General features: G+C 36.9%; 1 protein-coding gene across 1 annotated transcript; it reads right to left on the reverse strand.

Moving 5' to 3' along the window:
• Positions 1-18,481: 18,481 nt before the first annotated feature.
• LOC115929268 (methyltransferase-like protein 27) lies at positions 18,482-22,365 on the reverse strand. The gene is made up of 5 exons (XM_030997957.1): positions 22,304-22,365; positions 21,193-21,334; positions 20,186-20,302; positions 19,507-19,645; positions 18,482-18,663 (listed from the first exon to the last, which is right to left on the reverse strand). Exons 2-5 carry the CDS (start codon positions 21,319-21,321, stop codon positions 18,482-18,484), a joined length of 567 nt encoding a protein of 188 aa, XP_030853817.1. The 5' UTR covers positions 21,322-21,334; positions 22,304-22,365.
• Positions 22,366-72,089: the final 49,724 nt, after the last annotated feature.

The raw sequence follows: 72,089 nt of genomic DNA on the forward strand, positions 1-72,089 counted from the left end.
AGGCTTCCGGAAAAACGCTCAATTCTTTTTTGCAATGACGACCTTCGTCATTGCCTTGTTTTCGTTCACATTCTTCTTATTAATATTCTTATCTTATTGCAAGACGACCTTCGTCATTGCCTTGTTTTCGTTCACATTCTTCTTATTAATATTCTTGGTTCTTCTTCTTCTTCTTGTCGTCCGGAATCCCATTCGCTTTGCACGTAGTGCTTGTTATTCCTATCTAGGTCCTTTTCTCTTGCTCGATTCCTTCAAATTTCATGGGCATAGTCTCTAACATCTCATGAAGGTCACTACATTCTTTGATTCTCGAAACCACTCATGCATAACCGTCCAGGCGCCATTTTGTCAGTTTCTGGTCCATTTTAAGGCCTTTCTTTCTTCCTTCCTATCTCCACTATCCTAGATCCTACAACCTTCTAACAAATTCCTCTAGATAGTCTAAGAGATGTTCTTTTATCTGCGACAATAACTTGACCTTCAAAATGCCATTTTCGTACTCAAAATTCAAATCTGAAACCGAATCCGTCAAAAATCTCTCAAATTCTTAAAAAATTGACCCCTAAAAATCTGAAGTGCCATAACTTTTTCACATAAATTTCGTTTTGTATTCGAATCTCACAGTATCCTTATCTTATAATTGCACATAGCCATGCCAAATTTTACGTTTTAATGGCTATGCACAACACAAATAGCCCCCTCTAAAGTTCTGGGATTTGGCTTTCTTTCTGTGGCCGTATCTCCATTATGGCTTGGCAAACCCGTACACTTTTTTGGATTTAGATACTTGAAGATATGCCCTTTCCAGCCATATACAAAATTATATACCCTAACACTGACCAAATTTGAGAGAATGCCCTCCAAATTCGCCATTAATCAAGAAAATTCCAAAATAACTTCAACTTGCTCTAAAATTGCGATCTTTATACCTACATCAATAAAACTTGGCAGACATATGTATCCATATACGTGACAACTGTGTGCTAAGTTTGGTAAATTTCGAATATGTCAGCAGAAAGTTATCGCCAAAAATGATGAATTTACCATGCATTACGTAATAGCGAGTTTAATGCGTGTAATACATTGCGTGCAGATGACATTGGTGTCAAACTGACCGCAATGAAGTGCCCTTTCGATCGATACCAAGTATGGTATATGTTCACACAGAAAATTGTGAGTAACTCGCATTTGAACAAGGGTCACTATACGAATTCCGCCGAGTTTCCGCCCGAATCTAACACGTATCGGCTATGACGTCATTTTTTCAGACTGCTTTTCGCCCCTTAAACGTCCTTTTTTTCCTTGAAAATTTGCAATGACATGCCGAGTTCCAATACGCAGGGCACCTCGTGGCTGGATTTTTAAAATTGGTCAACGGGGCCATTTAAGACGCCATTTGGTCCTATAAATCTATTTTACATCACGTGTTTCGATAGGATTATCATAGAAACAAGAGAGTGGTTTACAATAACAACCACGAAATTCTCTTTTTAATGATACCAAATACGGCCCATAAAGAGACATAAAGAGAGAGAGAGAGAGAGAGAGAGAGAAAACAATTTAACTTCGGTCATAATAAAGATCCTGTACGTTTTCCGCCCATGCATTACACGCATTGTCTATGGGGCATATCGGGTTCACGCTTTTGGCCCAAGAACGATCTTGATTGCAATGACGAACATGCACCAAATCCCATTGGTTTTTGCACGCAGTGCTTGCGAGCCCTTTCTAGGTTCTTTCCCCTATCCCAATTTCTTTCAAACTTCGTAGGCATAGTCACTACTATCCCATCAAGGTCACTGCTGAGGCCTTTCTTTCGCCCTACCTATCTCCAATATCACAGAAGCTACTAGACTTCGTACTAATTGCTCTGGATAGTCCGAGAGAAGCTCTTTCGTTTGACACGTAGAAACATGGTGCACGCAAATCGTTGTGACACGTTTGCATTTCTAGTTCTTTGTTTGTTGTTGTTGAAAGAGAGAGATCTTTGGAACGTTTAACAGAAGTCCCCCTAGTTATCATTTATCTCGAATTATCAAAATATTAAGTCTAAATGGGAAGGACGATAAATTATTTTTTTTCAATTTTTATATAATTAGCTTTTCTGTAGAAAGGCCAGACAAGCTCGTTTTTTTCTTCGTTTCGTCACGTGTTGAAGAGTTCCCTAAGGGGAAAGTCATATCAGTGGCAGATACAGCTGAGGTGGGGGGGGGGGGTGCAAAGGGTACCTATTCTTCCCTTTTGCCACAAATTTATACACACCTGTGTAAAAATGTGTGCAAGCGTGTTTAAAATAAGTAAATGAGCATTTTTTGTTTAATTCCTTGTTAATAAGAGTAATAGCAATGTAAGGGATTGTTCCTACTATTGATAGAAAATAAAGGAACATCATGTATTGGGGGTCGGTTTGGGAAGAGATTTTCCTCCTAAAGCAGAATATATTTTGAAATTTTGAAATCCCCGAAGACGTACTGTAATGCCCAAATGCCCTTAATTTTTCCCATTTTTTTCCCATAATGCATGTATTAGGCTTTAAGATGATAATCATAATCATATTTATACGGTGCTTAATACTACGTTTTGGAGAGCTTAGCATTGTAATTGATTTTTGCCAGGTCATTGAATTCAATTGCTCATCCGCATACGATAGTGTACACGCTCCAATTCATAGGAACCAGTCAGCGCTCATCTGCCAATCCAATCACATCAACGTTCGTATCCTACCGGGTACCATTTAACACCTGGGTGGTGAGTGGCAAATGTAGATAAGTGACTTGCCAAAGGACATTAGTGTAGCGGTGGGGCTTGAAACCGAACATTGTGATCCACAGTCCGGTAACATATCCACTCGACCACGACACCTCTACAGTCCTTTATTGAGATTAATCTACGGTAGATATGAATCCATTATGTGTACCCCATGTGGTAATCAGTGGAGCAAACATGCTCAGTCGGTATTATTATGACGGACAGTGGACGGACAGAATGATCTACAAGATATGCTCAAACGATCTTACTTTTGGACAAGTAACTATATTTTAACCGGAGGAGATGTTGAGATTTTTCTCATAATGTTATCTTCATGTTTTCTTCTTCTGCCATTATCTTTAACTTCCCATCTTGCTACGGGGTTCTATTTATGTCATATACGCAGGCGCGTATATAGGGGGGGGGGGGGGTGTTTGGGGGGTTAACCCCCCCTTTGGTATTTTTTTGTGTGTAAACCCCCCCCCCCCCCCCTAAATTTCCCTAAAAACCCCCCCCCCCCCCCCTTTTGGATTTTTTTTTTTTTTTTTTTATTAAAAAAAAAAAAAAAATTCCCATGGCTGACCTAAAAAAGCTGACCCAACCCCCCCCCCCCCCAACGGAGCAAAATGACAAATTTTCAAATTTCGAGGCCAAAAAAAAAAAAAAGTGTCCTCTTACCCCCCCCCCCCCGCTTATTCAGCGGTCGGCTGAGTCGTTGCGATATTTTTGGGACCAAAAAAAAAAAAAAGTGACCTCTTACCCCCCCCGCTTATTCAGCGGCTGGCTGAGTCGTTGCGAAATTTTCGGCCCGATTTATAAATGTTTAAACCCCCCCCCTTGAAAAAATCCTGCGTACGCGCCTGCATATACGTATACCATTCCTTCCTTCTTTTCACGAGCAGAACGGGGAATTTGTAAGGAGGAGGCTCAAAAATGCACTTCAAGACATATTTGTGACAAGCAAAACAAAAAATAGGCCTGTCACCTATTTTTTTGAATAAATTCTCTGCCAAAGAAAAAGGATTCATCTTTATTTCACTTCTTTATTTCTCCTTTCTTCCTGTGGTCTGTTTCTCTTTTCTCTTACGTTTTATCTTTCGAGTCAATCTTTACCTTAGCTAATCGATATAGCCAATATGTCAGTATTTTTCTCTCTCTCTAGTATTACGATGCCTCTTGCAAATGAGACGTCAGATAAACTGTCAACATATGGTGCCCCGGATGCAACAAGCGTTGTAAATTAACAAAACAAAGTAAAAAAGGATCGTAAGGTGTTGTTACTCGAAAGATTACTATAGAAGTCTCTAGGCCTTATCAAACTCCTTTATTTTGACGTGGTGTGGTCACGTCCTTAATATCTATACATAATCTATGACCAGTATGAACCCCAAATGAGGGATTAAGCGAACAAGGAAAGAGCATCTTCCTTGTTTCACCCGCCAGTCATACATCTGACAAGGCGGGAAAAGCTTCGGGTCACAAATTACATCGGAATGACTGAGCGCATGGCTTCGTATCCGCGAGGGATCGTCCGTCTTCGATAATTTACTAGAAATAAAATGAAATCGTCTGCGTGCGTTGGTCAAAAATGAAGCGAGATAATGGTCGACAGTTCTCATTAGTTAGTAGTACAGCCTTGAGCAGAGTAAGATTGTCTCCTGCGTGTAAGAAGGCTGTTGACTGGATTGTGGGATAAAGATATTGATGCCTGGTTTTAGCTGTTTCTTCTTTCAGTTGAGATCAAGAAAGGAATTTTACCCCACCCCCCCCCCAAAAAAAGGAGAAAAATCACGTTTTTATTTAAAGAGAATGTTAAGGTGTGATAAAGGTGAACATAATTTACGAATTTCTTCATTCTTCTTACCTCATTTTTAAAAGAGTATCATATTAAAAAAATTCCCTGAAATTCTTCGTATGCCCTCAAATCTGAAATTATCAATAGAAACAGTTCAGAATTTGGACCAAACTTTCCTGCTACATGTGTGCATAGCCCAGTAAAAACACATATCTGAGTGCAGTGCGTGTGCATTTTAGCAGGAATGAGTCCGTCTAGTACCTTTTCTATGATTTTAAAATCTCACAGTATACGCCAATTCTTACGCGCACGTAATCGAATTTCCTAATCATTTCCAGATAGTTTCTGTCACAATGCAATCACTTGACCAGAACTTAAACACCTTTTTGTAGAAGCTTAAATGCCAGGTCACAGCGGATTTATGCTGCTATATTTCAACATACCATTATTGAAATTATACCCAGGGGGTAAACGGTTTTGTCCTAGTTAATTTTGAGGCAAAAAGAGGGCAATACATCAATAGTGTTGAAACAAGAGCACGCGTTTTTCTTTCTTACATCTCAGCAGATGCATTTTTGTTTTATTTTTCGCGTCAAGGCTCGTGCTTGAAAACACGATTTTGTGTCCAATAGACATAACTCGGATCGAAAACCTTGGAAACTATAACGAATCACACAAAGCGACAGACTGTCTTTTTTCTTCTCTCTCTCTCTCTCTCTCTTTTATCCTTCCCTATTTTCTTCTTTCTGAGACGCCATTAAGAATTGAGTGATGTATTGATAGACGTTGAAAGTCATTGGAGCGAGAGCCGTGAGTTCAATGTATACAGATACAATTTATCCCTTTCCCGCTGTGTTCGCAACATGTCACTGCGAAGGCGTATCGGGAGGAGGACTTAGGAGGACTTCGTTCTTATCTCATCTTCGGGGGAATCAGACACACCCTTTTCTGTTTTAACTTCTGGGCCCCATTTCACAAAACTTGTCATCAGTGACAAATGACATTTTTTGTTATAAGCTACTGAAATCCTTGCTTCTGATTGGTTATCAGCAGATTTGTCACTGATTTTGTCACTTGTCATTGAAAAAAGGCTTTGTGAAACGGGTCCCTGGAGTAGCCCTTGTATTGCTTCATTTCGATGGGGATGATGAAGGTTTCTCGAGATATTGAAGACACCATCAATCTCGGCTCTTGATCTAGCTCCTTTTCGAAAAGGCATGAGCAAAATCAGCGCATTATCACATAGAGGAGAATCTCTTTAATGTTCCTAAGGCAGTAACCGGTACTCATTTTAATTGCACGAGGGAACGATGTCATGATGTTCAACGCTTGTAGGTAGTCACAATGGATTATTCACTCTCTCTCATATCCATCACTTTACCAATGCCTACGACCATGAATATTGTATGAACTGTAGGGGAGGAAAAGTCAATATGGAAATTCTAGACAAAAAATAATGAATTGGTTCTTGCATAGAGTAAAACAAGATGAAATTTGTGCACTTCCACTTCGAGAAGGGGGGGGGGGCAGAATAGTCCCTCTGTAGGCTATTCTTTCACATTTTAGAAAATGCCGATCTTCATGAAGTACATTGTGATGATAATAATATGAGGTTAATAATCTTAGCGAATGCAGTTTTGACGAAAGCATGCAATTTTTGTAAATTCTGTTTATACAGAGTCACTTGTAAAATTATTTTCTACCATCGCTTTCGTCCAGTGAAAATTATTTTACATTACACTTCCTTTTGTCTCCTTCTTTTTCTTTCTCTGTTATTCCATGCAACCCCTTTTTGTTCTTTGGACCATTCTCCATCGAGACCAAAGTCCTCTACCTTAACGTCGTGATAATCGTGAATATATTTCACGCGTATAAAGCTCTCTCTTAGACATTCGCCAGCACCCCAGCTCTTTCCCCCTGGAAAACACCATGTCCCGTTACACTATTCCACCCTTTCGTATGACTACAGTCCTTTTGTATCTAGAACTGTCATTTGTATGGCACCCTCCCATCAACTGCATGGAGTATATTCGCAATTAGCAATGATTTATGGTGATCCTCACAATAATTTTGTTTCTTTATCCAGGCAGTGGGACGTGTAGGTTACTTATTCCTACGTCACAGTTACACAATAAGTCTCATCCGTTGCCTTTTTGCCATTTACCGTTTCTCTTTTTATATCTTTTTCAGTTCCATCTGTGGATAAAGACCGGTTGGTAAATTGGCAACGCGTCGTCTGCTACTACTACCGCTGGGAGATGGAAACCCCGTTACCAGCATTATTCATTGAGTGCCCCCTGCCACCCGTGTCGTGCAGTTTGTTTACATCCGTATGCCGCAAATAATGAAAAACTCGACTGGATGGTAATGCCTGAACTATTTTCTACTGGTTTTCCTTTTTCATGTATCGCCGTAAGTGCCCATTATTCTGCCGTAAATGGGTTTCCAAGGAGGACGGAATTTTTTTAATCTCTTCATGAAAATGGAAGGACTGAGAACTTTGAGTAAAAATGCATTCCGACCATCAACATTCCATGTGTATTTGTTGTGAGCCACGATATCGTCATAGTGAGTTGAATTTCATCGATGAATTCTGAGGGGTAAAAGCTCAACTATCAACTTTCGAAGGAAATGCTTAGGTACTCAGCAGGATGATATGGTAAGTGCTTAAGAGGCACTAGAACTTCAACGAACTTGAATAATACATTCTTGCTCGCTTGCTTGATTGATTGATTGATTGATTTATATTGGTGCCTGTCATTTATACGCATCCGCTTCATATACACACATTCGGATCAGGAATATTACATTTTGTGGAATGCCTTTTATTGAATACGTGCCTAACATCGTTCAGGTGTGATATCAATGAAAAGGTCACAATTTTCTACTGGATTTTACTTCTATCTCACTTTAATAAACCGGACTCCCATGACCCGGTTTCGCTGCGAATTTACTTTCTCGGAAAGCCTACAGTGACGTACTTTGTGTCCGAGTGTATACAGACCAGCGAACATGCAGCGGAGCATTCGAAAGCTCGGGAACCTCCCGCGGTTCAAAACTGTGGAACAGACGGGACTCTCGGAGGACAATAACTTCCGCCAGATGGTTCGGGACTCCATGTGTTTCCTATGGCCCATGGCAAGCATTGCTGAAGATGGCGACGATTCGCTGCACCCTGTCCAAAGGTCATCGTCGGCGGCGCACATGAGTGACGGTGAAGAGGATGATGGGTAAGTTCAGCCTAATACATTTTTATATCGCCTATTTGGAAGTACTTTTTAAGGATACCATTACATGGTTCATATCCATTGATGAACGTGCAGTTTCTGTATTGCATTCATGTAAAATCTTTGTTTTCATGCTACTTGTATCTGATATGCCTATACATTTCTTTTGGAAATGATTGTTCTCTTACCAGGTTCATCAAAGTTTATTTACTTCTTCAATCATGAAACAGTATTCAATGAATTGTTTCACATTGATATCATCTGCTCGATGACACATTGAATAATGAAAATAAAAATAAGCAAGTCAGAGCGAAAATCATCTGAAGCCAACAGCAAGTTGTCCTTTATATATCTTCGTCTAACAATCATCTTTCTTACCATTCCTGCAATACACACTGGAAAATCTAGCTTAAAAATTCCTGCCCAGACAGAACAATGATGTTGCAAATCTGAACATTCAAGGGCTAAATTTGGACAATGGAGGAAGCTCGACTAAAGAAGGTGCAACTCTGCATCCCAAGAGGTGCAAATGTGCCCCCTTATGTTGGTGTATAATATGTAAAAGATGATCCCTCAAGGGTTCGATCGCGCCCTTCCCGGGGAGCATGGGTCAGCTTCTTAATTAGTTGAGGGTACCGATGTTAACTTCTATTTCAAAGTGTGATTACATGTTAGCCACGTGCTGCTGTAATTATAATTAAAGAGGTGTAACATTGCAAATACTGGTTAACATCATATACGACTTCTTTTGGACAACTGTACGTAAACGAATGGACTTGATTAACGGTCAGCGCGCTAGCGTTCGCGAAACAGACCGAAGTTCACCTGTTGCACGCTCGTGAATACTGCGGTCGCGCCGTGCGAAGTCGTATTATACCCTATTGGCCCCGAGTCAGGCCACAGGAAAGACACGCAGTCTCGTTATGCTACACCACCTTTAACAGTCCTCCACGTGGATTAATCTACGGTAGATATGAATCCATTATGTGTATCCTGTGTTAATCACAGTGAAGCAAGCATGCTCAGTCGGTATTATTATGACGGACAGTGGACGAACAGATCTACAAGAATGAATAACTTTGCAAAAGAATAGATGTCGTATATATATTTTGTGTGTGTGTGTGTGGGGGGGGGGGGGGTAGGAGAGGGATACAATGTGGCAAAATATTTGACGATAATCCGTACCCGCACAAAAAAATAAATCATCGCACTAGCATAATAATACGAATACAAAAAAAGAAGAAAAAAATAGGGGTGGACACAAGTCGTTCCCCCTGTGCCTGCTTTAGTATGCGGCACGGATGATGGTCCAAAGAAAAGTTTGTCTTTGAATTCGTGACTTGCATAGAGTGGCCGAAAGTTAAAGAGGTCAACAGATAACACTTTTTGGTTACTATTTTGTAGATGAATGTATTTCACATCCCCTAATACTAATGATCCATAACCCTGCATTTCTGCAAAAATTGTAATGCGAAGCGAAAATATTTGTGACTTATTATCGTTTCCCCTATGATTCACTCATTTTTTTAAATTATTGATTGATATATCTAAAGAATTACTTCTAATCAGTTTTAATGTACTTTCCACAAATAATCATCTATTCTCGTAGGGAAATAACATGTAATCAACCTCACGCAGTTTCAATAGCCTTGTGCGTCACTCATTGAAATACGACAACATGACATTGACGTATTACGTAATCGAAACATGATTTCTATGGGTCACCTTGAGGGTACTGAAATTACCCCTGGATTAAAATTAATCCACAAAATTAATCCAGGGGTAATTTCAGTACCCTCAAGGTGACCCATAGAAATCATGTTTCGATTACGTAATACGTCAATGTCATGTTGTCATATTTCAATGAGTGACGCACAAGGCTATTGAAACTGCGTGAGGTTGATTTTTCAAAAGAAGTGGCTATCGTGTTAGCCTATCTAAAAGATAATCCATAAAGTGGAGAAGAATTCATTTATAGAAAAAAATTAGAAAGGTTCTTATTTTGTAATTTAATCTAGAACTGATCCTCTGGGAGGAAATAGACAGCAGCGAGATAATGGATTTTATTTCCATCAAACAGCGACCTTTGTCAACACAAATACACAATGCATTATCCTCAAAGATTATGATAATTTTGATTCGTCCTCGAACAATATTCACTGCGTGCAAAGTAGGGCCTTACATGCCCTTGATCGTATGAATAGTGAGCTCGTTGATTAGTTTTTAGAGGCATAGCGTTCGAAAATGTATAAAGGACCTTTAATTATGATATGATTTACTAGTATACCATTCACTATTGTTATGAATATGCTATGTATTCGTGTTTTACGGATATACATTTTAATTATTGATGACTGTCATGATGGGGTGAGACAGGTTCATACAAAAAAAAAGCAAACTTTTGCTGGTAAAATGAACATTTCTGCTCTGTGAGTATGATATTTTACAAGTACTTACATGTGAATGAGAACGAATGAAGAAAGACGATACAAACAGAGAAAGAGAGACGGAGAGAGAGAGAAAAAAAGAGAGAGAGAGAGAGAAAGAGAAATGAGAGGAGGGAGATGGAGAGGGAAGAGGGGAGGGGGGGGGGGTTGGAATTGGAGGAGGAAGTGAGGAAGGAGGGATATATTACATCATGTTAACATGCTTAACGCAAATGAGAAGATTGAGTCCTGACATAAATTAGAAACATACTGTCAGTTTTCAATTTTTATCGGGGGAGAAACTTCATAATATCATAACATCGATGGAATTTTCCTTTAATTGCGTTTTTCAAATATGGAATTTTTCACAACTTCGGACTGACTGATTCGTACACGGTATTTCCACCTAGTTTTTGTAAAACTGGTGTCCATTTTTGTTCGCTCAGACATTCAATCTGTGCGTGATAAACGATGCAGAAGGAATTAAGGCCAGTTTGTAGCCAAACGAAATTCGATTACCACTTACCAGCACTCGTAATTAGCTTTAAACAAATCAAATCAGAATCGGTAAAATTGGAAATAATGGGTAGTGCATTATTCCATACGCTACCCATGAATGAAACAATGTCCAGGCAGTGACGACAATGCAGCAAAAAGATAATTTGAAAGGATGGGTAATATCAAAATTACTTTTTTTTTGTATACCAGGCCCTGATTCCCTTCATTGTACGAGTTATTTTTATCCAAACGATTACATTTCCCGAGTGCAACTATGCAAAGCAAGTAACTTGATACAAGTTTGCTAGCTATAGACTGCGGGCAATAACATTTGGCTAAAAAATGATTCAATTATTGATTTGCTGGGCATCCAATTCGATTGTCTTTTCTATGTTCTCCATGTTTTGTCCATAGAATGCTATTTTGAATTAAATTGGAATTCAGAATGAGATAATTGAAACACAATGCACGGTATGGTTATTATCTTTGGCGTAGCCAGGCTATATCATGTAAGGGGTAGGTCGCATAGTTTAAACAAATATGCCCCCAAAGGAGCAGATGTCTTCCATTTTTGTTCTAATCAAGTAATATCATTCTCCCACCTTCCCATTGTGTTTCATAGAGAATGTTATCTTTAAAAAAAAATCGTAGTCTTCAATCCCATATTATTATTACAGTTTAAAAAGAATTAAAAAAAAGCTTCCATTTTATTTGGATAACAGTCAGTACGGTCAGTATCATTGTTTTTGTAAAGATAATGCTACATGTGAATTTGATATTGTAATGGTGATAATGATGGTGATGATGATGATGATGATGATGATGGTTATGGTGATGGTGGTGGTGGTGGTGGTGATGATGGTGGTACTGATAATAATAATTATGATGGTGATGATGATAATGATGATGGTGATGATGATGATGAAGATGACAATGACGGTGAAAATGATAATGATGGTGAAAATGATAATGATGATGATAATGATAATGATGGTGAAAATGATAATGATGATGATAATGATGGTAAAAATGATGATGATGATGATAATGATAATGGGGATGCTTAAGATGATGTTGAAGGTGTGATGGTGGTGGTGGTGATGTGATTTATACTACGATATAAATGTTTTTACGATTTATATGATACTCTATTCAGTATGAATATTACCAGGGCTTTTACCCAAGCGGCAGGAAGATTGTGTAGTACGCGTACGTTCACAACCTGGGTAGGGAGAAGCAGATGGAGATTAATGTGTAGGACTCAACTCGGATTCGTACCTGGTATGTTAACTGCGGTAATAGAACTATGAGACCTCGTGAATTATACATACAAACTAGATACGATACTAAATAAAGCAATATTCTTATTACCGGTATTATCAAATGACCTTTGAAGTAACCAAAGCTAAAACGCATAGTCATACAAAACGCTCTAGCTTCGGTATACACGATCCATGCGCTCGCGAAAACAGGATAGTGCACTCATTTATTGGCGTAATGATGCTCACATTGTAAAACGGAAATTACTTTCGATCTTGCAGCAGGCCTTTTTTTCTCAATATAAATCCTTACCGTATAAGTGAGCAAACGTCAGCTCCTATTATCATTTCTTTGGCCTACCGTCGTAAAGCAATATCCTTTTGATAAAGTACATCGCAGAATATTCCACTCTCTTTCATATCCAGGTCTTATTTAGTATTACTAATCTATATTGGCATTTCTATCAGTCTATATTGTATTTGTTTTCATTTCATTTCGCTCCCTCCTAGGTTCCAATATCAATATGTTTATTGTGCTGTTTAATCTAGAAATCTCAGTCTTGTTCGGTCTGCTTCAATTTATTTTCCTCGCCTCTCCTCATCTTTCTCTTTCAATTTTCCCATTCGCTTCCACTTTTTTTCCCTCTTTCTTTGTCCTTTCTCTCTCTCTCTCTCTCTCTCTCTCTCTCTCTCTCTCGCTCACTCTCTCTCTCTCTCTCTCACTCTCTCTCTCTCACTCTCTCTCTCTCTTTCTCTCTTCTTCTTATTGTATCATAGAACCTCTTTTCATCTCCACTCGCCTTGTATTTCCCTATCGCTTTACCTTGGACAATAATACTGTAATATTCTGAATAAATATATATATATATATATATATATACTCAACAAAAAAGTAAGTTCCCCCCAGATAGTTTTTAATCTAACTCGAGAAATATTTTACAAAATTTGATCATTTGAAGTTTGAAGTTTATTTTTTATTTTATTTTAGAACAGGTGAATATGCATGTAACACCTGTTCTACACATTTTTTTACATAATAGAAGTGAAGGGATGTTCCTTTGTCTACCACAGCAATTGCTGAGGGTAGAATGAGGAACTGTATTTTTTGTCCTCTTTCTTTGTCCGTCATGTTCATAGTGGTATAAGCGTAAATTTCACACAATAATTTCTTTTAAAGATTTCAAATCAAGTATAATGTACGGAAAATAGGTATATACGAAGTTTTAAAATAATTAGATGTGACAGGCAAGGTAAAAAAATGTAAAATGTGGTTAGCTTAAATAAAAAAAATAGTTTGTATGTGAATAGGCTCCTGAGTGACACAATATAGTAGGTCTGAATTTGAAAGGTATTATAAGAGGTAGTATAGTATGAGATTCTAGAGATGTACAAGTAGAGTGAATATGTGAAGAAAAGATATGTAAGCAGAATTGTCTTACCAACATTTTGAGTAGTTATTTACACCCAATTATTTACCATTTCATAATGAATGTTGTCTTTTCTTGCACTCTGTGCTCTGAGTGCTGGGCATTATAGCGAACAAAATTGACCGTGTATAGTTCTGCTTGCGCGTACAATGCAAGGACACAATGGTTGAAGTTAACAATATATACGTGCAGTGAGACATGCGCGATGCTCTTAGAGGAGTAAATTTCTATAGACTCTACAAAATTGAAACCTACATTTAATCTGCCATATTTAATTAAAATGCCTCTTTTTGAGAATTGACACGAGGATGCGGTATATAAAACAAATATTGACCGATTGTTTTTCGGGTCACGGGTAAAACTCACCTTGGGCGATAGGTTTTAACCGTTCCCCTCAAAGCAGTCGACATTTGTATACTAACAGTGGCGGATCCAGGGGGGGGGGGAGGGCACAGGGGGGTCCCCGGCCAAAAAAATATGTTAAAATCAGCCCTAAATTCGCCCAAAATGTACTGAAAAACAAAGGCGTGCCCCTCCCCTCCCCGTCCTAAAAAAAGTTTATTAAAAATTGTATTAAAAAAAAAAAAATAACAATAATAAAAAAAAAAATATATGCCAATGGCTATCCTAAAAAGGTGACCTTACCCCCCCCCTTCCACGGAGCAAAATGTCAAATAAAAAAGTTAAAAATTGTCCTCTTAACCCCCCCCCCCCCCCCGCTTATTCAGCGGTTGGCTGAGTCGTTGCGAGTTTTTGGGGACTAAGATATATATATGTTCTCTTTCCCACCGTGTGCCCCCCCGTGTGCTCCCCCCGGCAAGAAATTCCTGGATCCGCCCCTGACTAAAGTATTCGTTTATTTCCACTACGGGAAAACCATTGATATCAGTAGCTTTTTAAAGATAAAGTTGAGTTCTCGTCATGCAATAGCATTGTAAAAGAAGCATTGTGGAATCGATCAGAAAAGATCGATCATCTAGAATATAAGTATTGGTGTGCCTGCAAGGTTATGAAATAATCAAAATGATAAGAAATTTGGCACAGTCTTCGTAAAGTTACAAGCACTGTACTCAGACAGATGTATATGGGACTACACGAACTTGTGGCATAAAAATCCTTTCCGATTCTTATGATGCTACGTTGCCATATTTAGAATATTAAGGCATTTGAAGGGCATGCTTTTCAGTGAACATTTTTTATCTGATGTTCTTCAACACTTGCATAATACAATGATAACGCACACAAATTATTTTTCACCTGTTCCCAGAACTCAACCTTCTATTTAAGACCTAAAATCAGAGGTAATCCTCATTCATCATCATCTCTTTCTAGATAACTTTGTAACACAGTGCTATGCCTGCTACGTTGACATCTTTCTGGTACAAAACGTCCTCGTGGAATATCTTTTGGAGTATCTTTGTTTCAGCCAGATGTAGCAGATTAGTCTTGAGTACCATACCGTATTCTTCCTTCTCGAACACACCCTTTCTCGTGATGATGAGCAGATAACCACCTGGAAAAGAAAAATAATAATAATCCTTGTGTTGAAACTATTCTGGTAGATATTAAGTCGTGTATATCCAAAACGTAAAAACAAGCGCCATAAATACGAAATCAATATCGAAGATGACTACAACAACAACAACAACAACAACAACAACATCACGTCCACATATTTATGTAACACCAAATGCCAACCTATTCTTACCATTAAATGATTGCTACCATTCTGTAACGATGTAAACATTTGATAAGTCCAGTCATGAGATGAAAATGAATAACTTTTGTTTACAAAATAGTCTTTAATAATTTCACACAATCCACTTTCAACAAAAGACTTTCAAAAAATCAACTGAACTCAACTGAAATCAACCCAATCAACTTAAAACACTCTTTTGCATTGTTTGTAGAAATCATGTACGGGTTACGTAATTTAAATTAATGCTTGCATTTCAATAATTTGATCAAACGGGTTCGTTTTAACTGGCTTCTTGCCGTTGCAACGAACAGAGTTGACAAAAGACTTACTTCCGTTTCGTTGACGATCAGCCATGCACAAAGAAGACGAAAGACCTGATGCATGGTTAATCTTCAACGAAACGGAGTTCAGTCTTTTGTCAATTCTGTTTGATGCTACGGCAGGCAGCCAGTAAAAACGAACTCGTTTGATCAAATTATGGAAATGCAAGCATTTTTTTAAACCAACAGAACTTTGTTATTCCTGGCTCATTTTTCCTGATTGAGGTGTCATAGTCCTGTAGAAGTTTTTCAGACCTGGAAAAGTTGATAAGTACAAGGTTTTTTGTTGTTGATTTATGTTCTAGATGGGTATTGAAGTAAATTCAGCTTGGTTGCCAGCTTGGCCACCTTGGGCAACTTTTTTAACAGCCATATTAGCATAATCATCTAATTAGCATATGTGCAATATGTAATAATGTTGCTAATCTCAATCCAGGAAGCCTGAAAACATGGATAATACGACTTTTTAATGGTTTTCTATGAAGGATTTCATTTATGACACCAATTTTTATTTTTTAAGTGATACAAATATGTCTTAAATAGCATAATTAGCATAATGAGCTAATAAGCATGTGTACAATATATGGAATTCATTGCCATTGTTTATCTATAAAGCCTAAAAATGGTGCAATGCAACATTGTAAATCACTTGTGAAAGACTAATCATGAATTCATGAGAAGATATTCCATTTAGATGTAGTATAATTAGCCTAATTAGCATAATAATCTTATTAGCATATATGTGCAATATGTAATAATGTTGTTAATCTTAATCCAGGAAGCCTGAAAACATAGATAATATGACTTCTACAAGAATTCTGCCACAAGCTTGAGCAATGTCGGGCTTGTACTCTCAATGGTTCTAGCTTTAATAAACATGCATAGACAGATCATAGTTCGCACTCATGTATTCAACATCCCTGGCGTACGTACGTACCTGTCTCACCACATCATCAATTCCATCACTATCATCTGCTCTAACCATCTTCAGTGTGTGTCCGACAGTCTCTCTAATTCCAAAGACTGAAGCCCAACCTTCAATGCGTTTGATGACCCCGTCATTGCCTAGACATTTCATGAGGTTCGACAACATTGCCTTGCAACCAAGATAACCACCACATTGGACATACAAATTGTGAAGCTAAATAGAGTCCCAAATAATTGATATTCTACATTTATGTAGTACTACATATATGCTAATTAGGCTTATTAGTACAATAATTACATATTAAGCCAATTGCATTACTTGAAAATAAAAAATGGCATCACAACTGAATCCCTCGTCATGGAAAACCCTAGAAAAGTCATATAATCCATGTTTTCAGGCTTCCTGGATTAAGATTAGCAACATTATTACATATTGCACATACAATGTATATGCTAATTAGGCTAATTATACGTCATCTACATGGAATATCTTCTAATGAATTAATGTGTAGTCTTTCAAAAGGTCATTTACAATGTTGCATTGCACCATTTTTAGGCTTTATAGATAAACAAGGACAATGAAGTCCATATATCAAACTTATGCTATTTAAGACATTTGCATTTCTCAAAAATAAATACTGGTGTCATAAACGAATTCCTCGTCATGGAAAAATCCTTGAAAAGTCACATTATTCATGTTTTCGGGCTTCCTGGATTAAGATTAGCAACATTATTACATATTGCACATATATGCTAATTAGATTATTATGCTAAATAGGCTAATTATACTACATATACGTCGAATATCTTCTCATGAATTAATGATTAATCTTTCAAAAGTGACTTACAATGTTGCATTGCACCATTTTTAGGCTTTATAGATAAACAATGACAATGAAGTCGATATATTGTACATATTATCCTAATTATGCTATTTAAGACATTTGTATTACTTAAAATAAAAATTGGTGTCATAAATGAATTCCTCGTCATAAAAAACCCTTGAAAAGTTGTATTATCCATGTTTTCAGGCTTCCTGGATTGAGATTAGCAACATTATTACATATTGCAAATAATAATTAGATGATTATGCTAATATGGCTGTTAAAAAAGTTGCCCAAGGTTGCCAAGCTGGCAACCAAGCTGAATTTACTTCAATACCCATCTTGAACACAAATCAACAAAACAACTTGTACTTTTCCAGGTCATGTACATGGTATATGGTATATGGTACCGTCTACTGGACTATCATATGAAAGTGGAGAAATTGAACTTTCTAGAAATGTGATTTTCCCTTTAAAATTCAGATATCACCCGCCAAATGACTTTTTTTGTTTCCTCTCTTCAAATTGCTTTTAATCACTCATGCGTGAAGTATGCATCATATGAGTTGCATCAAATTATTGAGGAGGATCAAAGCTTTCCAAATATGTGTCATTTATTAATTATAATTGTGATTAAGTTATGATAAAACATCGACGATTGTTTCTCGGTTTCGTTTTTTGTGGGACGTACTGTATAGCAGATGTGAAATTGGTCTCAAGATTTTAAGAAAGTAAATATAGGGTTATTTGAATACATTAAGTGTCCTTGCTTTATAAATCATGTTCGGATTCTATAACAATATCGATCATAGTCATATTGATAAGACGCTTAATACTACGTTTCCAATCCTTTAGATTGTAATTATTATTACACCGGTCATACCCCGGTCCGGCCAGGAACCATTTCACAAGTGCAGATATACCAATCCAACCACATTAAAGATAAACTTTAGTACTGGTAATGCGATTGCATTGTGAAAGAAAAGGTGTGGAAAGTATCAGAAACAGTTAATCATGTAGAATGTAAGTATTGGCGTGCACTGCAAGGTTCTGGAGTCATCAAAATCATAATAAATTTGACCGAGTCTTGGTAAAGTAACAAGCACTGTACACAGAAAGCTATATATAGGACAACACACATGGTGTCGGGGCTAGTACTACCTTGATTTCCTTGTCTTTCTATGCTCATTACTCAGCCAGTATACATTTTCTTCCAAAATTGTTTGGCACATGTCATTTATTTGTAATCTTGTAAGTCTTGTAAGTTTTGTTTGATTCTGTGAGAATTAATTTTTTTTTTTTTTTTTTTTTACCAGAACTTGAGTTTATCTTTAACGTCCCCATGCTACCGGGTAGCTATATAACGCCTGGTTGGAGAGTGTCAAATTGAGATTCATGTATGGTTTTATAATATTCTGAACTTTCTTCACGAGTCGTATCATTTCAGGTAGATGGGTGTGGTCGAGATGGTTTGGTAGAAAACATCCAGTAGATAACGCAACATCGAAAAATCCTAGTGGTAAAAGATGGGACAAACACATATCATGGGGTCGTATTCTCGATAGCTATTAGTCTAGTTCTGGACCGTATATGGATTTACTAGACCTAGACCAGAACTAGACCAGATAGCTATGCGCTAATGGGTCAGGTCAGCCTAAAGCCTCGGTCACAAATGCCATTACGAACTGCTGCGAACGCCGTACGAACGATTTTCAGACAATGGAAATTCGGGAAGACAATGGAAAAACAGGGAGTTTCGTACGAAACCATCGTTCGTATGAACCTTTGTGACCGTAGCATTAGTCTCTAGAGTTAGGTTCATGCACTGCCAAAGGTAAACCTCTCCATTCTGTGAAAATAAAATTCTGTTCTTCATTCATCTCTTTTTACTCCAGAGTGCCTTCTCTCTTAGGTCACCCCTTGACAAAATATTATGGATAGTATTATCTAAAATTAGACCCTCCTAATTCATACATTTCTGAAAAATTTGAATTTTGTGTAATATTTTTGTGTTGGAACGAATGGTAAAGTTGTCCGCCACTATACATCACACACAAAGACATTACCGATTCAGACGATTTGAAAAGCATCTAGTGATTATGACTTACATCAATGCATGTCTTCCCAGTTCGTTTCCGATCTCATTCAAATTTTCACATGTCTACTTTTCAGATTTTTATGCTATTAAGGTTGGATTTCCTCTTTCGTGAAAGAAATTTCGCATAATATTTACTTAAAGTTGGTGGAAAGCAGGGATATATCGGGCTATTTTGTATCTAACTTTAAACAGTGTACTTTATTACTGAGAGGTTGCATAAGAAATAAGACATCGACATCCACTCATTTCGATATTTACCGTCTTTGTAGTTAAGAGGAGTTTCGGGTCCAAATGTAGCGTTAATCAACTTAGAGTAGACTCCTTTCTCGCTCGCGATGTTCAACGAACTCTCGGACATATCAATTCCGTACAGATTGAGGTAGCCTACATCCGAAACCTTTTTTTGAAAGACAGAATATAAAATATTTAATATTGGAACCAGACATTTGAACGACCTGTAGTTAGTGATTTAACAGTTATTAATTAATAATTATTAATAATTAATGAATTAATTATAATAACATTATTAATTATTACAATGATGTAAGTTTTGAATAAAGGGGGTTGTCACATTGTCAAAAAAGCAAATAGATGCGAAATATATTCAATGATCATAGGAGAAAGAAGGTGAGAAAAAAAATCATCAAGATTATTTTGCCATTTTACAACTTGACTGAAAATCCGAAAGTTGCTAGTAGCGAATTTTGAAGGGGAACAAATTAAACGCCCTTTACCCTCTTCAAGCGACGCCTATGGGAATAACAAAACTCGAGGATAAAATATGAATACATGCATAAATAACATTTTGGGTGAAAGAAAAATCTGCAGAAGACATCGCTGAAGTTATTTTGTTCTTTTTGTGTGTGCATGTTTGTGACGAGATGTGGAGAAAACATGAATTGTGCAATAGTGAGATTCATGATATCGGGATACTTACTGCTTTGCCAACCAAACCAGTTCCACATCCGACATCAAGAATACAAGCATTTTTGTTTGGTTCGATTTCCTGAAGCTTAGCCGCCGTTTCAGCAGGTCCAGCCCATTCATTGCTTACCTAAACAAAAGTACATAACTCGTACTTAAAAAAGAACTTCACATTTTGACTTTTCAGGGAGACGGATGTTTTTGGAGGGCATTGGGTGTCCCCTGTTAACGAGACAGGTCACACATGAGTAAAACAAACGTGACCTTAAGCCACACTGCTTTCTTCTCCACTGCATGAAGCAGAGACAAGACGCATTTATATGTCCTTTTTTCAGATTCCTGTGTTATCTTAAACTTGGAAATTATTGTCAACTTAATTTGCAATATCTGTGGCTATCGTAGATGAAAAGTTAGTGTTCAAATTCTTTGGGAATATTTAGAAGATTTTGAAATTATGAATATGAAGAAAAGTCGATAGATTCAGTTAAAATAGTCTATACAATAAGGTTTATATGCAACTCTGAAGTCTGGCTCAAACGTCAAGAGTGCCGAGCATGCCTCGAAGGACATCCATTGTCTCTCTCCTTAATCCCTAGTCACGTGATCCAATCGGTGTGACCATCCCGGAGCCTATATAACCTGACCATTCGATCTACCGAAATAAATGTTGAGTTTGGAACATCTACATAGATATCTGATAGGTTTTGACCTCAATGGGGTCAGATTAATTTTGTAATTTGTATTAAATTCAATTAATTCATATCTATACATCAATAAATAGCTACGTCTTAGCCCTCTATCATTCATCATCCATAACATTACATAAATGGAATAGAAGACAATTATCTTATAATTTGCCGCGTTTCTTTTCAGTGACCTGATCGTTATTTTAGTGGTCCGTATTTGAACACTAGGATAATTGAAACAAGAAGGATGAGTGTGTGTGTTTGTGTGTGTGCGTATGTGTGTATGTGTGCATATGTAAAGGGTGGCATTTCTTCAAGAAAATAAATACATTACCATATCGTAGTCTGGTGCTATATTGTCGTAAAGCTTCGCCATGTCCTCCCTGTTTTGACAATCCAGAAGATTATCAAAGACTGCCTGTACCCCGCATGGATCGGTGATGTCTATCGTCTTGAGATCCATAGTTCACAATTTCCTAAAATATGCAAATAACATGAAGTATAGTTTGAATTCTATTAAAGACGATGAATTATAAGTCGAAAAGGGTAATCATATTCCCAGGTGCTAGGAAGCGAAACCACACGTAGGAAATTCAAAAGAATTTAACATTGAAATGAGGTATGTGTCTTATAAATAGGCCCGTGTGCGGTAGTCATCATTTTCCCTTGTGAGTTACGGCAGTGAGCTGTAATCCAGCATTGTCTCCAAAGACATGAAAGCAGAGTTTCCTTCTTCAGTTGCAGCAATCACCAGCGCGTAGAATTTTGTCACTTGAGTGTTTCCTGATGCCCTTTTGCACCTAGATCAGGTCAAGTATCAAGTATCAAGTTTATTTTGTTTTCCAGAAATCACATGTTACAAAATATAATAGAGTTTAATCAAAACGGTACAATGTGGAAAAAGAAAGACGAGGAGATCTTGGTTGAAGCAAAGTTTGTTTATTTAAGACCCCTTAGATGATGTGGCAGAGATAACTGATATATGAATACAACAACTAATAATATATGGAATATATAAATAAAAATATCACTTGCTGACTAAGGACTGCGTCATGAAATTCTCGTTTCGATTGCATTATCACTTACGCTAATCAGTCACTAACGCAGTCCTACGTCAGGTCAATAACGCCTTGTGTGCAATGAGCATTGTACAAAACAAACTGCATTCTGGAAGGAAAACTGCAAAGATGAGGGCGATGAAATACATAACCCACCACACGGTAGAGCGATGCCATTGAGGTCGGCAAAATGGTAAAATCATTAGATGTCAAAGACTTTTTCGGAAACTTCCCCGTTTCAATAATTTCACTTCTCATTAAAATGTAGACCTGATCATTGATCTAACAAATCTGTGTTATGTCCATGATCTGATACAGCAATGCAAAGCTCGTCTTGTCAACATCTAGCGCAATGAAAGCAAAAATAAGAAACTTAGCAATACTTACAAGGTACGTACACTGCCCTCCAAAAGTTTGAGAAGACCTGTATTCTGAACTGCGATGGTACTGCGATAGTTTACACCAGTGTAACACTATTATAAAGCTTTTTGTGAGGAGGTCATGGGCGAGATAATGCGTTAATAACGTAAACCTACCCCGAATATACCAGGAGGAGGTCACTGATTTTGTTCAATAATTGTACCAGCATTCTTGTTATTTCCCCATTCTACAAAATATGACCGAGGGGGGGGGGGGGGGGGGGGAGGGGGGTATGCGATGGACGAGGGATCAAAGTGAACGACAGGGGTGAAGGTAACGGAAGTGACTACCCCCTCACAGATTTTAAAAGTTTTGTTGTATTCGAAATACATTCCTTAGCAAAACTGTAGTAGCAAAACAAGCAATGTACTTCTTCACGCTTCACTTTTACTTTGCCGGTAATAAGTGTGCAGTCCGAAGGGTTGTAAATATTAAGTAGGTAAATTTTAGTAAGAAAGGAGGTTGGGCATGGATCTGAATTCTATTTCCCACTATTTACTTGTACATTTTGAAGGATATTATGCGAGGGAGCGTAGCGACCGAGTGAGACGATTTTTGCAATTGTATTAGGCTGAGGAGCGAGTTGGCTCAGTCGGTAAAGCGTCTGCCTGTCGAACCAAAGATCCCAGGTTCGACTCCCACCCAGGCGGATGACTGAAGTCTGCGTTGTGTGTTAATGTGCCCCTTCCCTTGTTCATAGATGCAGGTTATGTCAAGTGGAAAACACTCCGTCCCTCGGATAGGACGTTAAATGGAGGCCCCGTGTACAGGAGAGTCACCACCCTTGCACGTTAAGAACCCATTGCATTATTCATATAATAGTAGGGGGAAACCCCGATGTAATGGTCCACCTGCACACCCCAATCAGGCCGAGTATACGGCATCGGCAAGAATCTTCAGTATTGAAGGAGGCAGATTATCTTGAAGAAGAAGAAGAAGAAGAAACGCTGCACCCCAGGGCCCTCCAGAGCCTAAAAGTGTGTTGCAGTCTTTAGTCAGTATTTGATATACATCTGTTAGTTGGTACTTGTCATATTTTTCGGGGGGGGGGGGGGGGGACGTTTCCCGCTGTCCCCCGGGATCTAATGAAATAATATTCACTAATATACAATAAGCATTTCTTAGGGTTGGGGTTAGAAAAAAATAGTTCTTTCGTTTAATAAACACATAAATATATGGGAACACCGTAATGCATTTTCATCTATTTCAAACAATGGTCAGATTTTGTGCAACGGGGAAAGGACAAACATGCTGGTATAATTGACCAAAACCAGTGACCTCCTCAATCCGGATGAAGATGGTATATTCGGGGTAGGATTACGTTGTTAACGCATGGACCCGCCCATGACTGCCTTCTGAAACGCTTTACAATATTGTTACGCTGGTGTCGACCGTTTTCCTTAAAAGGGCTCTTATTTTTCGTGTTTGAAAATTGATTTAAATCCATGTTGCAATTCCGTGAAAAAAAATCGTATTAGAAACATACAAAATTGAAAGTAAGACTCTTCGGGGAAAATAGGCAATATTGACTGTACTCTTCCATATTTGGGATAAATGGTTAGTCATTTATTTAGTTTTCGTATGACCTTAGCATTGAATTCCATTTACGTCATGTACATTTAACAAGAATAGGCATAATGCAGAAATTCTACAATTTGACAAATGTGGAAGGGAACCGCATAGGCAATTGGCCTTTCGAGGCAGAACCCTAACAAATATTATGAATCCGACAATATGTACTAGACGCACAGAATATATCTATCTATCAGGCTATAGTTCATCCAGACGTTTGACAAAGCCCTCCTTATAGCATTTCCATTCTCTTCTGTCTCTAGCTGTCCTAGTCCAAGCGGCCGTTCCCATATATGATGTTAGGTCATCTCTCCATTTTCTCTTCTGCCTTCCTCTTCTTCTCTTTCCCATCCTTGGTTGCCATTTTGTTAAACGATTTGTCCATCTATTGTCCTGATGTCTTGCTACATGCCTAGCCCATCTCCACTTTGATTCTCTAACTTTCTCCATGATGTCTTTAACCTTTGTTTTCTGGCGTATGACTTTGTGATTGATTTTGTCTCCCAGAGATAAATGCGACATCTTTCTCTCCATAGCTCGTTGATTAGTCACAAGCTTCTGTTCTCGATCCTTTGTCAATGACCATGTTTCTGACCCATATGTCATAGTTGTTAGAATGCATTGGAATGCACAGAATATGACTTAACAAATCAACAACGTACAGTCTGGACCTCTAGGAAGAACAGAGCCATTTTAATAATGGCTCTGAATAGAGCTTTCCAGCCGTTTTTTAATTCTTGATTTGTATTATTTGTAAATTGTATTCTTGTATGTATTGAATTTTTATACGGAAAATAAAACCAAACCAAACCAAACCAAACAAAATATAAACGAATACCAAAGTTGTGTCATTGATTTTCGAAGAATAGATTATCAAATATCTATGTTTGAAATTACATTATTTTATGATACCTGTGATATATGCTTCATTGTTTATTTTATGAATTATATTAATTTTCCCTCATCAAGATAAAATCGGTTTTGCCAAAAAGAAATGCTACTTTGTCTATTTTACGTATTGATTGTTAAATAATTTTTTCCCCTCATTAAAATGTTTGTTTTGGAATTTTGAAATATCTGCGTGATCAATGCAACTTTAATTAGGTAAAGATTCGATAGATTTTCTTGAGTAGGGAAAATTGCTGTTTATACCGCGATATAATTCAACGAATCCTTTGACTCATAACGAATCTTAACTATCGTCATTCATATACATATTCATGATTATGTAAAAGTATGCGCATGGGCAATCAATGAGTATCATGAGTTGATAAATGGGAGATCCAATAAACCGACACATTCATAAGAAAATGAAATTTTTTAGTTGTACTTTGTTAATATTTTGCTGTAGTTTTTAGTAATTGTTTAATGTGCGAGGTGCGAGAGGGTGATTATTAAATAATGTAGAACATTTGTACTTAAAGGGGAGTAATTAACCTCAAACTACATGTTGATTCTAGCTTGTAGGCCATTTAAAATATTATCTAAAAAGTATTAAACATCATACATTTGACGAAAGGAAGGCCGCAACACTTTTTCAGAATCCTTCGTCTTTCGCGGCTCTGAGAATTTCAGTACGTCGCCATTGTGTTTGCGCACGGCCCGTTCTGTGACGTATCGCATGGACTCGACCGCTATTGCGTACGTCCGTTTCCCTGCTGTACTTTGTAAAATGATCACTGTAGATCACATTGTCGTACTTGTAATTTCTGTCCAGAGATTTCTGCCCTTCAGAGCTGCTACCTATAGCTGGAATATTTCATTGCAATTGTGTTGGTCTGGAAACCGATGAAACAATCTCCCCTTGGTTTTCGAGGAACAATTATTACAACCAAACACTTGACAGTACACCATGTTTGACTTTTATGCGCTACATCAGTTCTCCTTGCGATACGTCACAACCCGGAAGTTATGAAGGGAAATTTCGATAAACTGGCAAGCTTCCTTAGGGAGCAGACGCCGTCGTAAATATGGCGAAGTACGGTCTCTTTATTGTACTTGCAAGACGATACTATATGGTCTACAACAATGCTCTTTATATCAAATGAAACGTTTTTTGTTTACTCCCAATGTCATGATAATGCTTCATAGTCGAGAGATTAATTCCCCTTTAAGTTAAAGCCTCTCTAAAATCCTGAGAGCCCAAAATTTGTCGAAATTATTTTGGCAAAAAATGACAATAACGTGAGAGGGTATGACATCTTACACACACTTTCGCAAGGTTTTATAAAACAAATGTGTTTGAAGACGAATATTGATGACAGGAATGCCATATTTTGGATTAACTTTTGTACGCAGAAAACCTCAAATTTGTATTCTTTCATCATCATTCGTCTTCAAACAAATTAGTTTTTCTTTAATCCTTGTAGAAATCTTCTTGAGTTTGTTCATGTACAGTTTTTTATGATGTTATAAGTTAGATTAGTGCCCACACAGGAAATTTTGCTTCATTTTCTTTCGCTTGCCTCCTGTAAAGGTAAGCACTGTGTACTGCTCGTATTATCAGACGAGTGGTAGCGAAAATGAATTATAATTACAAAAGCATATTTCCCTTTGAAAGTGGCCGTTAGTTTGCAGCTAGGCAGGAATCTGTTGTCTACGTATCTGCAAGGAAAATCCAGTTAAGCACAGGCCTGACATATTTTCTCCTGGCGGCATCGAAGATGGTACAAATTAAGAGAATGAGCTAGATAGTACTCCATCTCTTAAAACCCCTTGAATATATATTCCTCACCGGAGTGAGCCAGCATTCTTGTTATTTTCTCCATGTATACTACCAAATCTGATCCCTGTGCGTACTGCCCTCTTTATTTTCATTAAACGAAATCGTTTTCACTGGCTGCCTGCCGTAGCAACAAACAACAAATAACGTCTCCTTGACAATCAGCCATGCATGAAGTCTTTTGTCTTTTTTGTAGTAAGGGCAGACAGCTAGTGCAACGGATTATTTTAATAAAACTAAGGAAATGCAATCATTACTTTAAACAAACAAAACTTTGTTACTCCTGGCTCACTTTTTAAATTGAGGTGTCATATGAAAGGGCAGAAAATGAACTTTCTAGAAATGGGATTTTCTCTTTGAAATTCAGATACCGTTCGCCAAACAACTTTTTGGTACCCTTTTTTTAAATTGTTTTAATCACTCATGTGTGACCTATGAATCAGACGAGTTGCATCAAATGAAAGAGGAGGATTTAAGCTTTAAAACTACATGTCATTTATTAATTTATAAATCATGTTCAAATTAAATAATTCTCAATGTCGTGTTCTAACATTTCAACAGGTTACGCACAATACTACTGAAATTGGTTTAGTTTTATTATTAGAAAAAGGTAATGTCATCGTGTTTATTTCCTTTAAAAATAATGGCATGCGTGAGAAATAGAATTACGCTAATAATTTAGATCCGGTAGTAGAGCAATAGCTAATACATCACATCCCTTGAAATTCCCATTATTGTGCCGAATCAGAAACTGAGCAGACCCCAAGCCAATCGAATAAACCAGTATCATAACATCGTTCCTTAGAATTAAGGAAAAAAAAGGCGAACTTGTATTAGGTAAGCGTAAGAACACCTTTGGGGTCCTATCGATGTAATTTTGACGGATCTGGATGTAATATCGGCTGCTTGCATCCTCCCTCCGGGAAATCGCTTCTTTCGACTTTTTTTTACTCTGACCCACCTAAGGAGCCGATGGTGTAACGCACCCTCTGTCCCTATGGTCGGCATGTGATGCCATAAAAGTCGATGAATAACTCATAGCCTGCCATAAAGCTGCTAGCACGCTATTGTTAAGGTGCCATGTACACGCTAGCAAGCTATTGCTCCTCTGCTTCTTGCATGTCTGCACGCACATGTAATAGCAGTTATTGTTAAACGATGCCTTTAAGGGAAACTCTACAAAGGATTTTCAAGAGGTCAGCTGAAGGGCAATTTTGAATACCCTACTATTATGGCTTTGAAAACCCTATTCGGAATTATAGTTGTCATTGTACAATTTACATATTTGTTAAACGGTGACGTACGAGGCTATTTAAATCACCTTACATTAATTTTTCGAGTTTACAGTTTCAAACATTCAGAGATCGAGAATTATCCGTCCCTCGATCTAGCCACCAAACCCAATGAGACTTGAGGATTCTAAAGGAATAGCAGGAAAGAAATATGATTCCCCCATTTATATTTCGAAGGATGGAGGGTTAGATGATTCACGCTCTTTAATTCGATTAATACAACAAAAATAGAAATACAATTAAAGAGGAATAAATAACCAATCTTTCAAAGGATTAATACAAATAAGAAGACTGCGTTTTCAATGATATAGCGAAAATTAACCATTGTTGGTAGGGCCTATAATGGTAGATATCATTGGCATTACCCGCCTACCATATGATCACTGCAGGCTAGTAGTAAGAAATACGTAGGATGAGGTAATTAATGTTTGGACGACTCTGACGCGTCGAATAGCGGTGACGATACGAGGGAAGGATTTTGATGACGGGAAATCAAAACGCTGCGGTCGGCTCAGCTGTTTCTTCAGAGAAATCAGAAGGAAAGAGTTTCTATAGGCAAGATTATACAACCAGAATGTTACATCCGTATAGCCACAGGCTAATTCTGTTTCTCGTTATCTCATCAACTAACGCGCGATCGAGATATAACCATATGATTACGTTGTTTTGTGAACTATTTTCACGCTGTCAATTTTTGCTCGCTCCTTTGACGTCTTACTATCTCCTTTTTCCTTTCGCGTTCCCCTCTTCCGTAAAGTATGTTTTTTTACCACTCTCAATTTTTGTCAACATCCGACCTCACTCACCCCCCCCCCCCCCTTGATCCCCTCACACTCCCTCCCCTCCCTTCTTTTCCTACCCCTCCCTTCTTTCCCCCCTCCTCCTAAACGGTGGCGGTTGCCCTAATTGTCCGCGAGTAAATTCAAGATTTCAAGACGGAAGGGGCTGGTGCGCCCCCAGTCTCCCTAGGATTGTGCAATGAACCACCCTAATTATTACAGATTGATTTAAATTTTACCTTATTTTAGTGGAATCTCCCTTTTTTTAAAAATAAATCGATTTGAATTCCAAAACACTGCAATTTAAGTCTATTCGATTAATACTAGATATCTAAGAGTTGCATAGACACAATAAACATGTATAGCGTCATCTCTCGTTCATAAGCTATACAGTTTGTCCTAATCTTCTTTAGATATGTGTATTTGATTTAAAACGTCTTCGCTGTGGTTGTCACATTCGCTGTTCTTATTTTTTGCTGATAAGTCTTGAAAATGTCATTCTCCATAAAGATTTCATGGATCACAGGTGGTGATAGAATCGTACGAAAACGATTCTCAACACTGGCGTAGCTATGAGGGCGGGAGGGGATAACCGGGGGGGGGGGGGGGGTTGGGAGTGGGCACGAATAATTGGCGAAATTGAATGAAAACAGTTAGAGAAAGAGACAGGGAGAAGGAGGAAAGAGAAAGTGTGTGTGTGTGAGAGAGAGAGACAGAGAGACAGAGAGAGAGACTGGGCATGGCAACAACCCTAATTCTAAACACATAGGATTTCATTTCATTTAAATCAATTTATTGTTTTCATTTCCAACAAATTACATATATCATAATGATAAAAACTGATATATAAACTATGCAAAACTTTATTACTTTTGAATTAAAGACAAATCAATACAAAATTTCACGACAAATGAAACCTGATCTACGTATATTCTGTGGAAATTGATTAATTATTTTTTGTGGAAGACTTAGGCTTGAAAGCAAGGCGTCAAGTTATCCTAGTTTTACCAGTGTATTATGTCGCATTTGTCATATCTGTCTCGCTATTTCTATTTTGTTTTTGGTTGACGTTTCTCTTGAGAGGTTGTGATCTTTTTTTGATAAACGAAAAATAAAACCGTCCCATGAAGCTGAATAGTCAGAACAGATGGAAACAAAACAGGATGGGGTTAATAAAGCGATGCTTTCCCGTTGCCGTGACAACTCCTTCATGTCGTCTGGGCTGATGGGAGTCGGGTTACGGGGCATGAAGGAAGCTGAAAGGTCAACTCAAAAGAAAAAAAGGGTTTTGCTAGTTCTTGCCCCCACATGCAGTTAATGTGTCGACTTTTAGTTGGCATGGAAACGATGTCTGGGACGTGCTCACGTCTTCGACATGCCCCGTAGATCGAGAGCAGAGATAACTGTAGGGCAAACAGTGTTGACGACATGTCATGTAATCCACTGCTCTCTCGCTGTCTATCTTCAGTGGCGTAGCAACCGGGGGCTGAGGGGACAAAGCCTCCCCCCGCCATCGAAAAAAAAAAAATAAAATAAGAATAGTGGAAAATGGAAAGATAGCTATACAAAAAATTAAAAAAGAGAGAGAAAAGACCCTCTGTACACCCTCCCCTGATTTTACGACTTTCTTCTCTTGCATTTCATCCATTAAAATAAAACCACCCCTTTCATATGACACACGTGCCCCTTCAATGGCTAGTACCACAACCTGTGATTTCTTCCCTACATAATGTTCAACTCCTATCGTTCAAACTCGCCATTTAATGGATAGATTCGTCCGAAATAAAGGAGGCTAACTTAATGATATCCCTTTGACCCCTGCTCATTCTTCTTCAAACTTAAAGGTGAGTTGTGCTGTGAAGAAAATACATGCAAGTGTAATCACTTAAAACACTTAGGGTTACTCGAGTGCCTTTCATCGGCCCAAAATCGACGTTTATTCTATAATGAATGTTGATTGAATCATTGAAAACAGATCTAGATTTATATTTTATGTTACACCTAATACTATGATATAATGAGAATGATAATTTCGTTGTCTCTTAATTCCTGATTTGAATATAATAAAAAATGTAACGTGTAGAAAATGAATAAATAACAATGAAATTGTCGTTAAAGAATCATGTCGTAAATGAAAACAAATGATGTGTTTCGAGCAATTATTCGGCTGGAAATGGACCAAATTTACATTTCTGAAAAAAAAGTGTGTTTGACTGTGTGTATACCAATGTAGTGATCTGTAAAAGCGAGTGTAGTACGTGCTATGAATTACAATAAATTGTTTTGTTGGGTGTGTTTGGACGCTATGAAGAAGATGAAGAGAAAGAAGAAGAAAAAAAGGGACGAGGAAGAAGAAGAAGAAGAGAAGAAAAAAAAGAAAAAGAAGAAGAATTAGGAGAAGAAGAAAACAAAAAAGGTAAGAAGAAAACGAAGAAAAAGAAAGAAAAAATGAGGAAGGAGAAAACAAAAAAGAAAGAAAATGACACTTGCCGCAGTGAAATCTCTTCAAATTTTCGTTAAAATCAAATTTCTTCAAAATGTCTTCAAACTAAAAAAAGAAGAAAAAAAAGGTAGAAGAAGAGAATATAGCAAAGGAGTGGGGGAGGAAGAGATAAGAAAAGGAAAAAAAAAGGATGAGAGAGAGAGAGAGAAAGAGAGAAAGAGAGAAGGGGGGGGGGCTAATTTTAAAATAAAGAGTGGTGAGTGACATTATGAAGGAATATTGGAACGGAAGTGTTTATGCCTCATACATGTATGTGTGGAAAAAAACTGCTTAGAGATAATGCGTTAACATGTTTATCTTAGAAACAAAAGAAGAGGGAAGCAGAATATTCAAATTTGAATCTGGTATTTTAGATGCAAACTTCGGGGAATACTGAAAAGGTTAAAAAGCTTCCTAAAACCAAAAACAAGTCAGGTTCGTTTTTATCCCGTGTAAGAACCTGAGGGATTTATTCCTTTCCCCGTTTGAGAGTAGGAAGAAACCAGAAATAAAGAACGATAAATCCCCCAACGGTTGGTGCTTACCATAAATCCGTACTACACTCTAACTAGCAGTAAACCCCCCTGGTACATTACACCAGATTACATTTACATATATTTGCACAAATCCGGCTTAAGTTCCGTTTTTTTCATTCATTTTTCTTCATCTTTTTTATTTGATGTTCCACAAAAATAAATGGAAGATTAGACAGCATAGAGGATAAGAGGGCTCTCAGAGAATTTTCTGGAAATAATATTTCCTCTTCGGCTTTCAATTATAACTCAGACATAATCTTCTGGGAAGGAATGAAATGTATGAGAGAGACACAGAGAGAGAGGGGGGAGATGGAGAGGGAGAGGGAGAGAGAGAAAGCGAGAGAGAGGGAAAGAGAGAGAGAGAGAGGGGGGGGGGGAAGATAGTGATAGGGGGGGGGGGTGAGACACGGAGAGAGAAAGGGAGAAGGGGGAGGGGGTAGGGAGAAACAACTAATCATTCAACCGAAAAAAGGTGGGATTTGAATGTTATACTATGGTAATAAAGAAGGTAACAATATCATTCATAATGTATCTATCCATTATGATGACATCTCATAAACGACTCCAAAGTATTATGTGAGTATTATATCATCAATCATGAGCTGGGCCAAGATTCGTTGAAAGCCTTGATCGATGAAGAAAACATATACATGTATGATATTACTGGAATGATAAATGGACGTTCCAGTCGGAGGTAGGATTTGAACTTAGAGCTTTCTGGTCCAGTGCATAGCGGCATATCCACTAGGCCACAATCTATCCTATACACGCACGCATCGCCATCAGTTCAGTAGTGGTTCCAGAAACCCATGTTATTTTTTCCAGGATTTTACAGCAAGCATTTCTGTCCTTTTCGTTATTCTGCATCTTTTATGTATTCTAATAAATGGAAAATGAGTTGGTAATGCGGAAAGAAAATTTGGATTTGTGCTGTTGAAATAATCTAAATGTCATGACTACATTGTACACAAGTTCTCTAACTTACTACCCCCACCCCCGGCAAAAGAGGATAAATATTCTTCGAAAAGGTAAGATTTGTCTAGTTTTTACCTCTTGCACGTGGACGATTTGAGGATGAAAGGATTTCATGCCAACAAAGTTGTTTTATTGTTAGAGGAAGAAAAGGATTTGTTACTAAAACTTACTTTCAAACTCTGTACTAGTTACCTTGTAATTGAAATCCTCTTCTCCTTCACGCCATCTTCGTCCGTCTATTTTTTCCTCTTTTTCCTACCCTCTGTTTTTATTGCTTGGATGCAAAGAAACTTATTCATGAACATACATTTTACATTTAGCCTACTTGTTCCGATTAATCATTTGGATTTTACAAGGTCTGCCTTCGCGGTTGTCGTCCCCGTACTATTTTTTTTTTTTTTTTTTTTTTTTTTTGGGGGGGGGGGGGGGGCATATACTTACTGTATCCATTACCATGTTAAACGCATTATACCATCAAAAAGTTCGGAAAATCAACCAGGGGCAATATCAGTAGCATCGTCCGTCAGCTATTGAAATGTGAAAAACAATACAATGAGGTATTACGTAATTCGAATATGATTTCTACGGGAGATTTGCCCTTGAGTTGATTTATCCAATAATATATTTCTTTGCGACCGTGTGTATTAAACGTTCATAAAAATAAAAATAGTGTAGATGAGAATTTCGATTGAATTTTCATGGATTTCGTCATATTGCCCTCCATACAGCATCAATGTTTGCAGAGCTTCTGACTCTGTCGGTACCTTAAAAACTGTCATCAATCCCACACTCTTTTTTCGCATATAAAATTAGCAGCCGTCTTCGGGCGCATACCTAAGCCTTTTAAAAATAATGTGGTTCCTGAATTTGCCCCACTTATCTCACTGGTGACGTCATCGGTGACCAGGTGTTGTTCACCTCAAGGATTTTTGATAGAGAAAGAGAAAGAGAGAGAGACAGATAGAGAGAGAGAGAGATAGATATAGAGAGTGAGAGATAGAGAGAGATAGAGAGAGAGAGAGAGAGGGGGGAAGAAAGAGAAAAAGAGATGGGGAGGGAGGGGGAAAGGGAGGGGGAGGGATGTTGAGGTCGAAAGAGTGTGATAGAAAAAAGAGAGAGAGATTGAGGTTGAGATAGGGGTAGGTGGACAGATATATAGAGAAGGAAAAAGAGAAAGAGAGGGAGAGAAACAAATGGCGCCCTATTACTTTACATAGTCACGTGATGGACTAGCTTTGGAAGCACAGTCGATAATATTGATCTATATTTAAAGCAGAGTCCACTCAGGTTACAGAAATTGAAGATCCCAAACACATCCATCATTTCCTGTTGCCATGGCTTAAATTGGAGGTGATGACGGTTATTTGGGCGCGTGTAGAAAACACTATATCATTTAGTAATGTATTCCTTGTATGTATCCATATCAGCAAGAACAATAATATTTTGGCTCATAAAATTGAAGGCCTACGCCCTCTTACATCTGGTGCCAATTGTAGACAATCTTAAAAAGCAGTGACTTTACTAATATTCGAGGGAGCCTAGCGATCGAGCAGCGAAAATGTTGATTTTGAAATGGTGAAATTGTGCATTTTATATCGTTGTACAGCTCATGTAGTTTTATTTTCTTTTGAGAGGGAGAGGGGGGGGGGGTGCGACCATGGGGGAAACGGTTTTGTCCCCTTCATGAATAATGGCTGGAGCGGGGGGGGGGGGGGGCAATCTGCACCCTCGGCTCCCTGCATCCGTTGCTTGTGGTGGTGGTGATGTAAGTGTATGTATGGGGGGGGGGGGTGCCTTTTTCATGTGCCCTTATGGCTACACTGCTCCCCCTCCATTTTCTACACTGCTGCGAGGTATAACAGTCGAAAATGTCAACCGCCTATTTTAAAACCCATTATGCACATCAGCAATCAGTTATAGGAAAAAGGGTAAAACATATTTTCTTGCTGGTTAATCAGCATATTGATCAGTCAAATCAGGAAAACAGTGTTTTGTGATAATTCGAGGAAAGTAATAACAAAAGAAGAGCATTACGTTTTTAAAATAAATTTCCTTGTAGCCTTTCAGCTGCCACAAGAAATCAATAGATCTAAAGAAAACTTCACAAAAGAATGTGGTCACTGCTTTTATGTATTACAGCACCCGAAGACCTCACAAAAAGAAGCAATTTCCCCCCTCATCCATTTTGGCAGTATTGGCGTAATTGATTTGAAATGCAAAGCTCGTGGCTTTCTGCCTACCGGTATACATCAATCTAAATTGTACCACTCTGCACCCAGGTGTAATATAGGGATCTGTTAAGAAGTAATCCCTTGCATGTGTTTTAAGCATCAAGTAGCAATTCAGCTATCGAATAGGTAGCCGAGCTAAAGCCTGGGGTAATAGTTGAGTGCCTGGAGGCCGTTGTATGGTAGATGTGAGCTCTATACAAGCCGATTGTAGGCTCGTAATGATAAAGGAGATCTAATTTATTCTGGGGAGTGCTTCACAAAGACTAAGATCGAATTAAAGTTAGACTTAACTATGGCAGGCCGTTCATGCCACTGTTTGATCTCACCACATACTGGCATTGGTCTCTCAAGGGACGTACAAATCATGGCCACAAATCTTCAGAATTTACATTTTTCGATACTTCATTATTGAAGGAAAAATATTATAAGATTATAATGGTGAGAGGCTGAGAGCAACCAGTGGCATGAATGGCCTGCCATAGTCAAGTCCAACTTTAAGTTGATTAAGTCTTGGTGAACCCCCCCCCCCCCCCAGTGGGGTGTTTCATGAAGCTGTTCGTAAAGTTACGCATGACTTTACGAACGACTTGTATATGAAAAGCCGAATGGGGTGCTCAATCATTATTGATTATTATTTATTAAGTTGAACTGTGCAGATGTAGATTAACATTCTTATGATAACAAACATTTTAATGCAAAGTGTATTTTTTGCCATAATTTAATTGAGGTTATTGAAAATAAAATAAAAAACTTTGGGCATCCTATCGGGCACTTCATATACAAGTCGTTCGTAAAGTCATGCGTAACTTTAGTCGTTCGTAAAGTCATGCGTAACTTTACGAACAGCTTTATGAAACACCCCCCTGGTCTTACTTAGTCCACTGATCATATGGATCACCAAGTGTCAACTACTTTATTCCATATTACTTAATGTTATTCTGTAAGAAAACGAAATATGAAAATGAGATATTGAGGCAAAATTACATGGTTTAGGATTCGGTCATCTAGAGACATGATCATTTGTTTAGTATGAATAGGCTGGAATGAAATAATTTATGACGATGCACGTAAGTAAACCTTTTATCCAGCATTAAGAATGAAAAATCCATCCGGGAATTTCGTGGACGGGTTAATGTTTCTTGTTCGGTTTCTTTGGAGAGCGCCATCTATCCTCTTGAAGTAACCAATCATATCAATGAGAGTGATGAGTTATGATATGTTTTCATCTGATTACCATTTTATACATATTTCGTGTTGACGCGTGCGGTCCTCCAGGAAAGTAAGAATCTTATGTTCCATAAGTTCTTAAAATACACGTATATTTTCCCCTTTGCTATCCAGATACAAACTAGGATGTTCAGCTGTCATGACATCTTGTACCTCGTTTCATTATATATTTGTTTTATTTTATAAAGAAGGAAACGCTTTCTTCAGCCGGTGGCTGGTCTCCAGGGAATCCAAATCCGTAACGCGATCATTATTGATTATATATGTCGCACAAAGCTTGGACAAGCTTTCAGCATTTCTTCGTCTATCTACCATTTCACAAATATCCCTTCACTCAAGCTTAGCACCGTCACTTACGCAGATTAACATGTAGGCTTACCTCATCTTTACTCTTAAGTCTTCTTCCTCTTCTATCTCCCATCCCCATTCTATTCTTTTCTCATTCCCCCACACTTTCTTCTCTTTCTTATTTGCTTATTCTTGCTGCGTCAAGTTCCCCCATACATCTTAAAGGTATAGACCAGTTTGGGAAACGCCCCCCTCTCAAAAAAATGAAATGGAAGCTCTTATTACCAATCATGTGAAAGAATATGTTTTGACTAATACGTGATGATACAAATTTTGCCGGGAAACCGCCAACTAATTGATATATTTGGTAAATTATTATATCTATCTGGACCAGATGGATATCGCGCACGTGTCGCGTAGTCCCATATACATCTTTCTGTGTACAGTGCTTGTAACTTTACCAAGACTGGGCTAAATTTCTTATCATTTTGATGATTCCAGAACCTTGCAGTACACACCAATACTTATATGCTAGATGATCAACCTTTTCTGATTGATTACACAACGTTTCTTTCACAATGCAATCGCATGACCAGAACTGGTCTTCACCTCAAAATGTAAATTTGTTCTCATTATGCTTCAGAATCTACGAAGGCTTTTCCTCCTTTCAACCAAAACGTTTTATACTCCTATGCCCCGTCCCCTTTCTAGTTGTTTCTATGCTTATTAAATATCACCATATAGGAAACCATTTCAGGTTGCTAAACTTGATATGGAAAATGTAACAATAATCTCGCATCACACTTTGGGGATATCAACTTAGTAAAAATAGCATAACAATTGCTTAAAATCTGCTTAGCGAAATCTTGAAAGTACTTAGTGTCGGAAATCCTGTTAACTCTGCAATATAAGAAATATTAATGACATGGTGGGATGAAAAAGGATATAGAAAGAAAGAAGAGAGTAGAGAGGAATAAAGAAAGAGAGAGAGAGAAAAGATGCCTCAGGAAGATTAGCATTCAATGAGGCTTCCCTGGATGAACGCAATTATAATCATCATTATGATTTATTTTTACTATAAGGGAGGGTGATGTGGAGAGGACTTAGAAAAGAATGCCTGATGAAGGGGGTGATAAGGAAAGTGAAATGCCTCGGATTTCGTTATGACACATCAGAAAAAAACTGAACAAAGGAAAAGAGCTACCTCGAACCACAGATAAAGAAAGAAAAGAACGAGAGAGAGAGAGAGAGAGAGAGAGAGAGAGAGAGAGAGAGAGAACAAAACAAAAAAAGAGAGAGAGAGAGAGAGAGAGAGAGAGCGAGAAGATGATGATGGCAAAAGGAGAAATATGTGAAAAAGGAGGATAGATTGCTGGATAAGTAAAAATTGTCGAAAAATAAAGGCCTCGTTTTTTTTCTCTCTATGACACACAATAGAAATATAAAAATAGATTCGAAGGAATGATGATACATGATTTTAATAATAATTTGATTGAGATTGGGAATATGTATGGTATATAATAATACATATAGTAGTATTAGCATTAGAATAAGCAGTAGTAGTAGTAGTAGTAGTAGTAGTAGTAGTAGTAGTAGTAGTAGTTGTAGTAGAGAGAGAGAGAGAGAGAGAGAGAGAGAGAGAGAGAGAGAGAGAGAGAGAGAGGAGACAAATAAAAAGGGATGGCAAGAGTTGGGAATATATATATAGAGAGCAAGGAGAAGCTGCGACGCACCAGGATTAAAATACGAAGGAGCACTTTAAGCCAACGAAAATAGAACGGGGATACAAATTATAGATTAAGAAAGAAATTTACCTTAAACTTTGTATATTTTAAATGTAAATTAAGCAATGAATATGTTTATTGTGTATGGCGGAAATGCCAATAAGTTACTATACTACAATTGCTACAGGAAATGATGATAATACAATTCAAGGGAGGAATAGCGAGAACTAAACATCGTTACCCCCTCTTTCTGAAAACACACAACACACACCCACACACACAAGTATGAGGAGCAGGAGGAGGAGGAATATAATTGAGAGATGAGAGACAGATCGAACCAAACAAGGAGTGGAGGTGAGATACAGACGGACATAGAGAACGAAAGAGAGAGAGAAAGAGAGAGAGATAGAGAAATAGATAAGGAGAGAAAGAGAGAAAGAGAGGGAGAGAGAGTTTGCACCAAACGAGAAAAAGAACCAGTCAGAGAGACAAAGGGAGACCGAGAGAAAATAAAGAGATAATATAAACCAATACAAAAAGGTGCTCAATCTTTTTTTCCCTTCTAAGCCGTAATCTAGGACGCCTTACCTAGATCCCTGTTTCATATTAATCAAGAACTTTTCTGGACAAACAGGCAAGGTGTATGAAGACGTTGTAATTGCCCGTGAAATAAAAGCATATGTTGAACCTTCTGGCATGACATGCTTTCTAATTTGCGATGTCAGAAAAATTGAAGTGTTCGTGGTTTTGTTATGAACAGTTTTTTTGCGTAATAAAGAGTCGTCCTTCAATCAAGCTCTAGGGAGGTTGCGTTGGTGATCAGAATGATACAAGACTCTCCGTTAGTTCTGTCATATTATCTCGCTTCTTGTTCTCCTCCTCCTCCTCCTATTTTTACCACATCCTTCTCCTTTTTCCTCATCAGCCTCACTATCTTTCTCCATCTTATTATTTTACTCCTCACCTATCCCCTCCTATTTCACCCTTCTCTTTATCCCGTTCTTTTTCTTTTTATTCTTCTTTTACTCCTCACCTCTCCCCTCCTATTTCACCCTCCTCTTTATCCCGTTCTTTTTCTTTTTTCTTCTTCTTCTTCTTCTTCTTCTTCTTCTTCTTCTTCTTCTTCTTCTTTTTCTTCTTCTCTTCTTCTGCTCGTCATCTAGTACCCTCATTATCTTTATTCTCCTTCTTGATCTCCTCCTCCTCCATCTTCTTTCAACCCTTCTAATCCTTCTATTTCTCTTTTTGTAATGACAACCGATAATGTCACAAATAAAAATGTTTAAGATACAAAACGTTTGAAATGATGTTAAACGAAATTCGGCATCAAGTTAAATCATTTAGAAAAGAGTTTTATGACACATCGAAATTTAAAGGGATGGTTGAGTTCTGTTTTCAGACCGCAAATACCTTCAAAGTGCATGATTATTGCTCTTATTCTTATCTATGACATTTCTAGTGCCCTTTCGGGACCTAACATTGCTATGAGGGTAATTTTAGACCCCAAAATGTGTTAAATATTTATTTAGCGAATAAGATCATACCAGTTCAGCTCCACTTTAAAAAAAAATACGGTGACCGTTAATTAATTAATTAATTAATTAATTAATTAATAATAACAATACACGGGCCGGCTGGTTGTGCGTAATATAACCAACACGACAAAGCCAACAAAAAAATCCAACATCGGCATTGGCTGAAATACAACGTTAGAGGCGCTATTTCTTTTTTTAACGGCTTTTTCAAATTATCGAATATTTGTGGTGGTACACAAATATTAGAAATCGTTATATTTATGGATCATATTTCAGCCGTCTCTGAACCGATTTTTAACAAACAAAGATGATTTTGTCATTTAAATTATATGTTCTTTCAAATTTGACACTCAGTTTTTCATTATCTCACAACAAATTATTTTGTGTAGCGCCCTCTGCAACAGAACTCAACTATCCCTTCAATTGCTTGCGGGACAATTTAGGTGTTAGTATAGTCACCTTCTCCAAACCTGTACTAGCAGTTTTCCAGTCGCTAAAGGATGTCGTTGATGTCTGACATGTAATATATTTGAATTTATCATTTAGATCATCCAGATGATATTGTTCAGCTAGTTAAATCATTATCAAACATTTTGCCACGGGGATTTGTCTTGACAATGTTAAGACTTAATAGACAACTACTCTAAAAGAAAGCAGAAAAATAAGAAGGCAGATTAGTGAAAGTTTGAACAAAATCGGACAAAACAAATAAGAAAGTTATGAATTCCAATTTGCTGAATCGGTAATACCACGGTGATGTCCATTTTCTCAATATAAGACTCTAGGTTTTTTTTTCTTCATTTAGCAGACCTATGCTAATATGCTAGTTATAACAGATATTGATTAGTACCCAAAGGGAGAAGAAAACCAGAATTAATGATATTTTTTGTACATGACAAACGGGAATTTTTTCCCATGACTACGTCATAGTCCACTGACCAAAGTTGCCAATTTGAGATTCGCATCGATTTAGTGATCTTATACTGCAACATTTATAACTCTTTTATTTACCATGTTTATTGGGCCGATTTATTTCAGACCATCGTCATTCTATTTCACTTATTGTTTTGCATTCATTCAAATGGACATGTCACAAACGTTGAATTGCCCTTTTGGCGGCTTGTCTCCGTCCTCCTAAAGATTCAACCCAATATCTGATCGGAAGGATTATCGACTTGTAATCACCAATCACAGAGGCATGTTACACAACACCTTAATCGTTCTTTAGGGATTGTTTCTCGCTCCTGATACCTGGAGACCTAAATTCTTTTCAAAGAACCTCGTCTTACATTCCACTTCAACCTCCATCGAATTTGATTGCTTTTTTTCGAAAAAAAAAGAGAATGAAAATGAATCGTTCATTTTAGTGTCTGCGAACAGCGATTTTATTATAACACTGCAAGAAAGCAATTCAGGAATGTTTTGAAATAGTTCGGTCATTTCATTGTGTGCAACGCATTGACTGGTGCTGTTTATAAAATGCATTTGAACCGGTGAATATTTCATATTTAAAATCCATACATGAGAGGTGGAACCGTTATACATTTTCGGAGATACCATGAACAATTTTTTAAATATATAAATTTGAGAAAAACATTTTTGGTGACTTTAAGAAAAAGAATATTTCACCCTTTTGTTTAAAGGGGAAAGATCAGCTTGATCTTAATAATATGCTATTTTATTTGAATGAAATCAGAAGAGAGAAACGTTGAAGAATAAGAAAAATATTTAATTTTGAAGTTTTCATCAATAAATCACAAATTGGCAACTCTGAGTGTATCTTTCAATGTATTTCCCATTTGCTCTATACTTTTTTAATTTGTTTTTATTTTTCTTCGTTGTTGATAGAGGAAAAATTTACTTCATTTACGAATTGTGTGAAACCTATTTGCGGTGTTATTTTCAGCCAAAAAACAGCAGGTTGACTTTCCCCTTGCCTTTTGTACAGCATAGACGGCTATATATTCACTGTGCGTTATCGCTCTTTTGGGAGTATTGGCCTGTGTTTGACTTTCCGAAGTTGTCTCTGACTGTTAAAGTTATGTAAAGATATTCTTCTTTAATCAACTAAAAGAAAATGATCCATGGAGTTGTGTATTTCCTCCACTCATAATCCAATTGCATCTTTCAAGCGATTTTATTTCAGAAACTTTAGGTCAATGTGTAACCATTTAAAGCCCCTCTGCACTAGTTGGCCAGGAGGAATTAGATCTCCCTGCATGGCCACTGAGAGGTGATTATCTCATCAAAAAAGTTCTCAATTAACATAAGAAAGAAAGGATCATGGGGGAACAATGGTCACCGATTAGGCATTGTTTGCTATATAGAAGGCGCAAGTAGTTATAAGTAGTGAAGTGGGGATTTAAGAGTTATTTAGGACAGCATATAACATGGTCAGTCATATAGAACAGTGAAACATTCCTTTTTTCTTCCAACAACATGATCGGAAAGACTCTCAAGAAATCAGTTTTAGGGTAAATTCGATACCTTATTGTACGGCCCGAAGTTTTCATGTTTTGATGTTTGTATCATTGTCATGTTGGCAAATTTCAATCGGCCAACTCGGAGATAATGTCTGCGCATGGGCAGATAAATATCATTTTGTAGAAAACTGTGAAACCCACCGAGACGCCTGCTGGACGCGCTTGATACGTGTTCATGAAAGTTATTTAATCATTATTCATTAATGAGCCATCGGTACACATGTGGAAGTATTTTTTCCCGAGGGCAAACAAAAGTTGTTCTTGAAACTCGTCCATCACTTTGGCAGTGATTAATCTAAAATGCACAAAGGGGGACGTCTCCATTTGTAAAAGATCTATGGATAATTTGGAGTCATTTGTATTAGTGGTCTTATGGCTGTGTGGCTTATAGGTGACACACAAGGCGAATGTCTTAATCTGTTTATTTTTCGGAAGTGCTTTTTATTTCTAGAAGCAACTAATTTTAATTAAAAAGCCTGGCCGTTCTGTATTGGAACACGAAAGTACATTGAACCAAAGTGTAATTGGCCAGACTCATTTAGAATAATCGCTTTATTTAGTCAATCATTAATGATAATACTAATTTTGTTTACCCAGGGAAGCCTCATCAGCACTTATGATGCTTTTCATTCTGAGATCCTTGCATTTATTACTGCTCCGGCAATCGAAAAGTACCCATTTACACCTGAGTGGAGAGTGGCAAAATATTGTGCTTAAATACGTTAGTTCTTGTCTTGGATTCGAACCACCAACCCCCGGCTTGAGAGTCAAGTGAATAAACCACTATGCCACGAAACCTCTACTGCTGGAAATGACATTTCATGTATCGGATATCAGATGTTTTCTAATCAATCACTAAACAGTACATGGGAGTGTCGGGGTCGAGTGGTTTAAGGCACTTGACTGGAGATGTGATGGTCGAGGGTTCGAATCCCGACACAGCACTAATATCCTTTGGCAAGATATTAACCTGCACTTGCTACTCTCCACCTAGGTGTTAAATGGGTACCCGGTAGGATGCGGCCGTCATTGTTGGTCAAACAGTTTTTGAGCGTCAAGTAACGCCAGGCTGGAATGCTCCCCATGGAGTGGAGATTGTGCACACAGTGTGTGCGGGCAAGCACTGAATCCAATGACCGGGGTAATAGTATATTTGTAAAGCGCTGAGAGACATTTGTGATAAGCGCTATATAAAAGCTAAATATTATTATTATTATTACATCACATGTGATAGTGTTTCAATGAAAAGCACTAGTCACAGGTACGAGTACACACATAATTTTTATCCAATGTTATAGTAACATGTCGAGTATGGCAGAACTTAATAAAAAGGATGTGATACTAGTCCACACTAGACAACGATTCGTTCAATTGTACCAGAATTAAATATCCTAATTAAATTGTGTATTTATGAGTTAAACCCAAACAGTAAACCAATTGTAAAAGTCAAAGATAATGTATGATATGCCTTAAAATGATACTGAACTAATTAACTTTATGACTATCTCCTTGTCAACTTGACAAAATAGCAAACCCAATACCTCATTCCCCCTTCGCAGACAGAGGACCCGATGCGAGTAGCAGCAGCACAGTTAGGGAAGCAGCGAATTAGGGACCATACTGTTTCCGCTGACCTAAAGATGGCGCTAGAGGGGATTCTGGAGTAGTGCTTCTTGTACAGTATGGCTTTAAGAGCATCTTGCAACTTATTCAATCAGTTTAGTAACAAATGAGAACTTTAACCTTTGTGTATTGCACCTGTTTACCCCTGTAGCAATCAATTGCTCCTAATTAAACTGTCATTTATACTTTCAGCGTCAAGCATTTGCATCTACGAATAAAATCTAAATCGCAAGGAACAAGATATCTATCATAAATGCATGAACAAATATTATACTTTATCAAATAGTATGTCCAACAAACTGTGCTTTCTGAAACACATAATTTGCATATTGCGACCTCTTAAGGGTCTTACAAAATATTTACCAAGTGGAAAATATATTCTGTAAGAAACCTTTTTTTCTAGAAGTAATCGTTAGATCTTGCATTAATTCAAGGATAAGCAGAGAGTGTTTGCCAGTAGCTGTCTATTTTTAGTGTCTTTTCCTGTTACATATGCACAATATCTCTGAATTATCGCTCGAGTCTATCCCTAATAAGTTCGTTGAGACGCTTCTCAATCTTTAGATACCAATCTTGCTAGATCTTTGAAATTGTGATTAATGCAAATTATAAATTGACATGAGATGCATTGCTTTTATTTCGAGATTCTGCCTAGGCATATGTCGCAAAACTGAGGGTTTAGCATTGTAATATGATAAAGCAGAAACGACAGAGGCTAGAAATAATACAGATCTGGATACAGGCAAATAGCGTACAATAGGCCTTGTCAAGTAATATTTTTTTTCTCTTCAATATCATAAACCATACCAAATAAATGTTTCAATCCCCAACCCCCCTAAAAGTAGTTAAAAAACACGACAAATTGAAATAATAATAATAATAATAAATAATAAGATAAACCAACACACAATCGTTTGAAAACTTTTTGAAAGTTGTATGAGGGTTTGAAACTGCATTTAACGTCATTGATAATAAAGTAAATGAGACAGTCGCTGTAACTAAGGTTTACAGAAAGATGGATGTCTTATTATTTATTTTTGAATTTGCTATAACAAGAATATAGGAAAATATGATCTTAACACAGCTCCAAAAAGATTTTAAAAATGGTAATCAAAGAAAAAAAAGGAGGAAAATTAGTCTTTGATTGGTAGCGCGAACCCTGCCGCTCTTTGACCAAATGAAAAATGCTTTGAAGACTTCAATCTGCAGACTAACTTTACATGTATCTGTTGAGCTTGCCTGAAGTACGAAAGAGCAAATCTTCATGTGTTGCCATGGTTACTTGTACGTCCAGCCACTGGGTCCTTTCCCGTGCCAAACAAGAGAAATAAGAGACGACAAAGTGTTCTTTGTCAACCTTCTTCTATCCCCTCGGATGTTCGATTTTTTTCCTTCTCTCTCCTTCTTTGTATCCTGCAGTTACACTTTCACTTGGTATTCATTCTGCCTTGTGCAAATGCATTTTAATTCCAACCAAAACAGCATCAGAAATCAGTCGCAATAGTGCAGCTATGACGTAGAATGCGGTGAAATCGCGATCAAGATTCGAGAAAGTTCGATAGAACACGCGTGAAGGGAGACGAAGAAAGGGCAAGAGGAGTTAAGAGCGCGAAAGACTTGTCTGTTAAAGCTGTTATCATTGAAAGGCACTGTCTTGTCGCTATTATCCTCTATTTTATCTTTTTCTCTTCTCTTCTCACTCTCTCTTCCTATCTCTCTTTCTCTGTCTGTCCCTCCTTCTCTTTTCTTTCTTCATGACAAAAAGCGTGTTCTTTTGAGATGAACACCCCTGGATGCTTTTCCTAGAAACCAGCATCCACAACCGGAGAGGACATTTATCAAGTGCTTGTCTTGCAACTTCGGCTAAACGTTTATTCGTGTCTACACACTTCACAGAATAAACATGGCTTGTCGTTTTACTAACTTGATAGCGATTATTTCTAAGCAAGGTTTAGGAAAATTGGAACTTTTGTTTTAGAAAATATGATAAGTCGGGTCTTTGATTGCAGCCTATCTATTTTGAAAATGGAATATATTTCATAAGAACGTGTATTCATTCTCCTAAAGGCCTGATTTGCCTATGTTTACTAGAAAAACGTTAAATGTTACAGATTGTGCTATAAGCATGAAATAATTTTTTTGTTTTGTTGAGTGTTTTTCAATAGTATCGAATCCCGGTAAAAAACATTGACTGTGCGTTTTCCTTCTGAAAATCATGATAGAAGTTTGAGATGATGTTGCTTGGGAGACTCGGTCAACGTAACATCATAACACCCTCGCTACTCTCGTTACTTTCCTTCTTTCTTCCTCCTTTGATTCTTTTTGTCTTTCTTTGTTTCTGCTGCTTCATAGCCTTCATACAATGACACGTGGAAGGTGGAATTCTAGAGATGTAGGAATTCACTTCGAGTCATTGTCAAGTTACATAGATTTTTATCAGTATTATTGAGGTCGTATCCAGTGCTAATTTCCTGAAAATGTTATTCAGGTGTTCATCTTGTTTCATATATGTGTTTTTTTAATGTCAATGACGCCCTTGACAGAATCTGTAAAGGATTTAAGTGTTGACGAACATGAATTGATGCTAACCTTAATAGATACAATGCCTTGATATACCTTGATATTAGATCTACAATTATTACTATATATGAATATTACTATTACTTTTACTATAGAAATGTCATAGATAAGAATAAGAGCAATAACCATGCATTTTGAAGGCATTTGCGGTCTGAAAACAGAACTAAACTATCCCTTTAGTTGTATTACTACTGCTACTTATTCTTCTACTCCTATCATTACTACTACACCAATGTACTTCTTTACTACTACTACTACTACTACTACTACTACTACTACTACTACTACTACTACTACTACTACTACTACTACTACTACTACTGCTGCCGCTACTACTCCTAATACTGCTGTGCTACAACTACTACTACACAAAGTAATGAGATGATGATAATGGAATTTAGACATTCTTGGCCTACTACTACTAATGCTACTACAACTACTATTACTAATACTACTACTAATACTACTACTACTACTACTACTACTACTACTACTACTACTACTACTCTTCATATTACTCCTATTTCTACATCTCGTATATCATTAGCCTATTAATGTTGCTTTTAGCATCGTCTTTAAAACATCTTCATTATATTGTAGCCATCATTAGACAGGTTTGATGGAAGTTCATAATGTGCAGAAAATATAGCTATAGTGAATACAATGTCCACCTTTTGATTCGTATTACCCTTTCACGATGCATGCGAATTAAGGAAAGAACACTTGGTTATCACAGCTCAATCATGACAATAATACAATTCATCAATATACACTCAGGAACGAAGAAGAGCTTTTCGCACCGTAACCATGGAAACCTGTTGACCAATGTCTCTTTCATTTTCCTTCATCTCTCTTTCCACCTCTCTACCCCTCTTTCCACTTTTCTCCTTCATTTATTCCAGTCATCCGTAAAACGGGTTGTAGTATTGGCTTTAGATGTATGTAAGAATTCGAATGAGATGAAACAGTACACACGCACACAATCTATCTATCTTTCTCTCTCTCTCTCTCTCTCTCTCTCTCTCTCCACTCCCATCTCTCTCTTTAAATAAATTCACCCATTTTTATTCTAGTATCGGCTTTAAATGTATGAACGAATCGAAATTATGTGAAAAACAGTACCATATAGAAACAAATATGTTTTGATTGCTCAAGAAGCTTCGTATGATAAAACAATCAGAGATAAACGTCAATGCTCATTTGTTTTTCATTAAGATCTACTGCATAGCACTCTAGTTCACATTTTTTGTATAAACAATACTATAGGTTTCACATATTGGCTTATCTAAATGAAACAAATCTTCCTGAGTTTAGTATGATTTCCACTTGTTATATGTATATGGTTCTTCAATATCAAATTTTCAAGGCAGTTTTCGCCCTCGACCTTAATACAATAATATTTTACCAATTCCCCCCTTTTAAATCACCAATATTTGACGAATAAACAGTGTAACGTTTGATTTCCATTGGGAAATATGTTTGTATCGTTTATCGACCATTTGCGCCTTTGACAGAGAAAGAATTATTCGGATAAATCAAAAATTTGAAGGGAGGCCAGTGGAATTATTGTCCAAAGAATATCGTCACCATGGCAGCTGAGCCGTGAATGTCACTCTTCATTCACCGTCGCACAGTAAAGGCCATGATATGTGAACTTATAGATTAATTTTTCACTTTTTAGAGGAATCAAGCTGCTTAGAATGAGAAAGTATGCTATAATAATAGGTTGATGATATTTGTTTGTGTAGTCATGTCAGAATTACCTATCGTCTAAAAGATTCACCTTATTTTCTTACAATTTGTTACAATGGTCTCTTTCCTTTTGTTCTATTACTATATTATTCTGGTAAAACGAAATCATGTATTTCTAACTAATGCACATTGACAACAGTTATGCAAAAAATTTAGAAAAATTGCCGAATTAGTACAACACCCTAACTTCTCAAAAAAGCTGCCAATTCATAGATATATTTTCCCCTTTTCCTAACATTCCAGGCGTCAAACGATCTACTATAAGCCAACATAAGTGGACAAAGTATGTGTACAAATCTTTGCGCATTTTACGCATGTATCTGACATATTATTATACAAGGTTCCGAAAAAAAAGTTTAGTGAGCCCAAACCACAAATCAATAATTGATACAATACGTGATTTAATATTGTTGGATAAGTGCGCCCTGAGCGTTTGATTTCAAGTGGATAATAATAATAATATGTCTTGTTTACCAGGGTAGCCTCATCAGTATTCATACTGTTCTCCCTGAGGGCCCTGCAATCATATTATTACCCCGGTTATTGGATTCAGGCTTACCCGCACACAATGTATGCACATCCTCCACTCCCTGGGGAGCATTCCAGCAAGGCGTCATTTTTACATGCGCACACTTGCTAATCTAAGCGCATTAGCTTTCGCATCCTACCGGTGGATTTGGTGTAAATGATAATAATAATGGTAATAACAATTAAAAAACTTTTATTAGTAGTAGTGGTGGTATTGTGATTATAATAATAATAACAATAATAATAATGATATTGTTATATCATTATTGGTAGCATTAATATTGTAATAATGATTAAAACAATAATAAAAAACAATAATAATGATAGAAACAATAATAATAATATCATCATTATTGTAGCAATTATTATTATTAGAATTATTACTTTAATGATGATGATGATGATGATGATAATAACAAATAATGATAATAATAAGTATAACAATACTGATAACAATAATTAATATAATAATACATGATAATATTTCTCATACACATGTACATTAGCTCCTCAACCTCTTAATAACGTTCGCTACCATGTAGATTGATATGTATATCATTCAGTAGGAGCTAATTACTTTCTGCTTTGTCATCGCCCTGAGATATAAATCCTCGAGGCTGAAGTAGAGATGGAGAGGAGTTCCAATCATCTAGCAGGATGTAGAAACTGAAGACATCTTTGTTTCATCTGGCTATATCTCTTCCAAATTGAAAGGTTTTTATCCCCTGAATGACCTAATCCCTTTTGAATCTGACGAAAGATAGATGGCTTCAATACGGATCTTCCTATTTTCCCAGGGCTCAGCTTTCGTAATCAAAATAATTTAATGATGTCGACTTCTCAGCTTCAAGGCGGAAACATATAAATGTTTGGTAACGTTAGAAAAGTCTTTCATCCTCACGGCATCTGGTATTCGATATTTGTTTTGTATTAAGATTTTATGACAAATTAAATGCAATTAGAGTTATTGACATAATTTTATATCTATTACAAACCTACATTTTGTATTTAAAGACTACCATTGATATAGTATTCATGTGTTCTCATTAAGAATTCAGGAGGTTGTAATTTTCAATCAGCGATTCTATTCCATCCGATAACACACACATACGTACGTACATGTATGTATTAACATGCTTCGAACCAGGAGCACAGTCGCAGAATTACAAGTTAATGGACAAGACAATCCTTTCATTTATATGAAAGCGAAAAAGATAAAGAAAAAAAAAAGAAGAAAAGAGAAACAGAATAGAGAACGTTTGAAATAAATTAAACCGATAATAAAAGAGTTATGAATGTATAAAAGATGTGATCACTGTAGCTAAGCGAATTTCAAATTAGTCATTTCATCAGTGAATTGTAAAGTAGTCATGGATAACTCTCCCATTCGTTCGTGTACATACAAATGTCATTTATTAATGTTTTTCCCAAGTGCCGATCTCCATTGGGGCACTATTTTAAATATGTTATGGATAGTATATCAGTACAGGTCCTCTCAAAAGGAAGGACCATCACAATTAACACATTTTGAAAAAGAAAAAGAAAAATTAGTCAATTTTTGGGTAAAAGCAGAAAGAAAAATTGTCCGGCACTACAACACAGTGACATTACCGATTTAGCCAACTTGGAATTTCCATACGCATAATGATTACATCTTCTTTTTGAAAAAAATTACAACCTTCTTATTTAATGCAGTGCGCGATTTCGTTCAAAATGTTACCGATCTGCTTCTCTGAATTTCCGCTTTCTTTCTTGTCAGAGTTGTTTGCTATTAAGGTTCGGCTTCCTTTTAAAACTATGTTCTCAGTCTGGAAATGTCGCTTCGAGAAGGAATTATGAAACGTGATTGATATCATGTCTTTGTCGGAAATCATTGTTCAGGTGTCATGATTTATTAAGGTTTTCCGATAACAAAAAGAAATTCACATTTCCCTAAAGCAAGCCTTAGACATCTAGTTAATCATGGAATGGCTCAAGTGCATTAGTTTTTAAATCACCCTTTAGGTTTTGATTATTATCATTATTATTATTATTCAGTCTACACCTCCCGTCCGTCTTTACTTTCTTTAACTTCCGACTTGCCCCCCTCCCTTTTCACTTTATTTAAGCATGAAACTAATCTGCCCTAGGATCCAAACACGTTGATACTCGTAGGCCCATACATCTTATCTTATAAACAATTCATATGCAACCAATATCCCGTAATATCTTATAAACAATTCATATGAAACCAATCTCTAGTAATATTTGCAATGTAATTCAACAAAAATCATAGTTAATTACTAGTTAATGTAATGATCCTTGAATTTACTGTTCTTTAATCTTAATCAACAGAGCCTCATGTATTGAATTTCAATGCACGTAATAATAAGACATAAATATACATTATGTATTTCGATTAGCTCCTTTTTTAATGTGTGTTTACTTGTTCTATACATTCAAAGTTTGTTCCAAAAAGAACATGACAAGGAAACCAATACAATCATCTTTACAATAGACCTATTTCCATCAGATTTACATAATTACAATATATACATATTGCTCCGATTGTCTCATTTTCGCTTGCGTGAACATTGCCAGCACAAACCACTGACCTCTACCTCCTGAACGGATCATCACCGATTCTCATTCACTATACGTTACGTACTAAAAGGCTGTATTTTCTGACCGTTCATGAATATTCATGTTTTTGCTAAACTCGGCAAAATGTTTGCTTTTACTAAATTGAACAATTACGGTGGGGGGGGGGGGGGTTGGATGAAATGGACATAATGAAATAAGCAGAAGTGATCTATGATAATCCATGCTTCTTATCTTTTGTGTACTCGACCTATAATCTTAAAATAGCTTGATAAACTGAGTCCAAAGTTCGACTTGTTTTACATGTGCATTATAGGCAATGACGAGCTTGCAACCTATTTTGAAAAATTACGGTGGGTGAACTTTCAAAAGTCAATGACACATAAGGGCTCCAATGAAAGAGCTAGTGATAACGTACGTCGGGGTGGATGTGCTTTTCGTTTAAACAAAAAAATGAATTTTTAAAGATTTAAAAAAAAAACGTCCATAGGCTAACATGTTAGGCTGCTGACTCTGACGATAGGGGGCGTTGTGAAATGAGACTAAACGGAGCAATATGAGATTTAAAAAACACAGCACTGGCCACATAAATGTTGGCAAACCGAAATTGCGCTGCCTCCACGATTCACAAAATCAAGCTGGCTGTCACGTCTCGTCACACAAGCTGAATATAATTCCAATCATCACTACATGATGTGAACGACAAGCGAGCAAATCATGTTGTGCAAGCAAAAAGAAATACAAACACAAACAAACCGTGCTGAGCTCCCACCCAACCACTTTTATTGTTCATAAATGCAATTAGAAAGTAATTGCCACTTTGGAATATGGGGAAGGAAGAAAGGGACGACTTGACAAATGAGAGACTCCGTGGAACAATCTAAAGAAGGAGAGGAATAAGCAGTTACAGAATTTTCATCGACAGGTTCTTTAATAACAACTTGTGTAGCAAAGCAGAAAGATGTTTTCTTTCCATAGATTTGATTGAAATTCCTACAATAAAGTCAATTTTAACTTCATAAAAATATAGGGAGCGGAACGATTTCCGACGGTGGAAAAAAAGAAGTAGATAGGTGAATGTGCAATTTCAGAAATAGTTCAGTTCAGTTCAGTTCAATTTATTAATGCTTCTCAAGCATAAAAACAAAATTATAATATTTACACAAATGGGGAATATGCATAGTAAGAGAAAAAAGAAGGAAACTACAACATGTTTATAAAAACTTGTATAGATTTATAGTTCCCAGTAAAGGAAGAATGCATGGTATAAACAATAGAGTTATAATTTGCAATTTTGTTTAGCCCCTTCGAAATTGAGCTCTTCATATATATATATATATATATATATTTGAAACATTTGACTTCTTCCTATTTTTGTCTAGTCAAGGAGTTAAAAATAAGTTTGTTTACTTGGTAGTCTCGTCCGAAGATGTAATTTCGATAAGCACAACAATTTCACTAAATGCCGATGTTTACTCTTCATATTCTATCTTCTTACTTTATGTGTGTGGATGGTTTTCATCCCACTGTGTACATGTCACTTTCTCTTCCGGGTAGAGAGTAGTACTAAGAAATACGAAATCCCCTATAAACCCCCTGAAATCAAAATGGTTTCTTCCGCAATCACAGCCACGGTTTCAGAGTGCGCAGGCTCGTCTCGATGTGCGCGGGTGTGTGTGTGTGTGTATGTGTAAAACTTCATTAATACCACCGGCTGAGTCTAATACACCGTTCGCCAGCTAGCCACTGCTTGCATCTTTTTATCAGGCGACAGCGGTGGGATTTAAGCGAATTATCTCCTGCGTGGCTTTGCGCGCCAATTCTAATTCTGAAAATCAATGTGAAGAAGAGTGAAGAAGGCTGGATGCATTCAGCATGCATTGATTGTGGAAAGCGGAATGACATGAGGATGTACTCTACCATTATCGCCAGATAGGAAGAAGGAAATTGAGATTAGAGCTAGTTCTAGGCTGACGTTTCCTTGATTATCGAAGGCCTGTTTGGGAATATCCTCTTCATAAACATGGATATACGCGTGGATGTGTTGCATGTCTGAATAAAACCATGGAAATAAATAACCAAGGAAATCGTATGGAAGGAACCCACAACTGACGTTTTGATGATTTTTCTCAAGAATGAGCATTTTAAGAGACATGACGGACGATGTTATTGAATTAGGCGATACATTGCACGCTAAAAGTATATAAATGAGTCTAGCCTTATACACTCGGATGTGAAACCTATATGTACTGCGTCAACAAGCACTTGGGGTATCGAAAGAACTTTTGATTTCTTGCCAAAGTACGGATGAAATGTATGCCACGACTCGAGCAAGCAGTGCAAAAATCGTTCGCTTACCATGAAAACACACAAACACACGTGAGATAATCTGAAACCATACTCGCAAAGGTTTACTAATTGGGATGTCTCAGGATTTATCCGTCCTATTTGTCTACCACCTTCCTGTTTGTATAAAAATATATATTGGAAGAGTTGAATGAGATTAACCGGTCTACATTGATTTGTTAAGCGATTGCTTTGGATTTGTCTTTGAGGAAATTGCTTTGAGTAATGGATAAAATGGAGAGGAGAGGGGCTTTCTCACACAGGGGTCGATTTGAGGTGAAAAGCTGTAGCTTCGAGGGGAAGTTCCCCACAAGGTAAGTGACGTTCGTTGTCATTTTTATATGATTATGAAGCTTACATCAATTCAGGGAGCATCATAATTATCTGCAACATCACTCGTGAATGAAAAATATAATGTCAGTTAGCTGTCAAATATACGTAAACCACTAGAGGGAACACATATTATGTGTTTTCCGCACGCTTGCATCATTGCATCAAATATAACATGCATCAAATATTTTGTTGTTGGATGTATTGTGTGAAGGAGATGGTGATATGATTTTGGAAGCGATGATGTACCTGATAGTGATATTTTTTATCGATATTCATAAGGATAAAATGATTTTTCCTTCATTTGTTAATATTTTATTACTATAATCATAGTCATTATTGTTACCGTCATCGTTCTTATTACAATTGGTATCATTATTACTTATATTGATTTTATTATTATTATAAGTAGTAGTACTTACGTTATTGTTGTTATTGTTATTATTATCATAATTATCATCACCACCACCACTATTATTACAGTATTTACAAGTGCCTCTACTACTACTAATAATAATAATACGACTACTACAACAACAACAACAACAACAACTACTACTACTACTACTACTAATACTACTAATACTAATACTACTACTACTACTTCTACTACTACTATTACTACTACTACTACTACCACTACTACTACTACTACTACTACTACTACTACTACTACTATTACTACTACTACTTACACTATTATCTGCTACTAGCACTACTACCACCGTGACTACTGCTGCTGCTGCTACTACGACTTCTTAGATTAGTGATGATGATTATGGGTTTCATATTGAAAATAATGATAGGAGAATAGAAAAACTATAACAACAATATCAAATTACATATTTCATTGTTTTAATATCAAAATAATTTGACATAACTTTCATTTCAATAGCTTGTTGCAGTACAGTTCAATGGAGGTTTCTTACAGAGGCATATATATATAACATATCCATGGTAACCAAATTAGATCAGAATTGTTCTAGGCCTTTAAAGACAGAGCCGTATCCGCTATACGTATACATGATACACCAATGTATTCAACAAGTCCTATCTGCGGATTTGCTCATTGTATATTTGCTTTCGATAGATGCCATCAGGCATGAGTAGCCAACGTGTACAGTATCTCTATATGTCATGTATCATAAGGATGTTATACTAAAACTCTATTCATAAGAAAAGATCGGAAATTCATAAGGTTTGAGGACAAATTTTCAATTAGACAGAGAATCAATACCTCTTTATTGATAAATAATATTTGTGTGTAAATGAGAAAGAGAATGGGAGGGAGGTAGAGAGAGAGAGAGAGAGAGAGAGACATATAGAGAGAAAGAGAAATAAAGAGGGAGAGAGATAAAGAGAAGGGAGGAGAGAGAGAGAGAGAGAGAGAGAGAGAGAAAGAGAGAGAGAGATAGAGAGAGAGAGATAAAGAAGTGAGAGATGAAATGTCCAACAATAATGATGATTTAACGCGGAAGTTATTTCAATAGATAACCAAGTGAGATATATTATATTTGTATCAAGGTCATTTCCCCATTTGCTACTCTCGTGTACTTTTAAAGCGATGGGCACTCTTCGATATATATCCCGATTTATGTTTTTAAAATATGTGTGTCTTTTTTGTTATTCGGTGTATGGTAATATTGTTGTCAAATTTATTTGTGTAACACGATACTCACGGAAATACTGAAAAACAGCCTTTTTGGCTGAAAGTGTGTTTTTCCCGTGATTGAATAAAATCAACAACAACAACATTTGTTTATTGTATTGATTTTGTCCAGCTCTAGACTAATCAGATGAGAAAGATTTTTTTCTAAGGATGTACAACATTGTCATTTTTCTTTTAACTTAATTTCTTCTAAATTAAAAGAAGAGCAGAAAATCTAAATTCAATTTATATTTTCTGTTCTTCTTCATTTAATTAAATTCTGTATTTTTCCTTTTCGTTTTTTTTCCCTTTTCTTCTTCTTTTCTTCATCTTAATCCTCTCATTCTTCTTCAATTTTTTTCTCGGGTTTTTCCTTCTTTTTGTTTATTCTTTTCCTCTTTGTTATTTGCTTTAATTTTGCGGGGAATGGTTCTATTTTGCCTTCGTTCTGTTCTTTTATCATTAACTGACATTTATGAAACTAATTCCCTCATTTCCTATTATTTCATGTTATTGTGCTATTTCTCCTTAAAGGGATTGTATTTTCTAGTTTTACAAATCTGAGATGCATGGCCCTACGTGTTATCAGTGTCTGTGATATGGTGCAATATTGAAGCTCTAAAAGAACTGCGCTTCAAAATGATCAAAAAAATAGTAAAAATCCTTGAGTGACCGGTTTTACCAAACTCATTTACCCCAGTAGACTGTAGTGTTATAACATTGGCTTGTAAACCTAGAGGTTTATCATTTTAAATGCAGCATGAGTTAAATCCAAAATTTTGTTTAGAATCAGAGGCAAAGTTACCCAATACTTTAGAATCAATCAATATTAGATAATTTATTTGAATATTTTTCCCTTTAATTTTCCTCTCCTTTATTCTAAGTTATCTTCTTTTTTGTCTGTCTTTAAAAAAAAAAAAATCTTTAATCCTGATAGAAGCTCACCAAGTGTTATTAACTATTGTGAAGCAAACACGCGTTTATATGTGAGTTGAATTTTGTTGAATGGTATCATTTCTTTGTACAAGACTCATTAGCTGTTAACTCACGAACACAAACTGTCTCAACATTTACGGTGAATATTTCAAGCAACTAGATGAGATGGAGCATAATATCTTTCACCATTGATTGTAAATCATGCTTATACATATTTTTTACAACCTACAATGAAAGTTAATTACTTCAGCGAAAAAAAAAAGCCGAAGAAGACGAAGAAAAAGAGAACGAATAAGAAGTGGAAGAAGGGAGAAGAAGAAGAAGAAGAAGAAGAAGAAAAAGAAGAGGAAGAAGAAGAAGAAGAAGAAGAAGGGAGAAGAAGAAGAAGAACATGTGGCATGATTGGTTCAAGTACCTCAAGTATTTATTTCTTGTGATATTTTGAATATAACGGCATTTGTAGAGCAGTTCCTTTCAGTGCACAATTCAATTTAAGGACTTTCTTTTAAACCAACGTAAAGAGAACGAGGAAGCTGACAATTATTTTATTCCACCACAATTACTAAAACCCAGCCTCCTCTTCAAGCATTATGTTATACATTCAAACAACGTACCATATACTCCAAACAAGTACCAGTATGTCGTTTCATACGGTGCTTCATTGCGGGGAATTCTGTGCATGATAAAGCACGATGTGAAATTGTGTCAATGTTTTGAAGTTAGTGCCAATACGTTCATTCCTACCTTCAATTGTATAGTTATACAGGTAGTTATTTGATCCGGATAATAATACCTCTCAGGGCTGACCCAGATATATATTTCCTCTTCATTCGATACTGAATATGCCTAAAAACCTTTATCTATTTAATAGTTGGTGTATACGAACCCCGGATTCTATAATACTATTTCTTGTACAATTCGTAAATAAAGAAGAAGAATTCTAAATCCTTGGATTCGAAGGAAATGCAAGTCAATCCATGCTCGCTTAATTGAATAATTTTCTGAGTCTAAATCTATTCCTTCAGTACAGAGAAGATGAGTTCTGTTTAAAATGAAAAAATATTTTGTTACGACCTATCTCGCTTTAGTGAAAGAATAGTGTGCCCTGGATTGTTTCTTCAAAATTCCTTTGAATTTTAAATATATTTGGACCAAACTGTTGCACAACATGTGTGTGTAGTCCCATAAACCCATTGCCTGGTGTGTAGGGAATGAAACTTTCAGCAAGACTTAATACAACTATTTCCATTTCTTTACCAAACTTTTGCATAACATGTGTGTGTAGACCCATAAACCCATTGCCTGGCGTGTAGGGAATAAAAACTTTCAGCAAGACTTAAGTAACATTATTTCCATTTTCATTTTGCTTATTCGGAAAGTTCAAATAAAACAATCCCTTGTACTACATTGATTATTCAACCCTTGCAGTTGCTTTCAGACAGAGGTTGTTTCACCAGTTAATCGCATCACTTGTACTGTAACTTGCATGAATTTAGGTGATAAGTAAGTAATGAGGTAACATAGAATTACTCAGAATCTAATCAGGCTAACATCGGATAATCCAGATTACATGTAGACGGTACCTGGCAAACAAGTTTTGTTGAAGCTACACTATGAGATTATTAAAGAATGATGAAGAATTGAGCTAATCTTTTTAACCACGCGCCAAGTAGGGGACTACGTAGTCCCATATATATGCGCACATGCGGGTTATGCTTTCACGTTAACATGATTGCGTGCGAGTCTTTTTTTCCCTCTCTTCTTTTATACATTTTATTTTTCCTAATATCTTCCATCACGACTCTATGAATATTCAGTTTTCTTAACGCAGTTAAACATGTCTGCATAGACCATTTTGGAAGTTGTTTTGAACACAATACCAATTTCTGAGGCAAGAACATGTCGGAATCCACTCGCAGAATGCGGTTTATAAAAACAAAATATTGACTGCTGATTTGCTGGGTCATAGTCAAAACTAAAAGTATTCGGTGATCACGAACCTGTACTTTGCCAGTGCAGTTTCTAGATCATCCTAGGCAATACATGTAGTTCTAACTGTGCCCCTAAAAACAGTCAATATTTGTATTTTATGCCCCCATCCCAGCTTAGAAAGTCATGAATCCGCAAATGCGTCAACATAGACTCTCTTAAAATGCAATTTCACCACTTGTGCTTCGCATAACCTTCAGACCTAATGCCCTTCAAGAAGTTCAAGTGAGCACGTAAGCATTGTAAGTATACACCGATTATAGGCTTCACATCTAAAATCATAAAGTGGAATTATATATTGTTCTTTCTTTATAAAGTCTCTGCACGTCTTTTTCTTGCGGCATGTAGAAGGACGCTGAGGTTCCATAAAATACAAAAGAGGATAAAGTATCTTCAACAACAACACAAAGAAGCAGCAGTGGAGCGTAAACATGTGTACCACGGGAAGCTTTACCGCAACATAGGTTCTAAATTGATATCTTATATTGAACGAAGGGTGTCGTGATTATTAAATGACAGAAATACAACAACATTTCCTTCCTTCTGGGAGACTAAGGAGATCCGTCCTGGTTATATTATCCATAATGTCAGATTATACAAAATCCCTATTCTTCCCTGTTCACTGAATTTGCATCAGCTGTCTATATGCCGGGTAGCGGGACCTTTTTAGATAAGTCGCAAAAAGGGGAAAAAACACGAGAGATGTAAAGAAACACTTCTGAAGATATATGCATAAATGTATATTGTCAGACCGCCAAACTGTCCAGGCCTAGGCAAGGTAACGAGAGCTTCATTATCCACCATCCATGTCAAGAAATGAAACAAAGAAACAGGTCTGAAGAAAAGGAGCAAGACAGACATAAAGAAAGATACCCTGTCAGTCATAGCATACTAACGCCACGGGCAAGGGATTGTAGATCATTTCGCGATGACCTATAGGAGTATGGAGATCACGGTATATGAAAGTAGCCAGCAAATATCCGTATATGACGAGCGTGTTTAAAGAGAAGGCCGCCTGTTGGCAAACTTAGCATCGCTAATGCTGATAATGATAACAATTTCACTCTACTTATTCGTTGATTCACTTGGACGAGATGGTTCTGTGCATCATTTAAGGTCAATGATTCTGCGCCTATTAGCATATTCTTACACCATGCTTGCTTAAGCTCTTTCTATATAGACAATTTAATCCACATCGTTTTAACTTCACCCTGGCTCTCTGAATAACAGGCTGATATCGTATGGGCGGCATTCAATATACAAATAATACACATCAGTGAGGGCATTATTTTTAAAGGTACCGAGTGTGGGTAATTTTACTAATGCCCGATCAAAATGATGTGTATTATTTGTTTTTTAAGATTATGTTTTATTTGTTTTATAAAATGATGTTTTATAAAATGATTTTAATAATGACCGGCCATTATCCACATTACGCGTTAGGCAAAATAAATGCCTTGTCACGTGTGCGCTTTCAACCAATCATTTGATTAGGATCCACGTCATTATCTTACTTATTAACTTGGGCTTGGATTGGTAAGCCCGTTATAAATACACGAGGCATGATTAACGCAAGACTGTGTCAACGACTGACGCGGTCTTTGGGTCATTTTTATGTGACGTCGTAGCCGGGAAATTCGGGATGTTTTAAGGGGGGGGGGGGGAGGGGGCAAGTACACATTTTTTTTAAAACTAAAAGCTCGATTAAATGTTAAGTGGTAAACCGCGTTTTTTTTATAATGTGTTCGAGAATGGTAATTGCGCGCAGCAAAGGTCCTACGGCTATTCACTTAGCTTTGTGTTATAAGATGCAGGAATGTCATCATTTATATTTGACAGAAGAAAAATACGCCGCCGTTTACTAATGTCCATCTGAATGAATGTTAGGTCTGGTTCAGGTAGTGGGAGCGGGAGGATGGAGGCAGACAAACAGCCAGAAGACAGAATTAGATACGAAGCAAGAGTCCAACATTCAACAGAGCATAACAAGATTTTCTTTCCTGATTCATTAATTAGATGTGGGCTGGGAATATTTAGACAAATTGAAAACGATTAGAACAGACACGACTGAAGGAAATTTGTTACGAAGGACGTAGAATGGTTTAAAAATCATGAGACACTTGGTAGTTTCCCTACTTTTTCTTAGCATTCTATTAAAAGATTCATTCACTGATGATTACATGTTATTGCAATCCATTAACGCAATGCTTAGTGATTTAATATTGTGCCTGGGAGATTTCGCCGTTCCGTTAGCTGGAAAATGATAAACCTCCAACCCACTCCTACTGTCCCCTCTCATCATTTCAACAAGATGACACCCATACCAATATAAGTTGATTGATGTAAGGATCGTCCTATCAGAAGATGATCAATCACCAATGTGCACAATTTATAGGGAATGGAAGCATCAATCGCCTTTGTTGACGTCATTGTAAGCCGATGATGTCACAATGCTGTGCTTGTAATCGGAATTACTTGTTTCAATGTAAGACGTATGTTTGTTCGTGCACACTTTTAATCCTTCCATTGTCTTGTTCAAGGTAATTATAAACCAAGTAATTGGAGCTGTATCGGACGGAAAGGGAAACTTTTATCACATAGACCTAAATGTCTGATTGTGAAATATTGACTTCTACGAACCCATTTATAATCATAATATTCAACAGTCTCTATTGATCTATTTTATTATATTTACCATTCATGTGGCAATAAAGACAATATGTCATAAGAAATAAGCAAAAAGGGCAATTGAGTAAATCGAGATAAAGGATATACAACCACGGAATACCATGGACACAAACAAATTAACCGAACAACTTGGACAAAATAAGCCTTTTGTCCCAACATCAGTGATTATAAACATAAAGTACTTTTTACAAAATATTCAATATAAATGACATCCTTATGTAATCTTAACATTGATACGAAGACAAAGTCTCTATTTATGGTAGTAAAATATATGTATAGTATTAGAAGGAACAGTAGCAGTAGTAGCAGTAGAACTACTAGTAGTTATGTAATATAATTCACATTATTACATCACCATTCGGCGTTATATTTGGTCTATTATGGTCTATTGTATAACATTCGAACAAGAGGCAAGTCGACACCTAACTCCTCTGTTCGTAAAGACGTCGTACAATCGCCTTGCATGTACTAAACATAATAAATGCGCACGTGTTTCGAAGGAATACAAATCCTGTTTTATTGTAAAGTTCGTTTGCCAAGGGCATTCGTGGAAAGAATTTATCATATGCTCTAGATAATTATATCAAGTTTAGAACATCATCACAGATACAGGGTGTATAATTGAGGATAGCCTATATATCATTTACAACGCCGCCTCGTGAAAGACTTCAAATTAAATCATCGTCTTCTTTTTGCCTTAAGGTAGCATCCATAATCAGCTTTAATTTTTCTAAGGTTCAGTTTCTACTTTTTAAGTGTTCTCCGTATATCTAGTGTTTGGAGAAACAGGCTTACGCCCCTTTTTTAAAGCCCCACTGACAGTTAAAGTTTTTCTGCGTCATGGTGGGCTGCCTATTTTTACGCTGCACCCCGTTTTCTTTTGGAGGGGGTTCCAACTCCTATGTTTTTACATTTCTTGAGATACCACTGATTCCGCTATGAACACATCGATCCCGAAGGGGTAACACAACCGGTTGCTTTCTGGGTTCTGGAGATTTTTGTCTTGCACCCATCATAATTTAGAGTAAACCGAAGAAAAGAACAGAAAAGCCGAATAGAAATGGAAGCTATAGGAACAAAGGCGCAACAATTTGATTTTCTTAACAATACAGGGAGACAAAAATTAAGTGGTTAACGTATCGCATTCCAAAATATAAATCTATATTATTGTTTTTGAAGGGGGGGGGGGGGTCGACGAATAAAACTAGTCTTCCTGCCTTTAGCAATTTTATTGATTTTAGATTTGAAATACGAGACCCATTGTATAAAAAGCCAGTTTATAACCCATTCATGAAGGCACATAATTGTGTGTAATCTCTTATTTTGGTTATAAAATCACTTTTCCGTTGGATTTAACATTTCAGTTTCTATAAAGGTCGTATTGATATGAATTTCTTTTATTTCTGGGCACGATGCAAAATAACGATTTTGTCAGCCATCTAATATGTTTTTCTCTTTCGTTATTTCCCTCTCTCTATCTCTCTATCTCTTATTTCCTTTTTTTTCTGTCTGTCTGTATGATTGTCTCTGTTTGGCTTTTTATATATCTTTTTCTTTCTCTCTACCTCCATGTCCGACTGACCCTTCTTCCCCCACTCGCTCTTAATTCGTCTTAATTCCTTTTCTTCCTATACCAATCTCCCATGATACTCATTGTCTGCGTACTTTAGTCTGGAATCAGTCGTTCCTTGGGGCACCGTGATGCTACTCTTCTCTTTTAATACTCACTTGATTGGGCTTAATCTCTTTAAATTAAATTCCATCAATCTTAATATATGCGCTTCATTTATCGCACGATTCTACCGCACATGGTAGAGATGGCCAATGGCTATACTTATACTTCAATCGTCCAGGCGATTTTTTTTGTACCCATGTAACTGTCTGTCGTCTCTTTTCCTCCTTGCCCATCCTCCTTTCCTTAATTTAACCTTTTTAAAATCTATTTATTTCTTTATTTTTTCAACATAAAAGAAAGTAATTAATATACGAACTAGATGCATATATATTATTAACACGGTTAAATAAATAAATAATCATATCATAATGTATCTAAATTATGAGTTTTGTTAAATGTGTTGAGGATTTATGGGTGTGTACTGTGTTGTGTTTTGTTTCCTATATAGCAGTGTGCTGGGTGAGATTCTGATTCTACCGATATAAGAGTTTATTACATTTACGGTGACATTTTTTTATTCTTTTTTTTCTTACTGTGTTTCCAATTATTAGATGATCTCATTTTGTGATTCTGGGTAAATCTTTGAATTTACATCCATGTCTCTAGTCGCTGGTTATTTAATTAAATGTCATATCCTTTAATATCCATGTAATATATTTTATGTTTTGCTTATTTCATTATTATGTATATACACGACCAATGTGAAAAACAGCTTTGGCGATATTGTCTTCCTGTATAAATGTTTTTAAATAAATAAATATATAAATAAATAAAGTAGATTAATTGAATAATTAAACCTGTCAAAAGACACAGTTGACATATCATTTCATAATTGAAAAACGCAGGAGACCGCCATCTTAAGCTTGAGCTTGAACGTGATTGCGGCCTCAGGAAAGGAACATGGGCGACCAAACCACCTACAGCATTAAGTTTATATTCCAAGTCCCCGACCCGTATAATCTCCATGTGTCCATTTTAAATACTTTCTGAATCTTTGTCTTATTCCTGATCTCCCCTCTCCATTTCTCTCTCATATTATTCCGCACTCTCTCTTTTTATTTAAACATGTTCTAATCCCCCATCTCTCTCTCTCTCTCTCTCTCCCTCTTTGCCTCCTCCTCCTCACCCTCGCCTAGGTCCTTCCTCTCATTTATCGTACTATGCCTTTTATATTACTGTCTCCGCTAGAATATCCTTTATGTCGGTTGACTATTAGTTGAGGATAAAGTGATAGATTACCCCAACAAAATCTGAATTTTTAAAACGGATGTATGAATATAATTAAACACAAGTAGAATCATCAGGGTGCCATAAAAAAAGGATACATGAATTCTTAAATGACGGTTCGCAAAAGCTTGCATCATGTATACTATAGGGCCATGAGATTTTCAGCCAAATATAATGTGCCTAGAAAGCAGTTGACTGATTGAAATATCAGTGCATCCCTCGACATATCCACATAACTAGAACATCGCTCTTGAATTACCTCCCTTCAGACACCCTCTCCTAACTTTTCGAAGAAAACATTACTTATCGCACACATCTCATATGTCATGTTTTTAGATCAGCCGATTCACCAATTCCACACGGCAGTATACTGTACCGTATTATGAAAAAGTCACAGTTTTAACTATACCTAGACTATACTCCCTACGTCAGCTTACGAATAGCTCACAATAGTAAACCGTGTGCTCTCATTACCTCACATGTATGATATTGATAATGATGATGTTTATGATGTTAATAATGATTAAAATAATTATAATATGAATGAAAATACTATTAATAATTCCTCTACTAAGAGAAATTTATGATTGAAATAATTAACCAATGAAACGCCTGATGAAGAACGAAATGGAAGAAAATTGCGAATGACATATAATGAAGCCTAATTTTTTTTGTAGCTGAGTGAAATATCTGGATTTAGTGTCCGCCATTTGCATCGGATCAAGGATTTAATTGAAAATGTCATGAACATTCTACATTCTAGTTGCCATAAAACTGCCTGTATAATCCATCTCAGATCAGAAAGGCACTCAGTGTCAAATGTTCTCCTTAACTTAAGCTGACGTAGGGATTATAATCTATATACAATTAAAACCGGGACGTTTTCATAATACGGTACAGTATACTACAGAGTGGAATTGGTTAATCGGGTGTTCTAGATAAAGAGAAAGTGACTGGTGGTCATGAATCTTTATCCTATCATAGGATTGCGACCGAGGACGGTTTTAACGCTGCTTTATTCTCCCATGAGATAGTTCATTAGTAGACGTAGTATTAGAAGTAGTAGTAGTAGTAGTAGTAGTAGTAGTAGTAGTAGTAGTAGTAGTAGTAGTAATAGTAGTAGTAGTAGTATTAGTAGTGGTAGAATATATTGGATAACTTGTTTAGCAGAAGGCTAGTCTGCCAAAAGGTTCACTAATGTTGGTCTGACGTTTTGAATCTGTCATTTGCAAACATTATTGTTTCTCTTTTCTCTCAGGTTCATGTTAAGAAAGATACAATTTCAATAAATGTATACACTTTATATATCAATGTGCCTAATATAAAACTCCAGCCACATTAAAAAATAATTTGTGTTATAGAAACTTCCTCCAGACTATCAAAATAGGATAACTACTATATTACTATGCTACTTCTACTGCCTCTAATACTTACTACTACTACTACTACTACTACTACTACTACTACTACTACTACTACTACTACTACTACTTCTACTACTACTACTACTACTACTACTACTACTACTACTACTACTACTACTACTACTACTACTCCTACTACTACTACTACTACTACTACTACTACTACTTCTACTACTACTACTACTACTACCACTACTATTACTACTACTACTACTACTTCTACTACTACTACTACTACTACTATTATTATTACAACTACTACTATTACTTATACTACTACTTTTACTACTAATACCATCATCATTATTACTACCACTACTACTATAACTACTATTATTACTACTTTTACTACTACCGCCGTCCCCATCCCCACCACGGCTGTTAATACTATTCTGTCAAGTTTAATGCGTGTGGACAGGCCTTCTACTATACCTACCACTAACTTTCCCATACCTACACATCAGTCGCTCTTTCCATTGCTGCTGATAATTATTTCAAATGTTTCAAACTTGCGTGCACATCAAACCTCGAGGGTGGTTTTAAGTTACAGATGATACCACGATGCTGTTACATCTTTCATTACACCTCTTTTCACAATTTCTTCTTCTTTCTCTGTCTCTCTAACCCGATATTCCATCTTTGAAAAGATGGATAGGTTATTGTCAAAATGAAAAACTGTGAGCTTGGTCTTTCTACGTTAGTTTGAAAGGACTCATGAAAAGGATTGCTCGTAAAATACCATGGCAAGCTATAGTATGGAAATGTTGGTTCAAACATCTGTATGTTGTCCCATATATCCATTTATGTGTGAGGCACATGTGATTTTCAGCAAGACACTTTTCTTTTCATTTATGTCATTCCAACACTACTCAATTTACATAAATTCTTATGTCCGACATCATCAAGCTTTTTACATGCCTTCCAGACAGTTCCTTCACGATGCGATTTCATGAGCTGTCCTCGATTTAACATTTAGCCCTCCATTCTCTACCCCTCCGAAGACCACCTTTCCCTTCATAGACATGTAGGTCAACCCCTAAAGGCGAGTACAGGCTACTTAGTGCTATCTACCCAAGATTGACCGATTGTTTGGAATGACACTTTCTCATGAGTTTACAGTCACCCACTAAACTCAATGAGAAATAAGAACAATCAAAGATGCATCGACATGGGAGGAGTCATTTCCATATCTTATTAGATGTTATCTCCCAATAATATTCTTCAATGTTAGAGAGAAAGAGAGAGATAGATAGAGATATGCAAAGTGACCCTGTTACACCTTTCTTTCATTTAAAATCAAAAGCAATTAGATCTAAAAGTTGTCGATGAAGTAAAGAAAGGAGGAAAGTATTGTTGAAATAGGAAAACACAGGCAGAAGACAGCGGGACTTCCCAAATAAAGAGAGGAGGAGCATATAGTCTTTAAGCGTTGTGTCTTTCTAAACAACACCTGCAAAATGGCGGAAGAAAAAAAAGGTTACATTATTCTCCGGGGTTGTATTCTTGTAGCATCAAGGGAGGTTGGAAATGAATGCCTTATCATGTCTCATTGTCCAGGTACTATCTCATGCCCCAATTCGAATCGGAGCGGGGTTATTACTAGTAGATTTGGAGGCCTTAGAGGCTTTGCTTTTTTCCCTTTCGTCATATTTGTTTCTCTTGAGGTAGGGTTGCTGTATTGCGTGTACGACAGTGAGAAGAAGAGAGAGAGAGAGAGAGAGAGAGAAAGAAAAAAAGAGAGAGAGAAAGAGAAAGAGAAAGAGAAATAGAGAGAGAGAGAGAGAGAGAGAGAGAGAGAGAGAGAGAGAGAGAGAGAGGATAGAGAAAGTGTGGTTGATGAAGAGGGGAATACAAATCGAAATTAAGTAGATACATGCAAGAGATATTCGTAGAGTTTTAAAAGAAAAAAACGAGGGTGGCACAGATTGAGTGAGAAAGCAAGACCGGCAACACGGAACGTGCTACCTACGTCACTGGTAAACTTTTACATTTCAAAGTTGCGTATCGAAGACATCATCATTACAAAAGGGTCCATGGGATTACATCTCCACGATGTGATAATGACACAGCTTGGTGTAATGGGAAAGGATGAACATTATGTTCGAAACAGAGATTGAGAAGAGGGAAGGTTAGGAAAGAGGGGATACATTTAGGTCTATTAATGATCTGACATTTATGGATAGTGCTGGTAAAATAAAAATGTAGGCAGTTATTCAGGGTGAATATTACGAAGAAATAAATGATTCCCGTGTTAACCGTAACTGGAAAAGGGGGAATTTAACAACTTACATCGTGTAAGAGTTTCATGATATATCCATTGTTTCAAGAGAAGCATCAAGGGTAGTTTTACATTTCCCATAAAAGTTGGCCATAAAAACAAGCAACTACTTGGAATAATGTCATCGTTTCCGAACAGGAAGAGAAATCTTGACTTGTTTAGCTGGCAGTGTTCGTCAACCATATTATTATAGAGTTACATCGTTAATTTTGATATTGCTGACTTGGTAGGATGCAGTCCTAATTTAATGAACATTTCGAAAGGGGGAAAGTGGTCCGGTTCTCAGGGGCCTAGCTTACGGGAAGGGCGCGCCCCTTTGATGACAAATGAGATGAAAATGAAGGGAGAGTCAGAGAGACAGATACATAGACGGAGAGTGTGTGTGTGTGTGTGAGAGAGAGAGAGAGAGAGAGAGAGAGAGAGAGAGAGAGAGAGAGAGAGAGAGAGAGAGAGAGAGATGAGAGGGGCGACAGAGAGAGGGGAAAACTGGAACTAGGGAGAACAGATTATACGACAAAAACTTCAAACCCTCGGCGCTCGTTTGTTTTGTTCTCTCCCAATTCATTCACTTGATAGGACTCCTGTCCCTTACTCATACAACTGGTGGCTCCTCAGTGACATCTTCTGGTAACTGATCACATATCAAGATAGGATCTTAAGATCTGAAGCAAAGACTAGGGACTAACTATAATAAATGGCTTACATAACGCGCCCATCATTAACACCCCGGATTTAAACGGGCTGCCAAAGTACCTACCACTCAAAAATATCATGTACCCATTAACACACGGGTGGAAAGTGGCACATGCAGGACAAAGGACATTGGGTGCTGGACTGGAATTCGAACTCTGTACCCTGTGATCTACAGCCTGGAGACTTGTCATCAAGACCACAACACCTCTTTTTACATAATAGACACAGTGACACTTTCATTGATACCCTACTCCTCATCTGAAAGACTTTTCTCTTTATAGATGTGTTGCTCTAAGTCTTGACCTATGCGGACTATACATAGACAGCCATAATCTCTTTGGACATTACAATGATGTTAATTGCGCAAGTGGATAGTTCTTGAGGGGAAAAGTGAGAAATTATAATAGTCATCAGCATCGTTAAGTGTTATTTCATCGCTAAATAAAAAGCCTGGAGTCAGCAGGGGACTACACGTTCAGGTCTACACGCAATGATGTATCGTAGCGGGGGGGGGGGGGGGTATGGGTACGTTCCTCAACCCACCCCTGCATCGGGGAAAAGCAACGTTGAAGAAGAAGAGCAAATATTTTGCGTTTTAGATTCTCTCTGAATTGAGTGAGTAAAAGACCGGAGTAAAAGACGGGTGCACCTCCGTGCCCCAGTGCCCCCCCCCCCAATAGCTTGACCCGTACTACGCCATATACATGGGTTATTCCCCCATTATAAATCTCAATAATGTCATCACTTTGTACAGGCCATGCATGTAAACCCGTCAGATACCAATTAAAAGACTACTAACGAACCTATTAACAATCGAGCCTCAATATCTATTATAAGCTAGGAAGGTCGTTCCATATTCCATAAGCCTAATTAGCGTTCAACTCTGCTTTCTGACGTACTTAAGGAGAGAGAGAGAAAGAGAGAGAGGGGGAGAGAGAGAGGGAGAGAAAGAGAGAGAGGAGATCATTCCAGACATTTTTTTTTATAAATATGAATATTCCAGAAAATAATCCTTTTCATCGTTGAATCTTGTTTTTTTGTGGAACGGTGAAATAATTAGTTCAAATATATCTATTATAAGCTAGGAAGGTCGTTCGATATTCCATAAGCCTAATTAGCGTTCAACTCTGCTTTCTGATGTACTTAAAGAGAGAGGGAGAGAAAGAGAGGGAGAGAGAGAGAGAGAGAGAGAGAGGGAGGGAGAGAGAGAGAGAGAGAGAGAGAGAGAGAGAGAGAGAGAGAGAGAGAGAGAGAGAGGGAGAGAGGAGTTCATTCCAGAGATGATTTTTTTTTTAATATAAATATTCTAGAAAAATAATCCTTTTCATCGTTGAAACTTTTTTTTTGTGGAACGGTGACATAATTAGTTCAATTATGGAAATGCAGCAGATATTATACAGTGATATTTCCAGTGGTATTACCACAGTGTGTAGAGACCCATGCTCTTTATTCCACGTTATGTCCTTCATATTACATCAATGCAATCTTTCTTCAGTTTGAGGTGTTTTCGACATTTTTTACCTAAAGCTTTTAAAAGTAAATGTAAACAATCAGGCTTTTAAAAATAGTTTGTTTTTGTACTCAAATGCTTCTTGTAATTAAAAACATCGAACAAAAGATTGTAGCGAACATGGGTAGAGAAGAAAATTGTTTTTCTGATGGTTGCACGCGAGCAGTCATTTGATACCAATAATATTCATGGTGTTTTCCGCTGACAAATCGTCTCGTTGTCATCTAATCTTCTTCCGTATTTTCCATAAAAAACCACAGGCCTGTTCAGACTGGAAGATAAAGGAAACTTCGTATGGAGCGTCATCGAAAGGGGCGTTCACACTATATGTATACATTTTCCTTGAAAGACATGGCTCTTCAAATGCCTTCATATTCTAAATATGACATGTAACATACTTGTATATGCTTTTTTGATCGATTCGACACCGTTTTTTCCACAATGCAATTGCATGACCAGAATTCAACTTTGTCTTTTAGTTCGAAACGAAGCCCAAACACACTTTTCACTATACGATGTTTAGTTGAATCCGCAGTTTCGTAATACTGACGTTCAGACTGGAAAAGGGATAATTACGTATTACATCGTAGATCTATACGATTCTCATATACCGATACAACGAGTATACGCGGTAGTCTGAACGGAAGGCATCTTGTTAGGTGTATCTCGATGCATTCTCAAATGAAAATCTGCGGTTGTTATCTTCATGTCACTCGTGTTCCGTCATGATTAAATCGGCCACGGGAACCAAACCATTCGATCTGCCCCGGAAATCGTTTAAGAATAGAGTAAAACATTTCAAGCGTTTGGATTTCCTTCCGGTTGAAAAGTATACTTTTGAAAATTTCCCCATTTTTCAATTTTTAAGGTCGAGTGCTTTGGCGCATACATGTACACATTTAGATTTACTTGTATGATATCCTAGAAAATATATTTATTTAAGTTTGATGAAGCCGTAGACATTCAATTTTGAGAAGGACTAGTCAATATCACACGTACATCAAAACATTTACTAATATAAATAAAAAGGATAATTAAGAATTCTTTATTTAAATTCTGTGTTTCATGTTTAGAAGGATATGGTTGTGTCACCTTATAAATAGATTTTATGACTTCTTTCATGTCCGACTGCAGCTGACGTGAATGAAATAAGATTTCACTTGTTTATTAGAAATGGTAAATATGTCCCTCAGGAAAAAAAAGAAAAATGAAGCTCCTCCTTCATGCACTGATTGGGGGGACTTACTTTACAAAATATGGGAATTACAGGATCTATTTCATACGTGTATCCTTAGTCGTCAACCTGATTACGTGGGCACAACCTGATTTGGATGCTATTTATACCGATTTCATGAGAAAGTAGGCCAGAAATATCTCAACCCTCAGTTTAATATCAACATGAAAACAGTTTATATACACGTACACCAAACGAGGATAGCTGTGAGAAAAATATGTTTTTCGCAAAAAAAACAAATTGTTGTCGATTTTACTCCCTACCTTGGAGCGATGTGTGGGGTCTGCCTTACACTACCACATGACGTCATTAAGTACAAAAAAAAAGACTAGTGACCTGTTTTTGCTGGGAAATTTTAATCAGAGGAATGTTCATTCATAAGAGAGTACCAATAACAATCTGTGTAAGTAAGCTCCCACTCAGACAGCAGACTCGTCAAAATAAATAGTATATCGTGGGTGAACTTTATGTGATTTCGATGCAGTAGCTCTTGATTTTCACCCACATGTCTGCGTAACTATAAAGGATGAATGAAGATATTTGTCGTCACGTACAAAAAAGGAAGCTCAAACGTTCCGGGTAATTACTCCCAAAGTTTTGTGACAAATTTTTAAAATGTGTTTTCCCCCCTTCCATTACACTTTAATATTTTGATCTATATTTATACATAATGAAGAAATAAAAACAAAACAAATAAAAGAGAAGTCCAGAAGAAATAGGCAAAATAATAAAAGAAAATGATGTATTCTCACACTCGAGTATGCGAGTGGAAGTTGAAGGAATGCAATGACGACAAAAGTAATCTTTGTTTTATATAAACATAATTTGTTTATTTTATTTTATTCATATTAATATCATTGTTTGGT

The sequence above is a fragment of the Strongylocentrotus purpuratus genome, unplaced genomic scaffold (assembly GCF_000002235.5).
Source record: "Strongylocentrotus purpuratus isolate Spur 01 unplaced genomic scaffold, Spur_5.0 spur5_scaffold_4, whole genome shotgun sequence".
Taxonomy (NCBI): domain Eukaryota; kingdom Metazoa; phylum Echinodermata; class Echinoidea; order Camarodonta; family Strongylocentrotidae; genus Strongylocentrotus; species Strongylocentrotus purpuratus.

Bases quoted from the DNA above. Each gene is read 5' to 3' on its own strand.
- LOC115929268 (XM_030997957.1), bottom strand. From the start codon at position 21,321: ATGGATCTCAAGACGATAGACATCACCGATCCATGCGGGGTACAGGCA. The intron at 20,303-21,192 runs GTAATGTATTTA...ACTTTTGTTTAG, and splicing joins TAGCACCAGACTACGATATG to GTAAGCAATGAATGGGCTGG. The intron at 19,646-20,185 runs GTAAGTATCCCG...TTTCAAAAAAAG, and splicing joins CTGGTTTGGTTGGCAAAGCA to GTTTCGGATGTAGGCTACCT.